Source organism: Indicator indicator, chromosome 6 (assembly GCF_027791375.1).
Source record: "Indicator indicator isolate 239-I01 chromosome 6, UM_Iind_1.1, whole genome shotgun sequence".
NCBI classification, from domain to species: domain Eukaryota; kingdom Metazoa; phylum Chordata; class Aves; order Piciformes; family Indicatoridae; genus Indicator; species Indicator indicator.
The window spans coordinates 22816469-22879716 of NC_072015.1; the positions used below are offsets into that span (position 1 = coordinate 22816469).

General features: G+C 39.0%; 2 protein-coding genes across 3 annotated transcripts; both read right to left on the reverse strand.

Annotated features, from left to right (window-relative positions):
- Positions 1 to 2184: 2184 nt before the first annotated feature.
- Positions 2185 to 4251, reverse strand: FIGNL1 (fidgetin like 1). Of its 2 annotated transcripts, XM_054381798.1 has the most exons (2): positions 3656 to 4251; positions 2185 to 3565 (listed from the first exon to the last, which is right to left on the reverse strand). In XM_054381798.1, exons 1-2 carry the CDS (start codon positions 4249 to 4251, stop codon positions 2185 to 2187), a joined length of 1977 nt encoding a protein of 658 aa, XP_054237773.1. The 2 variants fall into 2 exon arrangements, with proteins under 2 accessions (XP_054237773.1, XP_054237772.1); XM_054381797.1 differs by having other exon boundaries at positions 2185 to 4251.
- Positions 4252 to 10568: 6317 nt separating this feature from the next.
- DDC (dopa decarboxylase) lies at positions 10569 to 59927 on the reverse strand. The gene is made up of 13 exons (XM_054381692.1): positions 59727 to 59927; positions 52770 to 52883; positions 51962 to 52081; positions 46380 to 46514; positions 42630 to 42773; positions 35325 to 35391; positions 33188 to 33282; positions 31334 to 31401; positions 27057 to 27133; positions 23617 to 23636; positions 22792 to 22890; positions 16696 to 16797; positions 10569 to 10784 (listed from the first exon to the last, which is right to left on the reverse strand). The coding sequence occupies exons 1-13, from the start codon at positions 59925 to 59927 to the stop codon at positions 10569 to 10571; spliced, it is 1458 nt and encodes a 485-aa protein (XP_054237667.1).
- Positions 59928 to 63248: the final 3321 nt, after the last annotated feature.

The window sequence follows — 63248 nt, forward strand, 5'->3', positions numbered from 1 at the left end:
ATCATGTGTGTTCACACTGGTTCCTTCAAGAGAGCCATTTCCATTAAAATATAAATATTCAGATACATAAATGAGCACAGTATGCTCACATAGCATACCAGATTAATTGCCTAACATATGTTGGGAAGTACTTAATCATACGTAAGGGTTTCATTACCCATGAGCAATCCTTAGGCCTTACTAAACAAAATTCTCTGGGCTTTTCAGTCACCACGTTTTCATTAGGATTGAAGAGAGCAAAAATCTTAACTAGTGCATGTTTATAGCTCTCCAAAACTAAACTTGTAAGAGTAGATTTAATCTCATAATTATATTTTCCCAAACGGCAGAAAAGTCAATCAGTTTGGACCACATCACACACTTATTCTGGCAAAATACTTTCACTGTTTCAAAAACTAAGACAGATTTTCATATCTGAATTTCTATATCTCTGCAAAATAATTTCTAATGCAAATCAGACTTTACTAAAAACATAAGCTAAAAATAGAACTGATTAATGTTTAAACAAATGTCAATTCTTCCAAATTATTCTGAATTCAATGTTCACTATAGTCTTACAGCCCCTGTAGATCCCAAATGGATTTATAAAACTAGCTAAACAGCATTTAGCTATTTTTAGAAAAATCTAAGACTAGCTTTTAAGCTCTGCATTTTCACCAGTAGAAGTGCTTTAGAGAAACCAAAAATAAGCTGACATGAATCTGCAGATGAGTATTCAATACCATGCTGCCATTATGCCAGCTTTAAAATGAAAGTGCTGGCTGGAGCAAAGTATCAGGAGGCTTGAAGCTCAGATCGTAACATGAGATTTCCTGTCTCCAGCTGCTGCTTCTGGTTTCCAGTTTTGGGGCACTGGTCTTTTCTGCACTGTTTAATCGCTGGCTCCTGCTGTTACTTCTGCATTTTGCTGTGTTTTTGTGTGAAACAGGTTATCATGCACTGTATCACCTCATTAAACTACTTCCCATCCCAGGTTGTTGGGGGGGGGGTTTGGTTGTTTTTGGTTGGTTGGGTTTTTTGTGTTACTTTCCTGGGGCGGGGGGCAGGTCTTGCAGGAGCAGGCTGTGTTAATCCAGGAAAAGCAAGGACACCACAGCAGCCAAATCTGCTGAATCCAAAGAAAAACTTTTATTTTCCATTCAGAGCCAGCTCTATCCAGCCAGTGGGAAAGGACAGGTTATGTGAACAAAAGGCTGTGCGCTTCTTTCAGCCTTTAAGTAAGAACACCCCATACAAACTAGCCAGGCATTTTTGCCATTGGTTTTAAGGAGCAATAGAACTCAGTCATCATGGGGACATAGGATTTCTTCTTCCCAGCCACTAAAGACCAACCAGACACACTCTCAGGCTAAGACTTCTCCCGTCTTAGTTTAGTAGATGCAACTGCTGCTGGTTTTGCTCTGGGTCCAGCCAGGAGAGAGGCCAAGCTCCCTAGTCCAAAGAAGTGGATACCTGCACACACACAGACAAGGACACACAGGAAGTAGTGCCTTTACCAGCACACCTGTATGCAGCAAATGTGCTCACAGAAGTCTCACAACACAGCCCCATCTTCTCCCTTATCTCCAGCTGAACAGAACTGATGCTCACCAGAAAAAGCCTCATAAGAAACTGGGAGGGACTGCAGTGGCTCAGACAAGAGCACTGCTTACATCCCCTCACATTTTTCCATGCATGTTCTTACCACACCCACCTTGACAGTTTCCTTCCTCTGGTACTATCTCCTCCCAAATAATGTGACTTTAACTACTTTTCCCCATCAGTTCCAGTTTTGCTACATTCCTAAGCAAAACTGGTATATCTGGTAACATTAACTGGGTGTTCTCAGCTTTGCATGGTATTACTGACACAGCATGGTGGGCCTTGCCAGACTCACCCCCCAGTACTCCAACTGTATGTGAGATTTAACCATCTTCCCCTTAAATATCAGTGACATTCATCCATCGTTCACAGCAGCTACCTGTAATTTTTGTCAGCTTCTGTTACTTGTGTTTAGCAGTTTCTTGTATCATGACCAGCAGTTTCTCATGGTCTTCTCAACTGGTGAAACCTCAGGCCAAGGCCTAGACATTTGCCTGCATACTGCAAGATTTATTTCAAAGACAGACACAAAAAGAAGAGCAGACACAAGCTTCATATGGGATAGTGCTAAAGAAGTGTTTCTGCAAAACAGGTAGGATGCAATTATCTACCACAGCCAAATGTCTGGTTCCAGGTTTCATAGAGTTCCAGGTCCTTCGAGGAGACGCTGGGCCGCACCGTTTTGAAGGCACTTTCAAAGTCCAGAAAAGCAATAGGCCGTACTTGGTCTGGCATGATGGTCGCAATGTCCATGGACTGAAGACTGCGGATAGGGCCCAGAGAAGCTTCTCGGCAGAGCTGTGTCATGTCTGCCCCAGAAAATCCATTTGATTTCTTAACTATGAGTTCAATTTCCTCTTCATTTAGACAGCAGTGCTCCTTTGACATTAGGCGAGTAACAATCTGCTTCCTAGCTGAGGATTCTGGAAGAGGAATGTACAGTCTCTTCACCAGTCTCCTTCGGGCAGCTTCATCAATTTCTTGGGGTCGATTTGTTGCTCCAACCACTAGAATACGATCTTCAGAGGAGGTTGTTGCCCCATCTAACTGGACCAGAAATTCAGTTTTTATTCTTCTTGATGACTCATGCTCCCCATCTCCACGCTGAGACAAGAGAGAATCAATTTCGTCGATGAAAATCACTGCTGGTTGTTGACATCGCGCCACAGCAAACAGCGCACGAACCATCTTTTCCCCCTCACCTACCCATTTGGAAGTCAGAGAAGAGGCACTGATGCTAAAAAAGGTCGCTCCAGACTGGCATGCGATGCACTTGCCTATAAGAGTCTTGCCAGTTCCAGGGGGGCCAAAGAGAAGAATTCCTTTAGGAGGACCACGTAACCCAGTAAAGATGTCTGGTCTCAGCATAGGCCAGACTACTATTTCTTTTATAGTAGCTTTAGCATATTCAACTCCAGCAATGTCATCCCAATTGACAGGAGGCCCATGGTCCATGATCTCATGCATAATGAGTTCAATCATTTTTGGTTCTATGTTTTTCAGTCGTTCATCTACAGGTAGCAATGAATCTGTTGGTCCTCTTGAATGAGGTTTACACTGTGCTCCTCCATTTTCATTTACATCTTGTTTTGGAACTGGAGGAATAAAATTGCCAAACAGACGCCGAGATCTGCCTGCACCCAGTGATTTTTTTACACCTCCGTATGATGAGATTGGGTTACGCTGGGGCACACCTTGAGCTTTCTTTTGCTGATCCACCCACAGCTGTTCTTTTGCAGTTCTAAAACCAAGAACACTGCTCTCTTCATTTCTGTTCCTATAACCTGAAAAATTACTGGTTTCTGTACTAATGGAAGCCTGGCATGGAGCGAGGCTAGGAATCACCACACTGCCTTCATCGGCCTGAGCATAAAATGCTTTTCTTTTTCCAGAACCTGAAGACCATGAAGGTACAACTGACTGATTTGAAAGAGATAAATTTTGTCCATCACAAGAGTTACCTAACATTTTCAGAGAACTGCTACTTGTTGCTTCTTTACTTCCAAATAGCGGACTTGCCTGGAAACCTGTATGAACCTGTCTGTTTTTGGAAGCAGGAAGCATATCTGAAGGCTTAGTCACAGGAGACACACTGCTTTGAAGAGATTTTGAAGATGAGGGATGCTCAAGGAGATCTGGTCCCCAACTTGTACATTTTGCTGATCCAGCACAGAGATTAGTTTCTCTGGCATTGCTGCAGATACTGAGTTTAGGATGGCCTGGAGCAGCAGAAGTACTGACCCTTTTACCAGATAGTACAGAGGCATCTGCTGGTGCCATCTGAGAGCTTTGGAAATTTTTGACAGCCTGCATCCTCTCTTGCACACACTTTAATTCAAATACATTATCTGTTGTCAAGGCAGATTGCCACTTGTCACTGTCATTTTGCTGACACTTTGCCAAAGTCAAAATGTTTTCAGCATAGTTATTCAAGCCAGTCTCTATGTTGTCAGAGTCAATAATTGCAGAGTATTTCTCTGTGTATTTTTTAAACAGGTTGGCAGCACAGACCTGAGAGATCTCTGAGTTTGCCCATGCATACTGAATACACAGGAGTTTGGCACGGTATGCATCTGCCTTCTGTCCAGGTGTGCAGGTCCCAGAGGTAATAGCAAAGTAACTTTTCTGCCAGTCACTCAGGTGCATAGTGCTGTGGGTGGGGGCTTCCATCACTGAGACTGAAACATATAGAAAATACCTGCTGTTATAAAATGCACTTCACAGCTATTTGCTTTGGCTATTTTCCTCCTTCCCTAAAAACATATACATGAAAACGTTATTTTAATTGAGAGAAATAGCACAGTAGATCTTGTAAGGTACTTAGTCAGTCTGGAAACATTACCTCCCTCTAAAAGCAACCCGCTTTGTGGGGTAAAGCCATCTAGAATGAGATTCTCTCTTCTTCCCTATTCAAAGAAGAAACAATGAAAGAAAAGCACCACAGTTTGCTTCTAACCAGAAGTCTCCTGGGGAAATAAGTAGACTGAAAAGAATGGTAACAGATGGGGGGAGGGGGGGAAAAAGGGCCTTGTTAAATGAAATCACCAGTGCTTTCATTCTTATTTGACACAATACTGCACAGGGCAGAGGAGGACAGATTATCCATCACTGTCAGAATGATGAAGTTAATTACAGTGATGGTAATAAAAATAGAACTATGAACCTAATAAATAAAATTATGTGCAAAGTTCCTGAGGGGAGGTAAAAGTGAAACTTTTGAATTGAGAAAATATTTAGAGATTCATAGCAAATATTCAAAGCTATTCATTTAATTTAGAACATAATACATTGTCCCACTCTAAATTTTAGAGAAACAAAGCTCTTGTGTGTTTAAAGCAATGCTTGTTGCTCAGTTTTGGAAAATGGAATTTGAAACCCTTGAGCAATTTTTTACTGAAAGAAATAGGAAAGATGACATTTGGCTAAGAAGGAGCATTTTTCTAGTCTTGAAAATATTTGCTCATTTTGGTCACATTTTCAAAGACGTTTTCTCTGCAATACATCACATGCAGAGATAGTTCTGGTAGTGTTAAGAATTTATTCTTTCATAAGAGACAGGGACACAAGCAAAATTATGAGAAACCTATCACTGACTCAACAGGTCTTGCAGAAGGCTCTTCATACAAAGCCATTTCAACTTTCTCATCTGTCCACATGGGACATACATTTAATATATGACCAAAACAAATGAAATTCTAATTGACGTCATAACTGAAGGGTGTCAGCTAGTTTAAAATTTCAATTTGATTTTTCTGAAGTATTTTCTAACATCACATCCTCTCCCTAATCCTGTTAGTTTTCTGCATAGTCTTGCTGTTTTTCTCCAGGCTACCACCAAACGTGTACACAGAGACTCAGTCGCTCTCCAACAGCCGAAACTGCTCCCAGATGTTGTGGGCATCATACTTTGCTGTATGTGTCTAAAGCTGGGGGTTTACTAAAGCACTGGCAATGATTTCTGGCATGCAAATTTCAGCCTCAGCAGAGAAGTAAGCAACTACCTGACAAGCTATGTGCTGGATGTCATTACATTCATACGTGAACACGTACGGAAAGCCTGCTTGCCCCTAGGCAAGAACACTAGAAGCGAAGCACGCCAGCTCTCCAGGCAAGGCTTACTCCTCCCTGATGCAGCGGAGCACATACAGGTCGGTTCTAGCAAGAAGCCCAACTGAGGAGTCCTCACTGGCAGAGCTTCAAGCACGTCAGCCCCATCACCACACCGGGGCCGGGGAAGTGGAGACTAGAGCTCCGAGGGCTCCCTAGTGGCCTTCGTACCAGGGCGAACTGCTTCCCCTCCCCAACACAAAACTCGAAATCGGCTGTGCTGGGCGGGCCGGCCGTGCGGGCTCAGCCACGGGAACGCGGCGCGGGCCGCCCGCCCCTGCGAGCAGGCGGCGCAACGGCCTTCAATCACCTCTAACGGCGGGCCTGGCGCGCAACGCGAGGTGCCCGCGCGGGAGGGGGCCGGCGGCACCACAGCAGGCCATCCAGTGTGACCGCGGCAGCCACACCGCTACCTGCACCCCAGTTCCCGCCACCGCGCGCGAATACACCCACCAGCCACGGCCGCCTCTGCGAATCCCGCGCCCGCTTGACCCCAGGTGTCGCCCCTCTCTCGCCCAACAGAATAACAGGGTTCTGCCAGGCCTAGCCAATCAGAGATCGGAAGGGAGGGCCGAGTGGGAGAGACGGAACGTCGCTGAGCTGACGTCATCAGGAGTCGGGCTCGAGCTCGGGTTAACCGGGGTTCTTGGAGCGGTGGAGAGCGGGAGGGCTGCCGGGGAAAGTTTGGGCGCGGCCTTCCTGCTCCCTATTGGTTGGGCCTGTCGCGCACGCCCTCCAATAGGCGCCAGATCCGTGCCCTGGGAGGTGGGCTGGCTCCATCCGGGCCGCGCGTCTGGCGGGGGGCGGACAGAAACGTGCTGGGTTTTCGGAGCCGCTTGCTTGCCCAGAAGTTCCCGCCCCCTGGAAGGCTGCACACGTCTGGGAAACAGCTCGGTTCTTAGCTGAAAGTTCAGAGCAGCCGAAAAGGAGGGCGCTAGAGGATTTAATAAGCATCGGTACGTGTATCGCCCATCAGGCCGTTTTCAGTGGCAGTACAGAAAGGAAATGGAGATGAGCCGTTCGGCGAATGCGGGAGCAGAAGAGCCGCGGTTCTTGTGAAGGGCTCGATGGCTATCCGGAACGGCAGGGCAGTTGCCTGCCATCACCGTAGCCCACCTGACCACTGTTTATTCCTCTCAGAAAGCCCTTGATTCAGTTTGGAGGAGGCCAGGGCTGTCCACAGCGACCACCCTCTGTGTGGGATATGCTCCACAGGAAACAAGTTCCAGGAGAGCTGTGTCCAAGTGCAAACCCTGGCGCACCTGATGGTTCGGGTGCTAGGGATGGGCACCCACACCTGCGCATGCAGTACCTGGCTTCCATGCCTGCTTATTTCATCTCTCCTACTGGCTCCCACTGGCTGCGAGGTTGTCATAGCCACCAAGGCCAGCACCACAAGCCGATAATAAATGTAACAGCTTCTGTACAGGCCTTTTTGGGGGAACAGCTCTGCTAAAAGCCTCAGTAGCAGCTGCCAAACTCTGGCAGAAGGATGAGTAACGTGATGCCTTACAGGGGAAAAGATAGTAGCCAAGATGGATGTATCCTATGAACTGAATTTGATCGTGGAGTCCCTAGCTGGACCACACAAACCCACATCCCAATTAGCACACCAACCTAGATGTGAATTAGCACACTACACTGCAGTTACACCTCTGGTATTAACATAGCCACTTTTGTGTGGGTGAACATTTGATTTCCCATGGGAAACATTTCTTACAGTTACTGTCAGGTTTTTGTTATACATCAGGCTTGTTATACCATTAGTGCAGACAGCATATTAAACCGTCTGCTCTGCTATGCAAGCTATCATCTAAGACCAAATTGGGCTAACATCTAGTCTGTAGCACTTCTGCCACCAAATTTCCCCCAAGGCATGCTTTTCTGATTGCCCTTGATTGCACAGGGGTGGAGAGTGAAGGAGCCTGCAGCTGCAAGCTCCCAGAACTCCCTTGGGGAACACAAGCGGTAGCCAGACTGGGCTAATGAAATGGGTGGCTGCCTTTTCCTACCTACCTGACAGTGCCTGAGCTGCAAACCAAAGCTGAAACTGGGCAGCCAGCAGAGATCTAAGCTCAAGCTGGGCTGCTGGCTCCACTGGAGATCAGCTGTAGGAACATGCGGAACTTTACAGAAGGGTTGGCATTGACCCTGGTTATGGCCAGGCATTTTTTTGGCTCATGTTGCTGGAGAGGAAACTTCCCACAGGAACTCTCATTTGCAAAGTAACATGTTCAAAGAAGACAATGAGAAAAAGTCACCAGTGGCAAAAATCAGGGCTTTGTGAGCTGAGTGAGGAAGGTGGGCCCCTTGCAGCACACCTGACATGAATGAGAAAAGCTTGGTAAAGAACAAAGACAATAGTCATAGTTCTGTTTCCATTTATTAATGCTGCCAGTTATAATCTACATGTCTATTTAGTAGGCTTTAGACACAGATTTTAGAGGAGCATGACAACTTACAAATTAAAAATCACTAAACATCTGATGTTTTTCCATTCAGGTCATACAGACTACCTGTTATGTAGATATTATCAATCAGTGGTTATTTAATCTGCCCCCACCACCTTGGCCTTCAGGGTTCTCCATTTTATTACTCATTTGCTCCTGTCTTGGCACAATTCAAGTACACACATCTCAAGGTTTAGACTGCTGTTGTAAGGAGACTACAGTGTGAGCACTGCTTATCAAATAAAGTGTCCTTACAGGAGACAACAACAGAAAAACCCACCACACTCAGAGTCATCTATGTAAAGGCAAGAGAAAATTAGAAATTTAACAATTCTGATGAAGTCCAGAGTATAGTATATTGTGTATACTTTCATAAATACATATCTTTTCAATATTTCACCATCAGTAATAAAATATAATTGTCATTAAGAATGTAACTATTGTATTAGCATTCTAATTAAAAAAAAAAAAAGAAAAAAAAGTATGGTTACTGCAAAGTTCCTTTTTTCTCTCCTTTTTTTTAGTAGCTACACTGCCTCCCTTAACATGTTGGTGTTCCACTAAAGTACAATTCTAGGATTTTGTAATTATTTATTTTTAACATCAAACAGTATTAATCAGCACAGACTATATTAGCTTTGGTACACAAGGCACAATAAATCCAGATTCACATATTAACCACTCATAAATATGGTATTTCTCACAGATATGGTGCACAGAAATAGCAGCTATGTTCTTCAAAATGTTCTTTTAAATACTTTTTTTTCTTGAGTTGATTACATAGCCCAGATTTCATCTTCAGATGATCTAACATTAATAGCCTACAATGGAATTATGTGCAGAAAAGAGGGTTTGAGAGTCTGAATTCTAAGAAGGCCTTCACTAATTACATATTCAAGTCATCTCAGGATTTCAGATAAATTAGAACTGTGAACTTCAGATTTCTGGTTTGGCCTGGCCATGAGCAAATGTAATTCCATGGGTCTTGTCACTGCTATTTATTAGAAGACTATTTCTTCAAAATAAAAAATAAATGTGTACTGCATTTATAATATTTTACATTAACTCTTGTTGTGTGGGGGTTTTTTGGTTTTTTGTTTGTTTTTTTTTTCAAAATGAGTTTTGAAATCTGGAGTACAGCCTCTTCTAAAACTGATACCCACATGCTGAAAAAATGTGAAGTGAATGTCAGTATTAGCAACATTTTACCACAGATATCTACATGGACTTAAGTCTAATTGTGGGCTTTTGGGTATGTTTCACCTCTCCTGGGACTCGATGTGCATCTAGCCCGTATCCCTATTCTACAGCAGTCTGAGACTCACACAGGCATGCATCATCCACCTCTGCTCTGGTTTCCATGGAGAGGATTTCCACCAAAATCCTCTTATGTTCAGTCTAGTGTTGCCTCTATGCATTTCTTTTTCAATAGTTATTAGTTTGAATTAATTAGATTTTAATTCCAATTATAGTCACATAAACTCAAAGCATCTCCCATTTCATTTCAGTGGAATTATCTTTCTTTCTTATTACACAATGAAGTGAGCAGAATGGTAGTCATAAAAAGAAATCACAACTTTGTTTCACAGAATAGCTTACAGATTATTTTCAAGTAGTCACTGCTTATAGTAACCCAGTTAAAAATATAGAATACCAGGTGGCACATGGCTTTTAACAATACTCTTAAGAAGGAGCTTTTAAGAGGGCAAATGAAGGAACAAAGTGAAAATCTGTAGCCAGCATAACCTATTTGCTGAGATTTGACAAAATCACTGTTTTAAATGCAAACCCTTTAGGACAAAGTAAAGAAGCTGCCATAAGGACATTTAGTATTAATTTAGTGCTTGTCCCCTTGATCTGGCTATGTAATGAAAGAGTTTTTAAATCCTAACTTCATTTACAGAATTACTGCAGCTTGTCGTGACGTGACAGTTCCCCAAATCACAACAACACTTCCACATGCTTGTTTAGATAGGACCTGAACCACATTATAAACTTCCCCCAACCTGCATTTTTTCAGAAGTCATAATGTTAATTGGTTATAACAGCTCACAGTTCCATCTGTGAAGGAGTGGGTGTGCTAGAGGTGAATGGGGACAATGGAGGGAGCAGTGACCCTTCCATTTCCATTTCCATTTCCATTTCCTTCTTCAACAAATACAAACTGGTAATGATAGCTCAAACCCCAGTGGGTATGTGCAATCCTGGAAACAGGCAAGATGAAACTACCACACAGAGAGGGAATGACTAAGGTTACAATATATCTTGCTCACAAGGATTTTGCTACTGCAGCTTGGCTATGTAGTAACAGGTTTTGTTCCTGTTTTTTTTTTCCCCTTCATAATTTGACCTTCCCACCCACCCTTAAAATAAAACTTGGCAATGCAGAGAAAGCCACTTAACCTCCTCCCCACTGCTACTTCACTGCTGTTACTGTTGTTGGTGGTTTTGCTCCCACGTTTTCAGAAGATCAGTTGCCAGCTGTGAGATGTGCTGCCAGGCAAACTCGATGTGGGTGGATTCCACCGTGCGGGAACAAATAGCAAAACGTAGCACAAATTTCTCTCGCAGATAGCATGGAACCAGATGAATCTTCTTGGCCTGATTTATGCTTTTAAGAAGCGCCTCATTTAGTTCATTTGAGCCCTGAAATCATTGCAATTCAATGGATATGGTGGTGAATTTCAGAAGCAAGTATGGCATATATAAATCCCACCAAGAAGCCAAGCCCAAGTACCAGCAGTAACATGCAGCCAGTTTCTCATCTCTCAGTGCTTTGCCATCAAAGGATTACGAAAAGATGACAGTGCAAGAGAGAGTTTCTCAGCCACAAAGAGCTTTATGGATTAACTAGGGTTTAGAAGCAATGTTCAGACTGGGACATTTGTGATAACCCACTGCATTTTTATGACCTAAGGTCATGAGCTATATGGGTTGAAGTAAAAGCATTCATTATTATACCCATTTCATTACGGTTTTGCTAGATCTAATCAAACAAACACAGAAGGAAGTCTTGCAACAAACTGTTCATTTGTAAAACAATCTTTCTAGTGTTCTTTCAATCATGGCTGCTGTCAGAGAGTGTTTTGACTATGAAGATGTAAATCTTACCCTCATTAAGAATTACTATTGTAATTGCTATTGTAAAGGTAATGTAACCGTATCATAAGTGAGTTTCATATTATCAGTACAAGCTCTAAAAAAGTGTTTTCCTCAAGTTCTGAATCCTACAAAGTGGGCTTTGAGGGAGCAGAATTTTAGAAATGTGGTAAATTGACCTTCCCACAGGAAGAGTCTTCTGCACTCCGGGAAACAAAGATAAATGTTAATTATCTTGCAGAAGGTCAGAGGGACTCCACATGCATGCAGTGTTGAATTTTACCTCCTTCTAACGTACTTCATTCTCTCTGTGCTCAAATAGTGAATGTGAGGATTTCCTCAGAGCAGCTCTATGCTCTTAATATTGAATCTCAAAAGAAATAGGACTGCACCAGGAGAATTTGGTTCTTTTGCAGATTCAGCTAATGTTGACTCAATGGTTTTCATAGTTCATGTCTGTTAGCATTTGAGAGTAGAACATAAGATTTTCGAAACCACTAGTAAATCACTTTAAATGAAAACAATGGAAGAAAAAATCTTGGGATTTTTGTCTGATATAGCAACAAAAGGTGAAGTGCTAGCTGCATATCTCTGACAGCCTTTGTTACCCAAATTAAAGGAACCCACCAGTCTAACTTTTCTATCAGCAGACTAAGAGATGGATTCAGCTTTGCTGGGCAGTTTGCTGTAATAGCTTAGTATATATCATGCTGATCTTGGATGCTATAATTTTATTATTTGGGGAATATCTCAGCTATTGCACAGCTATTGTTTCTCTTACTGCTGGTAACAGATAATTGCAAGAGGTGCTGGAAATATCTGTGCTTTTACTGCAGCGTTCCCATGCTCAACACTGTGGTTAAAAGAGTTGCAGATGGACAAATCAGTCAGTGGTTTTTTTACTGTAGCATCATAGGTCTTCTTGAAAACATCCATGTCATCAAACATGTTCTCTAAAACTTGCACAATTGTGACTTGCCTGCTTAGTCTTTTCCATATTAAAACAAAACATAAAGGAGACAGTTTTCTATTGGCACTGAGGATAAACATATTATTCTCCTGGTTTTGCATCATATTAAAGTTATGGCTGAACCTAAGTCAAAGCCTTGTTCTGCCTTAGCCCAAGTTTTTAGAATCACAGAATGTTAGGGGCTGGAAGGGACCTCAAAAGATCATCTAGTCCAACCCCCTGCTAGAGCAGGATCACCTATACCAGATCACACAGGAATGCATCCAGGCAGGTCTTGAATGAGGCCCCTGGGCAGCCTGTTCAAGTGTTCCATCACCCCCACATGGAGTTTCCTGTGCCTCAAATTCCACCCATTGCCCCTTGTCCTGTCATTGGGTATCACCAAGCAGAGCCTGGCTCCATCCTTTTGGCACTCACCCTTTACATCTTCATAAACATTAATGAGGGGTCACCCCTTAGTCTCCTCTTCTCCAAGATAAAGAGCCGCAGCTCCCCCAATTTCTCCTTGTAAGGAAGATGTTCCACTCCCTTAATCATCTTTGTGGCTCTGCAATGGACTCTTTCAAGCAGTTCCCTGAGGTCCTTCTTGAATTGAGGGGCCCAGAACTGGACACAATATTTGAGATGTGGCCTCACCAGGGCAGAGTAGAAGGGGAGGAGAACCTCTCTCAACCTACTGACCACACCCTTTCTAATACTCCCCAGAATGGCATTGGCCTTCGTGGCCACAAGAACACTTTTCTGGCTCAAGGTCATCCTTCCATCCACTAGGACCACCAGGTCCTTTCCCTTTCACTGCTCTCCAACAGGTCAGTCCCTAATCTATACTGATACATGGGGTTGTTCTTTCTCAGGTGCAAGACTCTACACTTGCCCTTGATGAATTTTACTAAATTTCTCCCTGCCCAACTCTCCAGCCTGTGTAAGTCTCTCTAAATGGCAGCACAGCCTTCAGGTGTGTCAGCCACTCCTTCCAGTTTTGTGCTGTCAGCAAACTTGCTGACAGTGCACTCTGTGCCCTCATCCAGCCCCTGAGGGACTCCACTAGATACAGGCCTCCAAGGGAATTTGGATGAGATCCTGAAATGCATGGCTTAGCTTTAGTCTTCTAGAAGATATTTAGGCATCTTGAATGCTCCTAACCAATAAAAGGACCAACTTTGGTATTTCACAAGTCCTCACCCATTATGGATCAGTTGCTCCTGACAATGACATACTTTGTTATCAGAGATACCTGTCATTAACATGGTGATCCTTACCTTAAATATGAAATGCTCAGTGCTAACTTTTAGGCAATAGAAGTGGTTTTATGATCACAGAATCACAGAATGTTAGGTGTTGGAAGGGACCTCCAGAGATCATCGCAGTCCAACCCCCTTGACAAAGCAGGATAACCTAGGGCAGGCTGGACAGGAACACATCCAGGCAGGCTTTGAAAGTCTCCAGAGAAGGAGACTCCACAACTTCTCTGGGCAGCTTGCTCTAGTGCTCCATCACCCTCACCATAAAGAAGTGTCTCCTTGTGTTGAGGTGGAACCTCCTGTGTTCCAGTGTGTACCCAACTGTTCATTGTCCTATGTACTGGGCACCACTGAAAAGAGATTGGCACCTTCACCCTGACACCCACCCCTCAGCTGTTTATAGATGTTGATAAGATCCCATCTCAGCCTTCTATTCTCAAGAATAAACAGCCCCAGGGCTCTTAGTCTTTCTTCATAGGAGAGATGTTTCAGTCACACAATCATCTTCATAGCTCTCCATTGGACTCTCCAGCAGATCCCTGTCTCTATTGAATTGGGGAGCCCAAAACTAGACACAGTATTCCAAGTGTGGTCTCAGTAGGGCAGACAAGACAGGAAGGAGAACCTCCCTAGACCTGCTGGACACCCTTTTCTTGATGTACCCCAGCATTCTTGGCCACAAGGGCACATTGCCCATGGATAACTTGCTGTCCGCTAGGACTCCAAAGTCTTTCTACATGGGGATGCTTTCCAGCAGGACACCCCCTAGCATGTACTGGTGCCTGCTGTTATTCCTCCCCAGATGCAGGACTCTGCACTTGTCCTTATTGAACTTCATGATGTCCTCCTTTGCCCAGCTCTCCACCTGGTCCAGATCTTGTTGGATGGCAGCACAGCCTTCCAGTGTGTCAGCCATCCCCCTATCTCCCCCCAGTTTCATATCATCAGCAACCTTGCTTATGATAAGTTAATAAATAACTAGCTGCTATTAAGTTAATGCCTTTGGCAGGGACAAGGGAGGAAGGAAAAGGATTCATGTGTCTTTATTGTGTTCTGCTCTCACAGCAGCCTATATGGGCTGCTGTGACACTCAGGTGTCACATCAAATTGAAGTTCGTAGTGACTAATCCTCTCCCAGAGCTTTGAAAAGCCAGCTGTGATTGAGTCTGTCAGCTTCAGTAAGACAGTATTCTCATTCCCCTGGAGATATTACTAACTTGACTTGTATTCATCTGCAGACATGACAATAAGGCAAAAAAATAACCCTTTGGCATGATACATTTGATGAAATATAAGTTATAATATGAAGGGTATAGATTATTAGTCTGTCTGCTCAACAGTGTGAATGGCAAAAAAATTTGAAGTTACAGCTAAGCAAAAAAAAAGTAAAATGTTTCTCAAGAAAAGAAGAAGGAAAATTATTTCACACAGCTGTGCAGCATTACACTTCAAGTCCCCCATCTCAGTCCTACTGTAACTACATAAAAGTTACTACTTCTAAGATGCATTTTAATATGAATTCTAAAAATAAAGGAGAATTTTTGAAAGAGTGATTTAAAGAGCAAATAAAATTGTAAAAACTTCTGTAAAGTGCTCTTAATTTTAAAGCTTGTTTTGTTTTGTCTTGGCAAGGAAGGCAAGCAATAAAAATGCTGCTGTTTCTGCATTGGTTTTCAGCAGAATCATGCATTTATTTTATAACACATTGAAAAGTTTCTTAGCTAGGTGTGCAAATTTTACCTCTTATTGAAAAACTGTCTTTTCCTGTAGACCTGATTTCTTCCTCTGGATCATCAGGGACAGGAGAACAGATGTAGATGTACAACTGGTCTGATCAAAAGTGACAATCCCTGTGTTGCTATGCTCTATTTCACCAGCACATTTGTTTGCTCCTTTAAAGTAAATGTAGAGCACAGTCTAACAGCTGTCTCTGAGTCTGCAAAACTACTGTTTGCTTGTTCCATGTGAAAGAGCAGGCTACAACCAACATCTTATTATTGAGCAGTAAAAGCCATAAAATCTATTCCTCACAATCTTTTAGAAGTCCTTGTTAGGAAAGAAATTATACTCATGTTTTCATTTTCTGGAAAAAAACTCCACATTCTTTTACCTGTCTGATCCCCTAGTAGCACCTTTTTTTTTTTTTTTTGGGTAAACAACATAAATTAAAAAAAAATTCCTATTCCAGAACCATTTATTATTGCTAATGATTTGTTAGTCCCTTTAGCAAATTGCATCAAAGTCAGGTAACTGTAGCGACGGAATGACTGAGAAAGGCATTTGTGAGAAGTAGTTATACCACACTACCCAGGAGCCAAGATGCAGTTCTGAGCCTTCAGAAAAGGTAAAAGCTCTTTTAGGTATTATGTGAACTAGAAAACACCAGTGCTGTTATTATTGTTACTTAATGTTCATATTCAGTGTCACAATCCAGCCCTTTACTGAGGCTTCAGTTGTGAGGTCTTTATTAAATGAGTCCTTTACTTAAAATAAGACACTGATGTCCTCTTAACACCTAATTAAACAAGTGAGCCCTCTTATACACTGAGTGCAGAGTGAATTTTCTAATTTCTGGAGGTCAAGATCTCTATGTCAATGAACTTGGCCCTTACAGAGATTTTGGGGGAAAAAAAGGCCAAGAGGGAAAAAGGATCATGTTCAGGAAAAAAAACAGACCAGAGCCAAGGGCAATTGGGAAGCTGGCCTCCCATGCAACCTATTCTTACTCATATCATGCTCCAATTTGCCCAGTCTGACTGCTGGGTTTTATAAACTATAATGTATTCTTTAAGGAAGACAAAAAGTCTCTACTACTCTAATCTTCATTCATTATAGTCATCATATAGATATACATAATTGAATATACACACAGAAAATTGACAAGAAATATGTAACACACACACATAGTCTCACACACCATTTACAAATGTCTAGGGAAACATTTTTTAAATTATCTTCATCAAAGCCCATCAAGCATAGAATATAACATTTTGCATGACTGAGTGGACCATTTGTGTGCCTTGACTATGTATTTCCATACCATAATACATTTGAGCTATCTTCATCATTCAAATAATTTTTAACAAAATTGTCTTAAGCTTCTTCCATTGATCTGCTTTGATCTACAGGGACTCCTTTTATTTTCCTTAAAATATCAAGTATAGTAACTACAAAGACTATGTTCAGTTGTAGATTATTGTACTGCTATAAAACATGACAAAGAAACAGGAGGTCTTAGCTTCCTTACCTTCAGACGAAAACACACTAGTCCCAAGACAACCTCAGCACAGATCTCAAATCTTTCATCCTGAAGGACTAAGTTTTCAAATAGATGTGACAGCTTGACATGCTGAGAAGAGAAAAGTAGTAACTACATTGTATAAATTTGATAGTCAAGAGAAAATATGTGCTATATTGTTTCCATCCCCAATGTCTTCTCTGTTCCCTCTTCTGATATGTGATAGTACTTACATATCACCATCTGTTTTTGTCAATTTACATCCCATTTGTGGCTTCCAGAGACCATACTGAGCCATTACTACATTAATAGCTCAGTCTGTCTTAGGCAGTACTTGTTTGTTTCTTAATGAAACATTTTTTATACAAATCCATATTAACAGTAATCATTCTTTAGATTTTCTTACCACTGTCAGTTTTTGCTGGGTACGGCTAGGGAGTCCAAAAGTTACTATGGGGAAAGGGGTAGATGCACTGATTTACATAAAGAAAACAATCACAATTCCAGTGCAAAATAATCTGGAAAGATATGCTTTTTAGAATAGTTCATTTAAGGAAGTGGATAATTTGCTGACTCTTCTGAGCTGGCTGTTAAGGTTCTGTTAAAAAGAAAGGTACTGGCAGCATAATCAAGAATATGGTTAGGAAATCTCAGCCAATTTGTTTAGTAGTTACTGAGAGGGAAAAAAAAAAAAAGAAAAATGGCATTGGACACCAAGCCAGAACAATTATTTTGAAACATAGGAAACCAGTGCTCTTCCAAAATCAAATAAATAGGAAGAACACCAACAGGCATGCTAATAACCAGCTGGAAAGTCTTAACACCAGTCAGTGAAGATTACATATTCATACCACATTTCACTTTCTTCCAAACAGAAAATTAATTCAAAAGCAGTTAGTAAAAAAGAACCTGTATTGTCATCAGGTACCTGCAGTACCTTACCCAGTCCCCCTCTCCCTGGCTATCACCAGTTTAGTGCTCACTGCCCTAAATAATAATAATAATAATGACAGAAAAGATAAAACTACAACTGCAACCAGCTGTCAGAATTAAAGTTTGTCTTCACGTAATAGCCAGTCTCCACCAAAACTTACTAGTAACATCTTAAATGTTTAGAAGTTCCTTAGTTTTGATATATTTATGATTGCAAATAATTTTACAAAAATAAACAACCAGGCACATTTTTCCAGCTTTTGCACTTTGCTTTTTTGTAAGCTAAAGGACAGTTATCAAATAAAAATGAAACATGAAATGTTTCATCTCACAGGAGTTTCCCAAAAGGGCAAGAACGAGACAGAACAGGAATTACAGAAAAAAAAAACAAGAAAAACCCAACCCAATGCATTTTGCAATCTTAATCATAGCTTTCTGATGTTTGTTTATTTCCCAAAATAGAAAAACATTGTTTATATTGAATCAAAACATTTATTTGAAACCTTCATATTGGGCATACTGGTGTCTTATGCAAACAGCTAATCTTGATGTTATTACCACTTCCTCTCTGCTGTTTGTTACATCCTTCTAAAATTAGACTGAAAACTCTTTGAGTCATCAGTGAGACCAATAAAATGCCCAACCCTTTCCACAGCATTTGAATGTTCTGCTAATATAAACAGCATGAGTTTGCAGCTAAAAAAATTGACCATCAGTATATGTATACATATATATACTTGTAAGCATAACCACATGGCAAACATATGTGATGTACGCTTACGTGTTACAGTGATCTTCTACTATCTTCTCCTATCCCCGTGTTCTATAGACTTAACCATGTTTCTGTATTTTACACAGCTCTACAAAATTTCATACTGCATGTGCTAGGTCTTGGAAATCAAAACTACAAAAAAGCTGAACATGTTCAATGAGATGAAAGTTTCACAAATGTTCAGCTTAGATGAAAGTTTCACAAATGTTCAGATTTGGCTTACTGCAAGCACTTAGTACAAGAAAACTCTGGACCCATGCTGTATGTTTTATGGCAGGTATTTATGTCCATTGTTTGCACTAACAGATTTTTTAGGAATTAGAAAAAAATAATTTAGAATACAAGGAAAAATAGATACTATTCAGTAAAGCACAAATCAGAATTCCAGAAGTATTTTGTGTTCATGTCTGGATGCAAGCACACTTCCGTCCAGCTGGCTGAACATGAGCCAACAGTGTGCTCAGGTGGCCAAGGTCGACAACAGCATTCTGGCCTGTATCAGAAATAGTGTGACCAGCAGGACCAGTGAAGTGATTGTTCCCATTAACTCAGTAATGGTGAGGCCAAACCTTAAGTACTGGGCTCAGTTTTGGGGCCCTCACTACAAGAAAGACATTTTGGTGCTGGAGTGTGTCCAGGGAAGGACCATGAAGCTGGTGAAGGGTCTGGAGAACAGATCTTATATAGAGCTGCAGAGGAACTGGGGTTATTTAGTCTGGAGAAAAGGAGCCTGAGGGGAAACCTTCACACTCTCTACAATTACCCGAAGGGAGGTTGGAGCGAGGTGGGTGTTGGTCTTCTCTCCCTAGTAAGAAGTGATAGGACAAGAGGAAATGGCCTTCAGTTAACTGCACCAGAGGGAGGTTTAGATTGCATATTAGAAGAAACTTCACTGAAAGGGTTATCAAGCACTGGAACAGCCTCACCATGGAGGCAGTTGAATCTCCATCCCTGAAGGTATTGAAAGAGGTATCTATGTGATGATAAGAGACGTAGTTTAGCAGCAGACTTCGTAGAGTTTGATAGTGGCTGGACTCAATGGTCTTAAAAGTTTTTTCCAACTGAAACGATTGTGTGATCCACAACGTCTTAACAAGTAGCAATAATGTGTGACGCCACAGGGGGGCACCAAGTGCTTTGGTTTATACTGAACTGGAACCGGCAGAAAGTGAAGCTGGTTTCACCTGTAACAAATTTACTCGACACACCCAAGGCCCTGCACCTTTGAACTGTAAGCTATTATCCCGAATTGCCCTTTACAAATATTGTTGCAACCAAACTTAATTAAACCAAATAAAGTTAAATATTATTAAGCCTGGAAGTTCAGCCTCTAGAACTGAAGGGCTTTTAGGTATCACGCCTCCCTCTGTGAGTCCAAGATCTGTGCTCACACTCTGAACATGAGCATGGCAGTAAGTCAGAGGAGGACATGTACTTCAACTTTTCAAGACAAGCAGGTAAACTGTGAAAATAAAGTCCTCTTTGGAGAACTGCAGGTACTGAAACTAAGGATAGGAAAGAAGGAGATCAAAAAATGACAGGTTGTCCTGTTTTCTGCTGAATGTATACATAATGATATATGGATATTTTAACCTTCCAAAAGTCCCAAGTACAAGATCAGTACCACCTATCATCTTCAAGGACTGCCTTTGACAATGACAGGAATATAAAAGCTGTTATTTGCAAGAAATTTTCACAGCCAAGCACTTTAACAATGTTAAAGTGAAGTTAACATGTGAAGCTAAATTCTAAATTACTTTTCATTTGGAAACTTGACTATAGGTTTGAAAATATAAACTAGTACCAGTCTGGTTTACATACTTGGTTACTATACTACCAAAAGAGGAATCATCATAATATCTTTAGAACCCATGCTAATTCCTGAGAAGGGAGGAATATGTGCAGGATATGAAGCACATTTATAATTGTTATTTTGCAGCTACTGATATAACTTAACCACCTTTACTTTTTACTGGCTTAATGGTTCTAATTTGAAGGATGTATACAGTGAGCCAAATTCTGCACTTAATTATCCCTCTTGCCCTTTCAAAGTTACAAACATGAGGTCATAATTTATTTTTTCTGTATAGTGGGGAATAATTTAGTCCATAATGAAATACTAAACATACAGTTCAACAAGCCCCTGGAAAGCTAGCTGTCTGAATTACCTTTACAAATAAGGGTTTTATTTTGGGGTCAGTACCTTTAAGAAAACATTGATGCACTTAGCCTTCCTGAACTGTATTGTCACAGAAAACATATTTAAAAAAAAACCCAGGTCTTCAACTATGATTATTGGCTGGACAGTCAGGGAAGCATCTGGGAAATAAAGAGGGAACTTACTGAATGTAAATACTGACCTGTGGAAACCAGCCTGATAGAAGGCTGTGTAACTGATAGGAGGATTGTAACCCTCTGTTTTCCTAGTCAGAGATTTAGCCCTGTTAGCATAATATTGAAATAAATGCAGTATCTCCCCTTGCTAGTTTTCCTTAGACTTCATGAAGATGAAAGGTATGCTTGAATTTGACTTTACTAAAGAGGAAGTGTATATGTAATTTAGACTGGTACCAGATGTATTTTTAAGTGATAAAAATCCCTTGGATTTATATCAAGAATAAACGTAGTACTTATTCATAACAATGGTAACAAACTGTAAATTGTACACTTTCTTTTTTAAATTTTAAATAGATACATTTTAATTAAGAAACAAAGAAGCAGCAGAGTTAGAGATGCCCTGAAAGTTACTGTGTCCCTTAATCTAAACATGCCATCAATGTATGCACATTAATAAAACAAATATGTTATTAATAAACATGTTTTTCTGCAATAAAACCATGGATGTGCTATGGCTTAATTTGAGAGGGAGCTATGGTCCCACACTGTAGAAATTCCAAATTCCCAGACTTATCCTCCCTAAAGATTAACACAAATCTGATGACAGCTTTGGTGCTGCAGCAAAAGCGCAGCACTCCTATTGAACTGAGCTGTCTAAAAGCCTGTGTGGCCTTTGCTTTCTGTTACATACAGAAGTCCTAGAATCATAGAATGGTTTGGGTTGGAATGGACCTCCAAAGGTCATCTAGTCCAACCCCTCTGCAGTAAGCAGGAACATCCCCCCACTAGATGAGGTTGCCCACAGTCCTGTCGAGCCTCATCTTGAATATCTCCAAAGATGGGGACTCAACTACCTCCTTGGGCAACCTGTTCCAGTGTTCCACCACCCTCGTGATGAAGAACTTGTTGCTAACATCCAATCTAACTCTAATCTTCTCTAGTTTGAAACCACTGCCCCTCATCCTATCACTCCAGGCCTTTGTAAACAGTATCTCTCCATCCTTCTTGTAGATCCCCTTCAGGTACTGGAAGGCTGCTATTAGGTCTCCCTTCTCTTCTCCAGGGTGAGCAATCCTGGCTCTCTTAGTCTGTCTTTGTAGCAGAGGTGCTCCAGCCCCCTGATCATTTTTGTGGCCCTCCTCTGGACCCAATCCATCAGGTCCATGTCCTTCCTGTATTGAGTGCACCAGAGCTGCACACATACTCCAGGTGAGGTCTCACCAGAGCAGAGCAAAGTGGCAGAATCACCTCTCTTGATCTGCTGGCACAGTTGTTTTGATGCAGCCCAGGATGTGATTTGCCTTCTGGGCTGCAAGCTCACACTATCTGCTCATGTCCAGCTTCTTGTCCATCAGCACCCCCAAGTCCTTTTCCATAGGGCTGCTTTGTATCACCTCATCCCCTTTACTGAGCCTTTACTGATAATAAGGATTGTTCCAACCCAGCTGCAGGACTCTGCACTTGCTCTTGTTGAACCTCATGAGGTTCACATGGGCCTACCTCTCCAGCTTGTCCAGGTCCCTCTGGATGGCATCCTGTCCCTCTGGCATATTGAAAACACCCCTCAGTTTGGCGTCATCTGCAAACTTGCTGATGGTTCGTTCGATCCCACTGTCTATGTCATTGATAAAAATATTAAAGAGCACATGTCCCAGTACAGACCCCTGAGGGACACCACTTGTCACTGCTCTCCATCTGGTCTTCAAGCTGTTACTTGTGTTGTGGATGCGACCATCCAGCCAATTCCTCATCCACTGAACAGTCCACCCATCAAATCCATATCTCTTCGACTTGGCAAGTAAGATGTTGTGGGGGACTGTGTCAAAGGCTTTGCAGAGGTCCAGATAGATCACATCCCTAGGTCATCCCTTGCCCACTGATCTAGTCACTTTATCATAGAAAGCCACTAGGTTGATAAGGCAGGATTTGCCCCTAGTAAAGCCATGCTGGCTGTCTTGAATCACGTTCCTGTCCTCCATGTGTCATGGAATGTAGATAGGTGGCCAGCATATTTTCCTGTGCCATCCCACAATAGGTTGCCCAAGAAAGGAATTTCCAGTTACCTTGCGAATGTGCTCCTGCAGCCCTGTGACCCCATACATCCTCAGCACGAACCAGAGCTTCAGGGATCGGAACCTCCTGCCCAGGGGGATTTGCCAGTGCTGCAAAGCCAGGGAGAAGGGAGGTCATCCACATTAGAAGTCATTGTTGCAGTGACGCTGCAGAAAATGTACATTCTGTGATGATTTTGAAGCTTATCACAGTGCCACATCCTACAGGCTAGAGGTGCATCAAATAATAGGAGAAATATCTATTCCTAGTTAATGTCCTGGTTTGACTGTTTAATACTCAAAATTTTCAGATTAAAATTAAAAGAGGTGGTTGGTTTCAGAATAGAAGCGTTGGGTCACAAGGCAAATCAAATTTTCTTTGTGCATCCAGAATCCTCCCCAAAGGTTTTAGAAAAATACCTTAGAAGCTAATGCACATGGGCTTATTTACAGTTGTGGGGCTAGTATAAAGATGGGCACATTTTCCATTTTAATACAACACTGTTTCCACTGGTTAAATATTAAAAAGCATATGGATTAAAAAAAAAATTAAATTGTACTATTCACTATGGTAAGAAAAAATATTTTTAATACATTTCTTTCTCCTGCCTAACCCTTGGGATATTGCACATGCAAGGCAATTCCTGCCTTTAAACAATCTTTTTCTTCAAACAGTAAAGTTTCAGCTTGAGGAATGTTACAAATTCAGCAAGCTGCTTCTTTCTAAGAAAGCAGCATAAAGTTTTGAGGTTTATGAGAGCAATGAAAAATAAAAGTCCTGAAAATATCAGTATACACAGGCAATAATGTTAATTATTTCATTGATGCTATACTTACCCGATAATCTGTTACAAGGCCTGGAAGTTAAAGAACAAATATTCATGTCACTTCATTACAACAGCCAAAGACTTCAATCATTCTAATGTTATTGAAAAAGCTGTATCTTAGCTATCCGTCAGCATCATCAGCATCAACAGGACCTAGCAGGATACTTGGCAGCAAGCTAAAGGAAGATGCTTGTAGTAAGCTTCAGTCCCTAACTATTCAGAATATACCACTGACAAATTAAAGAGTTTACAGGAGAAGAAATACCATTTTCCTTTCTGTTATACTGCAGATACTATGGAGATGATGTATTAATCACTGTGTTTATTTTCTTCTTGTAAGGAAAAGAAGCAGTAGATAAAATGGCTATTTAATTTTGTTTCCAAGCTTGCAGAATCCTCAAACTCAGTCTATTTAACCTAGCAAACTGGTAACATTTTTTAAAACAATCTACTTCTAACTACCTTTTATACTCATTCATATGTTTGTGGCTAATCCTTTAGTATGTCTAATAAGTGACAGCAAAGGAAACTGTAATACAAAACTAGATTGCTTGGAGAAAGCCACTGACAGAAATTAAGCTAACATAAAATTTAAAGCACTTCTTTAGGAAAATATGGAAGCATCTGCTTAGTCTTCTGACCCTGATTTACTACCCTGTGCTGGAGTATAAGCTCATAGAAAAGTATGTACTTAAAGTTCATTGGAAAGTACTAAGTGATCCTGGAATTGTGAACCACAAGATAATATATAGAACTGTAGCTTCTGAATATGACCAGTCTATCACCTACACATAATTCTCAGTCTTTAGATTCTCTGTGAGAGAAAAAACCACAATCAAACAAACAAAAAAACCACAAAACTGTATTTCTTGTATTACAAGCTCTCTTGCCAATGTTCTCTCACCTACACAGGCAAAACATGTTAAAAGCATGGCCCTTCCTCCTTGCAACATAAAGCCATTTGGTTCTTTAACTTGTTAGTAGATTATTTTCCAGATTAAAAAAACCACACACAACAAAAAACAATCATTAACCTCTTCCTGGAGTTCAGGAAATTAACACCGTTGTCTCAGCTTGGTAACAAGATAATTTTTGAACATTCGCATTCTTCTGCATTGTAGCAGCCATTTTTTATTTGATAGCTGCAAGACTGGTAGCAAAGGAGAAAGCAGTTGGTGACAGATAAATAATTTTACACTCCTGTGAGGGGCTATGTCACAGGCTGTGAAGCAGAATGCAATCAACGATTAGTCCTTGGTTACAAACTTAATCTTACATCTGTATTTAGCCAGGAGGAATTGCATTGTGGGAACATATGTGGTGTTCACAATAGAGTATAAAGCTACATTCTTCTAACACTGTGATTAGGATTTGACCTATATCTTGGGTTGCCATGCAAGCTAGTATAATCTTCCTGGTGTGATGATGCAAATCACATAAAATTATAATTAATGACAAAGTAAAGACTTTCCCCTTGGGGGCACACATAATTGCCATATGGTTATTAAGAGTAATTGCTTACAGAGAGAGATATTTTTCTGCTCATTTAAATTCTTGAGTGAGAGAGGAGTGAATTAAAAAATGCTACTTCATTTGCCTTTTATGATGGGAATACTCAGACCTGAGACATGCTCAGAAAATAAGACCTTCCATTAAACAAGAAGTATTTCCAGGAGTGCTGACATCCCATAAATCACAGAGCGATCAATAGGGACTGTAACAGCCTAACACCTTTGCAAATTTGACTATGTTTATTGAAGGCATAAGTGTGGATTTAATTTAACAGTTATAATGAGAGGCATTTGGATTTAAAAAGTGTTGCGCGACTCTTTGAAAAATTCATAGCAAGTGGGAATAGAAAAATTTTATGTCACAAGACTGACAGTAATCAGTTGATCTCTTTGAAGTCATTATGTCCAGATCACATAACATGTTATCAGAGCTTCTGAAGGCAAGACAAAAGCTGAACAACTTATTATCCACCTGGGGAGATAAAATTTTCAGGTCAGCTAAGTGGCCTCACTGAAAGCCACTGATAGTTTTAAGAAACGTTTTATTTTTTAATGGTGTTACTTAACCTGGGAAAGATCTAAGGTTCTTGAATCACACCAATGTCAGTTGTAACAAGAACATATTTTCACTTTAATTAAGCTTGGATTTTTTTCTCCTGAAGAAAAATGTTTTTCATGTATATTAAGTAAAAACTAGCGACTTAAGTGCATTTGATATAATTTGTATTTTTCATTTTAAAAGGCCCAAAAGAAAGGGTATATTTCTTTTTTCTTCACAATCTAGCCTTTGCAGAGTTACTGCATTTTCCTGTTTATTGCACTGTTCTGTATTCGCATTGCTTGGAAATGCAAAAATTAATAATACGAAAAATTTCTGCCAGTTTAGGATTAAGACACAGGAATCCATTTTTCCTAAGGCTCTTTAGGGAATGGTAGAATTCCAGATGGTATTAATGTAAATATCATTGAGTTCATAGCCATAATAGAGAAAATGTAAAAGTACTCATAATACACTTATGAACACAGATCAACACTGGCAATTCCAAGAGAACATCCATGTGTGATTCACCCTCTTTAGAAAAAGTTATGAGGGAATTTGCATCACATGTTGACACTGCACTGCTGTGACCTTCTTCACAATTAAACAGTTAATAACCAAATGTGTAAAAACAGGCTTCAGCATGGCAAATGCCACTCTGCAGTTGCTAGGAACATCCAAGGAGCAGCACTAACCCATTAAGGAGCTTTGTACAGTGCCTAAGATTTATAAGTTCTCTGTGAGCATTTCGTGAAGAGCTTTTATGAGCATTTTGTACAAGATGAATAGCCTGCACTTACTGCCCTCACTACAATCAATGTACGAACATGAAAGTAACACAATAATGCCTAGGCAGCTACAGTCAAACTAGAGAAGAGATATCAAATGCAGCTCACCCCTTCTTTGCAGTTTCAGGTAGTATTTGCTCCTGACATGGATTTTTGAAAATTTGAATCAGAGCTTGCATGAGTAGCTAAGAAAAGGGAACCTCTATAAACAAATCAGATCTTGAAATCATTCTGCAGAAAGATCTGTTGGGGAAGGCATGTTGAGGGACTCGATACACAGCATCCAATAATATGTTTGTTTGACTGCAAAAAGATCATTAAGAATTTTTTCAACTTTCCCACAAAGAGTCAGTGGTACATTGAGGCAATCCCAATACAAAAGTATTAACATAACGCTTTATAAAATAGTTTCCCCTCAGTTGCTTTTCATATTATCTAAAATCTCACTAGATGGGTTTGAATTTCAAAAAGCTAAACTTGTTAGGGTACTACGAAAGTAGAAATAAGGTCCAAAACATCTTAGGGAGTTTTAAGTTTTCATGTTAAGTATTTTTTCCATAAAATATCAGCATGCAAAGAAGCTAATAATAGTATCATCTGATTATAAAATTACCAGACTCCTGATGGTGATGCTGCAGGTAAAGAGGTTCTAATTTAAAGGCACCTGTTAAATCTGATCTTTTTTTCACCCTGTATTAAAAAACAAAGAAATCAAATTGAGAAATTTAAGAATTAAAATTTAAGGGGTTAAAGTTCCAGAAAAAGTGAAGGAAAATTGCTTGTGTTTAAACTGGTGCATTTCCTGAGCACAGCCTGTGCCACTTCCAGTGCTTTTTCACAGCCGTCTCAGTACTCTACTTACAAGTGGTTAAGTGTAAGGCTCAGCAGGAACAGGGAGCATGACTGCACAACTACATATTTAAAAACAGACAAGAAACAGACACAGAGGATCTTTTTATGGTGTTAGACACTCACACCAGAATGTGAGACTAGCTGAAGCAATGTTAATGTTTGCAGTCAACAGAAGTTGCCTTTAAATTACTGCAGTACAAAGCTGTGTGTGAAGAGCTGTAGCTTCCCAAACGCTATGCACAGCCACAACGAGGTTTTGTGGATGCTGGCCACTGTCTTTCCACATTGTGGTGGTAGCAGCACTGTTAGAGATGAGCCACCTGGTCCAGACTCAGGCTGTACCACATCGCCCATAGCTGGATTCAATATACACCTACTGACGGATATACTACAGCACAATGCAGAACTGAGAAGCATACCTCAGTGTTGCCAGGTAGTGTGTGCTGTTACTGGATGGAGGTTCAAAAGCCAGTGTGTGCCTTTCAGACTAAGCTATGTTTTACCAGTGGATAATAACAAGATTTTCCTGTTTTATGCTTCACTCTATGTGTAAGACTGACTCACCTCCACAAATGCTGGAGTTTACTGAGAAGAAGAAACCAGAAATCAAAAAGGGAAAGACTGCTACATCATTATGTTAGGCCTATAAATACATTACAAAGTAAGCAATAATTGTGTCAACATGGGGATACTGTAAATGACCAAAGATCAAACGTTTTATATTTTCTGGGTTTTAATCTTTGAATGAAAAATTGTGAATTTCTAAGTAAAAATCTGATTTCCAGTATTTTCCTGGATATGTATAAATGCACAGGCCAGTACTTACACCCACTCTCATCCACACCTAAATTGCACATATAAAACTTATTTAAACAAACAAAAAGTCTTCTTCTCAGTAACAGTCTGGAAAGTACCAAGGTTTACAGTTAAGTACTTGCCTTAAGGTATGGAAAGTGCTTAGGAGTAAAAGATATTCAGAATGCTCCCCCCATAAAAACAATAACCTATTTGTGTGCTGGAAACATCCTTTGGACAGAAGGAAGAAACAATTTACTGACAACAGGTTTAGCTAAGGTAAATATTTTTAACCAACTATAAGTTATTCTACTCTTATTTGAGAAGTTTGGTATCTTTGATACATCATGTTTCAGTAGCTCATTCTGTATGCAACTAACCTAAGTTGTAAGCAATATTAGTTGTCTTGTGAGAGCTTCCTTTTTTCTTCTCTAATGTGTTGTGCTGAACAATGGAACAGATGACTTTTCTGATGGATCATCTAGCTGGGAAGATTCTGTCATCTTGTGCTTCCTTGGCAATGTTACTGCTTTTTAAAAGATAGTGTCTGTTCCATCTGGGAACTTCACAGGTCGTAATCTGGCAGCCATGAAAAACAATCTAAAAGGATTACTAAAATAAATCCAAAACCTGGACATCAATGAATATGAACCAGATGAGTTGCACCTTTATACACCATGTCTACATTTCACCATATGTATTTAAATGTCTTTGCAGTAAGTGCTAGTGTGGTCTGGTAATGAACAGAAGTGATGTTCTTAACTTTCTTCGCAAATATCCCTGGCTGACTGAAGGATTGTGAATATATATTTCAAAAATATCACCAATAAACTAGATGTGTTTTAAGGCTTGATGTTACGCTAATAGACCTACTAAGATCTAGTCTGAGTAGCACAGATTCACATATTAAGTACTCATAATACAAAACACACAACAATAGTCCTGGTGAGTAAAGTAGAGAAAATCTGTGAAAAGTGACTTCCTTGGATTGCACATCTGTGCCTTTTAACAGCCTCTCTCCGTTTCGTCCATTTAAAATGATAGATACAATAACCAAAAAGGTGGCTTTGTATTATAAACCAGCAAGAAAATTTCACTTACATCTACAGGTAAACATTTCCTGTATGTACCTTCTTACAAAATACTTAAACCCTGTAAATAGTAATAGAAAAATAAAAATACCAAGGCTTTGTAAGGATATATTTTTCATTTTTCTCCAAAAGAAGACACTTTTTCCTATTTCATAATATTTCAGAGTACCAATTAAACAAGCCAGGTAAAATTGAGTGGTGGTTTCAAGGCACAGCCTCTAAAGGATTCTAACATTTGAATATGAAAAATATATCCCTGTCAGAGTGCCTATATAAAATTCATCTTTATAGGAAATTGACTGTTCTTCTCTGTACATCAAGACGTCTGAGAATATTTTGTAAAATATTTATAATGACATTTCCTCTAAATCCCAAATGCCATCAGTGATGCACTGAGTAGTTAAATAATTACGTTGCAGGTCTAATGACTAGATCATCTTAATTTGCAGGGAAATGAATTGGGAGTGTTTACGCAGGAAAGTACTGAGGAGTCGGGGTGACTGAGAATCCTGTCCATCAATGGAACTCAGCTTAATTTGATTTTGAAAGGGTGTTCACTGTTTATTGCACTCTTTCCATATATCATAGCTAATATTGTAGCTAATATTTCTCATGGATCCTTTCCATGTATCCTTCACAGTTACTTTTTCTTACCATGTTCCTTCAGCCTTCATTATTACATTTCACCTTTTCAGGCAACATTACAGGGGATTGTATATACCTTGTTTTCCTGGAAAGTCGGTAAAATTTTACCAGAATTCCACAGGGAGGACAGACTGGAAGATCTTTGGAGGTCCCTTCTGGCCTGGACCATTCTGTGATTCTATGACTTTGGGGAAGGCAGAATTAATGAGAAATGAAACTGGCAGGGACTGGACTTTAACCTGTAATTGTCCTACAGACATTAAAGAGAATGATTGTGTATTTTCTCATTCCCAAGTGGCTATTTCGCTAACAATGTCTTTGAGTGATGACAAAAAGATGGAAGAAACTCCCAAAGGAGAGGAGGTTATCATCTTCCTATTTCTACACAGAGAGAGAGAGACATGTCTTTATGAGGTACATATAAACTGGAGTCTTGGGTTAAGGACTGCCACTACTGATGAATCAAGATCAAAATTTAACCCATTAACTCTAAGGAAAAGTGAAAATAGCCATAACGACTTGGAATATTTGAAGTGCCTACATCAGAAAAAACTATTAAAGTAAAAAATGTATTACCTAAACAATCTATGTATTTGTGGAAAAGTCAGCTTTGATGGCTGTTAAAGAGCTGAAGGTTAACCAGAGGCAACTGAGTGATCACTGTCTCACATTTATTCCTCTTTTAAATAAGGTGAGCTTTTTCTGGATGATGTCTTAATGTCTCCTTTTTAACATTCCATTTTCACTTCTTGTTTTTCACTTTTGCAAATTTAGTTCTACAGTAACTGAAATTAACATTTTAATTTATTTTGATAAATAGTCTGCAGTTACCAAACAGCTGTTTTGCTAGTAAATATCATTAGTCATGGTGCTGGTAGACATGAGGTTCTGGAGATTCCAATTTGGGACTCAATAGGATCGTGTATTGTGGGATATTTTTATTACTGCTATTATATTACTACTATTATTATTGCATAATTTCAAAGTATGTCTATGGGTTTCTACTTTGGTATCTTTTTATATCAAAATCTATCTGCTGCCATCTGAGGAAACTGAAAATCAGTACAAAACTGAGTTGTCTTTTTTTAAGTCAGCTGCTTTTCATCATTTTTGGAAAGGTCTTTGAAAGAATCAGGGCTCAAATAGAAAGAAATTTTATGAAAAATAATAAAAAGCTCTGCTTAGCATGCTGTTTGTTAACATCCTTAAATGATGGGTTTTTTATTTACATTTTTAAACAGTCCCAAAATGGAGCAAGTATGAATATGCAGACTTCTCAGAATTTCTCTGTCTCTCTAGAACATCATGTAGAGCTCAAGTCTATTTCTATATTTTACTTTTTTGAAACTTGTATGAAATAAAAGAGTGGACTTTGTAAATAATCTACAAGAATCCAGAACTCCTAATTTCAAAAGAGAAATATAAATAAGCATTGACTGCTAGAAAGGTAGACTAACTTTACAAGAAACAAAAATCACGTTAAGTTTCCTTTTGCTGTAATACTTACCACATAGCAGAGCAGTCAAAATTCACTAGGAGCCATTTGTGTGGGTTAAAGTTAAATGAATCTGCAAACTAAGAGTGGGTAAAGAAAAAACAGAATTATGAAAAAGGACCCATGTACTAACAATACACCCTTGCCTCACTGAGTACAATTTAACTACCAAAGAATTCCAAAACTGGGTATTTGTAGGTAATGTTCATGCTGATGCCACTTACATAATAACTACTGTAGTAGTTATTAAATCTTCATTTATTTGGGGGATGAAATTCAGGTTAGGTGTTCAGGTAGGCTACAGGTGTTATCAATATTTTGAGCATTTGCTAACAATGTTACTTTTTAGATACATATGCTATGGAAAAGTATATACCTCAGTGTAAACTAAAAAAAACCATAAATATATTCAAGAACACTCACTGTGGTTCATATTCCAATTTCCAATAACAATTCACTAAGCTTTCTGTTTCCAAGCATATTAAATATATACCAAAAAAATTATATATTTAATTCAGACTCTGTCACATTCATTCATAAAATTACAACTGACCAGGAAATTACTTTTTTTAACTGTCAAAGTATTTTTCTTTTAGCAGAAATAGTTTTTTTCTCCAAGTCAAAAGATTAGCCATCATAAAATAAGCATTCACAATACATCTTCATATAAATCATATAACAGGACTGCTTTACTTGACATATATTTAGGCATGGCATCAGAAGAGACCTAGGTGGGAAAGACAGACATTGTATGAAAAAAGCTCTGTCCATGATTTGCATTTTAAAAAAGGCAGCAGCCATCAGCCTTAAAAAAGAGAGCTGAGGGCCTGGCAGCACCAGGGGCTGACTTCTTCATCACTTTTCTGTTCTCATTTCTTTCTCATAACCTTCCATGTCACTTGTAAACAGTTAATGATTTCTCTCATATGAGAAAATTATCTGTCTTTCCATCTATCTATACATCTATCAAGCTATCTTCTTGTACTATGTAAGGTAGGAAGCCTGCATTCATAGTTGTTAAATATTTATTCTTATGACAGATGCTGGCCCAGACAAAGGATGCTGTTTCATTTCCTTCAGAAACCAATAACAATAATTCAGAAAATATGTGCCCCCACAGGAAATTACAACAAGCTGATAAAGAAAACTGACAGAAAGAAATGCTTTATTTGTGAAGGGGTTGTCCCTCCTCTTCTTCATTAGTCACTACCTATCAGTGCTGTGTTTAAACTTCTGGCTTTACCAAACAGTAATATTTTCTCCACTGAAGTGAAAGGCAAGGACTTATCTGACTGTCTGAGGGGAGCAGCAGGAAATTGAAGTATTCTTATCTGGGCAACTTGAATGCTAAGTAGTTCAGCAAGGGGGTGGGGGAAAGGAACAGGAGTGCTGTTGGGGTAATATTTCATTTAGCTATCTCGCTTATTAAACCCTGTCTGTTTGAGATACAGCTCCTGGCTGTATCTTATATGACTTTCAGGATGTAAGCAAAAAACCAGACATAATGAGCTCATTAATTTGTTGAACTTTTTTGTGCATGTGTAATGTAGACTTAGGATATCCTTTTTGGATATTCAGTAAAAAGTCCTTTTTTTCTATTTTGTAAGACACTTTATTGATTCACTACTATTTACTATTCTGAGGGACAAACTTACATGTTGTAGCAACTTGCATACTCCCAGAATAAACCAGTAAAAAATAATATGTATTAGTAATGTAATAGTATATATAGGGATTTGTAGTGCAAACTGAAGTGCAGCATACTCAGACTCTAGAAGAGCCGTTAATGTTGAATGCATAAGAAACACATATTCTGTGGAAGAGCAAGGTCTTAGCAGGCAGTTAGAGAAGAAACACTTCATTCACCTCTACTCCATTTAAAAAATGTCTGAATTCAGGGCAGATGAAAGCACTTCCAGCATAGGCTGCATCAATATGCATCCAGATATTTTCCTTATTACCTAAAAAAAAAAGGGGGGAAATAAATTAAACAGCAGCTTAAAAAGCTCTATTAATTTGCATGATACTGAGTGCCTGAGAGACTTTTCTTTGATGTTATTATTTTTCCAATTTAAAATTAAATTAAGAGATTAAATGTTTCTACCATCTGGATTCCCATTAAGACACATAGCTGTCTATATAGCATATTATTCTTTCTCCCCACGTCTACTGGAATAGAGTCCTTATATGTATATGTTTATCTTATATTAAGCAACATAAAATATTAACTTATTTTAAGAATAATTATAAAATACACCTTTAAAATCTATCTAGAGATGTAGTTATCATTTTTATGGTAAAGATATTATCTACTTTAGCAAAAGGAGCTAATGTTTAGCTGTGTACCCCACTTCTAACTCATTAATCACAAACACATCTCTAGACATTATTTTCTAAATATTGATATACATGCATGTGCATGCTTTTGAACTACATGCAGCAAAGTATTTATTTCAAGGACTAAGATGATTATGCAAGAGCATGCACTGAAAGGTTAAGAAAGTGCTAGTTTGGTTAGTCACTGAATGGTCTCTGCAGAAATATTTTAGCATATGATCTCTTGTTTTCTCTGTAATTTAGTATCCATACTCTGTGATAGATCATCTGTATTTATGGACACAGTAATAATTCTGGTCTCCAAGCTGATGGCTAAAGCCCACATAACATCTTTATACTGGTTACTGATGGGTATTTCCATATTTAGAAGTATATTCCTTCAGACCTGCAATTGGGCACCAAATTTGTGCTGGAATTTACATTATTGTGAACTACATTTTGTTTTGCATAAATGTCTGGGAAAAAAGCTAATAAGAATTTATTCAGAACATCCAAGACTTAAATTTACTTGAAAACACATCCAAAGTTCAACTGATTATTTATTTTTAAATATACTTGGTTTGAGAGACTGCCTTATTTCATGGGACTACTGCTCATGTATAGTAAGAAGAAAATTCACCTGCTAGCAGAAAAGCTAGCATGAGACTTACAATCTGGGGAGCATGCAATCCTTCTGCTCATCTCTGCTGCAGATTAGTGTGAAACACACGCAAGTTGCTACACCTTAAAGTATTGGTGTTACTACTGTGTCAGGTCAGGTCTGTAGGAATAACATCAACAGCAAAATAATCTCTAGCTGAAAAGCTAGAAACAGTTTTAGACAGGAGGACTGAGAGAAACTGAGCCTCTGACACTTGTGCTGTTTACTGAAAGGCAGGAAAACTCAGAGCAAGTCACCACCACACAAAACTTGAATATTTTGGGCCCTACCTGAATAAATTAACAGAACAACAAATCTAGCTGTGTTTCTAGGAGGCTGCTTCAAAGTCCTTATAGCTATAAATATCCTGTTCTAAGTGTACACTTGAACAGATAAGATGTGCTCTGTTGCCTTTTCATCAGCCAGCAAAAGTGTGTGCTTTTGACCAAGCTTGCTGCAGATCAAAGCTTCACACAACACACCATAACACAGAAATACTTATGAAGAATCCTTGGCTTGGTCACTGTAATAAATAGCCTGGAATTTGTCCTGTTTTATTGCCAGGGGAAGGGAGAAGAAGAATTAAGGAGAATACATGTGGATTTTTGATGTGTTTATATGCTTTTTCATAGCTGTTAGAACCAAACAGAAACAAAAACGCTTGGTGCACAAGAGAATTAGAGTTCAGTTTTTCTCTGTTCATCATTGCTCTAGTGGTGCTTGCAGGTAGAGGGCTTGAAGAAAAATGCTACAAACTGAAGTGCTTACAGTAATTTTTAACTGACAGTGTTCCAAAATACACCCTCCCCAAAAAAATCTTTGAAGCAATGTCCTCTGTACTCCTCAAAGGTTTGAGAAGCCAAGCTCGCTGCTTAACCTTGTATTAGAATAAAAACTGTAACTGAAGGTCTCGTTTATAAGTAGCCTGACTGAATTTGCACACTGACACCACACAATGCCCTGGAAATGACTCAGCATGGCTCAAACTTGTGTCTGCAATTTTAGAAAACAACAGCAAAGACTTACAAATGGGACCGAGTTCTAACAGTTTGTCAAAGGAGCAGCAAGTTGTCGTTCCAAGTGTTGCACAAAACTGCAGAGCCAAAAAAATAAAAAAAGGCATAAAATTTTAAGTGCTACAGCAAAGAAATTATTGAATGAAAAAAATGTCTGCAGAGGCAACAATCAACAAATAGATGAGATACAGCAAATAAATTCATTTTAGCTGATACTTATTTTTCAGTAGAACTTTTGAGAATAGAGCTCTGAACTCGAGCAAGGTGCTGGAATCCTGTTAACAGAATGGATCATAAAATATTTTTTGTTCGAAGACCTGTCACAGTTCTGTAACAGAGACTGATATGTGCTGAGCGCATCTGCAGCCTGAGACCTGTTCACTAGTAGCATATGTTCACTATTAGGTTTGAAATATTTTTTTTCTCAGGTAAACCTTTTTTATCCCAAATTCATCATAGAACACTAGAACCACTCTTCCTTCATTATGTTAACATCTTATTTAATGTATCCTGCTGTATGACCAGTGGGCCAAAAACATAAATGATGAAATTTCACAGTAGGAAGAGAATAGGTGAAAATGAGCTATGATACTTTACTAGAAATGTGCAAGTAGAATTATAACCCAAAAAGCCAACTACCAAGTGCATATAAATTGATATTTTTTTTTTTTCATTGCTACACTTAGATCCTAAACAATTTGTCTCATTTGAGTAAGCACTAATAAAGGCTGGGCCTGTTTTTTAACTTGTATTGGATTTTTATATAGTAAAAAGACACTTTACTGTTTAAATCAGTAAATACAGTATGCTGGTTTTTAGTTAGAATATTGAAATACAAATGAATTAGGTTGTTTATACAAGGTCTCACACAAACTATAGTACAGCCAGGAGGCAACTATAAATATGTCAAATCTAGAATTTTGGTTCTGTACTTCTAATTACTTGTTATGTCAAGTACACTGTCAATGTACTATCTTTTGCTTTCACTGTTTTTCTTTATGTATCTGCAACTAGTCATGACAAGACCTATAAGAAGACAAAGGAATACTTCAATGATACTTGTCCATCCACCAGACCTATCAAGAAACAAACATACTGTCCTAATAGAACATAGATATAAATAATGCATTAAAAGTACATACAATGCATTTTTGTCTCACTGTTTTACAATGCATACTGCTGGAAAAAAAATTTAATTTTATTATGCCAGTAGCAAATTGTTTGCCAAAAACATATAATCTGTTTTAGCCCAATATCACTTTTTCACTTACCATGTGCATGTTCTTTTCTGTTCTTTCAGTTCAGGCATTCACATGCTGCCTCTCCTGCATTTCACTTTTATCTTGTTAATTCTAGGAGTTCCTGTTACTCAAAAGTTAAATGATGCCACTTTTTTTCAGAAGGGTCTTTTTTCTTCTGTTTTTAAAAGGTGATACACATTTGCAATATTTCTGGTCTAACTCAACAGACCTGCTTGATAGTTAGCAATATTCCACCCTTTTGTTTGTTCCCTTGAATACTCACCCACATTCATGTCATCTGCTTTCAAGATAGACATCTAATTGTCCTTTTCACTTCTACCAGTATTTGGATATTGGAGACTGTTACAAATTGTCTACAGTCACATCTTAAAGCAGGTTCTGTACACCTACCAGGACTAAGATTTTATTTTCCCTCTGAGGGTTCCCTAACTAGTCCTTCCCACTAACTTTGCAGGAAGTTTTAACATGTTTATTTTTTGCTTTCCATATTTCCCATCAAACTTTTTTTTTTTTTCCTTTTCATTCTATGAAATAAAGTGGGAACAACATACTAGAAAGGCCTGGCATTTTCAAATAAATGATCTGATTATGAGACAGTTGAGTAAATGTGATGGGATTTTAATTGTGTAAGTTCCAGGGTTTTAGCAAATTCATGAAAAGGAAGAGATTGTTGTTTTACTGCCTATTAAACTAGATTTTTCCAGTTTCTAAGAAATCTTACACCAATGGAAGCATCCAGTAAAAGGTTAGGTGGGCATGTAATCAAAAAGCCAGAAATTTAAAATGATACATCCCAAGAATACTGTACTAATTCAATAATTTATTGATAGAGAGATAAAATCTCTTTTAAGTACATTTTTTAATATTTCTACATCTATATTATACCCATATACCTCAAAGATGTTTTAAATTGTTGCAGACAGCTAAATTTTTCTGTTTAATGGGAAGTATTCAGATAGTACTTGATTCATATAGATGTTTTTACACTTTTATAGGAAATCATATCCTGCCTGTGTATAGACCAGACATGATTAAATGAAGTCATATAAACTCCTGAAAACCATTTTATCCCTCCCAGTGCACAAGTTCCCTCAACTTTACAATTACAGCAATATTAGTAATTTTAATTAAGAATTTCATTGCACCAATAAAAATGTTTGCTAGTGGAGAAGTTATTATTAAAATAAGAAAAATTCAGTGTTTTTTACCTATCAAGCTACTAAGAATCTGAGTTTGGGACAAATACGGTTCTGAAAATGAGAAACACATTGAGTATATAGTTAATCAAATTCTGCTGCTAATATGTTTTTCCCTCAAAATACTCACAACCTTTATCTATACTAGGCCTTCCCATATTCCTGAGTCACATGAGAAATACAATCACAGTGTCTTGAGGTATGTTTATGACTTCTCTGGAAGCTTAATCATCCTTTGAGGGAGGCTGGTTTAAAAAGGATGCAGATTTATTTTTTTTTTTAAAGGAGTATGTTTGATCCCTTTTTTAAATAAGAGGACATGCATGTATGGATGAAAATTTGCTTATCGTATTGCTGTTTTCCCAAGATGTTCCTACAGTCAGGAGGAGCCTGCATTTCATCTTTGGCTGCACTACAGATCTGCAAATAGGGTCATAAGAAAAGGAGAATACCAGGCTGAAAAATGCTGATTTTTCTATATACATAAAGAATAGAAGTTAACCCCATAGACTGGGAAGAACACCCAGTTAAAGAGTTCACTATGTATTTTTACAATACTTTTACACATATAACATAGTGTGGACTTTATGACAAGAAATGACCTTGGCTAGTCCAGCAATCAAAATAATGATGAAGACTTTACAACAGCAAGTTTCACATTCTTTTAGTGTTACACTGCATTTCAGTATTCTTTTTCTGATCAGGATTAAGAGCATGTTGCTTCACTGAGAGATTGTATGAATTCAAACATATGCTTAGTTGTTTAAATAATGGTTGATTCTACAAAGTATAATTCAATTTCTAAAATAATTTTGTTGTCCTCTCTGCAGGTGTCTAAGCCTCAAAGCTACTTGCTTTAATTTTCAGAAACCTGTTAAAGTGGCAGCATCTGTTCTTGTCAGGACTCTCATTACCCCGCCTCAGTACTGCACAATGGATGTAACTCAATTGCTAACCTGGATAACACCAGTAAAATTACATTTGTGCAAAGAGCAGGGGACAGACTGCATCACTGAAATGGGATTGATGGTTCAGTATAGCCTGCAGGCCTTATCCTTTTCAGGTTGTGCACTTCAAATTTGACTCATCCCTGGTTGCAAATACAAAGCAGCCAAAATCCTTCCTTTGCTGAAATCAAGAGCTATGTCAGGAAACATGCATGAATCTTTACAATGACTGAGAGCAACGACTCTCAAGCTTTTCAACTGGAAGACTTTCTACAGCTTTTGAAAGAAATGTAGGACATTTCAAATAATTTCAACATGAAGCTTTTCCTTTGCAATTAACTAAAATGGGGCAGAAATTTCAATGTTCTGTTATTGTTTTTATTGTCTCCTACTCAGTCATTTGCCAGCTTGCATTCATAAGAATGTCTATGGCTTGAAGAATACTGCAACAATGTACTAAATCACAATTCAGTATTTTATGAAACAGCAATAATTGACAAATTGTGGGTTAAGAAGCATTGACCTTGACATCTGAGCATGTTTGAGAATGCTTCTTCCAAATTAAAATTTGTGGTGAGGATCTAAGTGTTATCTTCTACTGAAAACATGGCTCCTCTGTCAGTCTAATTCTGAAGTAAGACGATACAAAGAGCCTGCTTCTTAATATCATGCAGATCAGCATTCAGAAGGGTCATTTCAGCTGGAGCCGGAGAGATTCATGCAGGGCCTTTGTTCAGCAGCAACATGATCATGTTATAGCAGCTTTATACTGGATGAGGTTGTTGAATTATATAGTACTATATATACTGAACTATATAGTACTATAGATGCTAGCTAAAACATATCAGTGGTGATTTATGAAAGACAGCATAAAACTCACAGCCAAGTGAACTAAGCTGGAATGCAGTGGACCCTAAATCTGAATTTAGCAGTGCTTAACTTTGTGGCCTCCACATTTGGGCATCACAGTAAACACTCATCCAGTGTAGAGACCTGTCTGAAGCTGGGAGGATAGGGCCCTGCTGAGAAAGCCATTTATGCTTGTGCTGAACCACTAGTTAGTGCTTATAATTAATGAGATGGACATGACTTGAGAAAGTGCTTTAAAGATCCTCCTTCGCTGGTGGCTAGATGACACATCAGCCACACTTGGAAATTTCTCCTCAGTAAACCAGGGCAACTTCAGTGCTCAACACCTGACACAGTTAAATACTTTGTTTACACAGTCTTCTTGCTTTACTATATGAAAACACCTCTGTTCCAATTGCTGCAAAAGTACTTTGAAAGAGAAATCTGAACTTAGAAATAAAAAAGAAAGCAGAAGTAGAGATAAAGGTACACTAACTGGCAATAGCCTTCACTGAACAAAATGATGCACTACTATTGCAAAAAGTTATTGATGGTGGATAGGAAATCAAATACTCATTTTAAGAGACAATGCCTCTCCCAAAAAAAAGCTGACTGCCAAATCCTGTGTGTGTGAAAAGCAAGCCTATAATTTCCAGATTGCTGTACTGGGAGGATCTGTTTCACATCAAGGAAATGCACTTGATTCTCCACTCACCTTTACAAGCAAAGTGCTTCTGTCAAGTTCGGTATAATAATTCCTCATTTATTAATTAAATATGAGAAGAATCATGCCTATAAGGCATTGTAATTTTCTGTAATTTTCTTTTAATCCCCTACAAAACTTTCTATTTTTTTTTTTTTCTGATAAAGGAGACTACATTGGCTTGGATGCAGCCAAGATGTTTTCACAAGGACTATTTCTGCTGCCACAAGTCTCTTCAAGCAGAATTTCTTCTGTTAAACTTTTTGCTTTGATGTTGAACCATTCCTCTTAGTGAAGCATCGGTGAATACAGGGAGAAAAGGAATAAAGTGGCATAAGGAGTTTTCTTGGAAATGTGTGTGCCTTGTTTACCAGAACAAAAATAAAGCAGCACCAAATTATCAAGGAGAGAAGAAGTGGAAAGGCTTTTGAAATCTGCAGGACCGAAAGGAGTGCAGTAATACAGTGTGAGGACTGCTGCTCAGCATGACAGGGAATTAATGCACCTTTTGAGCTAAGAGGCCAACTGTAAGGATAATGAGATCTAGTTTAATCTAAGCTGGCATGTTTTATGTATACAAATAAATGAAGACCTTGTACAGGCCGTATTAGCTCAGACTGAGCCTCTGCTGTCTTTGAAAGCCTGTTTTGCACAGCTAAGCAAACAGAGGAAACAAAACAACGTTAAATCACTCTTTGTAAATGTGTCACTGAACACACAGACTAAAATTTTTTATATCCTTTGCTACACATATGAAAAATAATAGGGAATGACTACTTACATCCTATATAAGATATTATGACCTAATACAATATAACAAATAAATAAAATATGCCTTTTGGTATATGTCTGATTCAATAGGCGCAGCACACAGAAGTTCATTTTGAAAGCCCTAGATATGTTTTATTTCTCATTTATAGTCTTATTATATTGGTAGGCAATCAATAGGATCTGCTTGGTCATCCCAAGGATTCGCTACTTCTAGGCAGGCTAGAAACACCACCATTATGCAAAGACAAAACCACTTTTCACTCCAGTCATCCTCATACTAGATAAAAAGAGACACTACAATTTAATAACAAGGAGAGTAAAAAGATTACATTTTCAAAAGAGCCTCATGAAATTCAAGCTTCTTTGTCCCATTTGGCACTTATACATAACTATAAGCAAGTTTAACCTTCTAATTCTTCTGAAAACAGTTCATAGACATTTAAGTTACATTAGTCCTTTTCAAAATGTTAGCACATGAAAGAAACAACCATCAAGTCAGACCTGACTTTTCTGAAAAAAATCATGACATATTTCCTAAAGTTCTTGGTTTCTAAAATAGCTGGGGGGAGGTTTGTCTCCAATTTTCTCTTCAGTGGAGGCCAGAAAAACTATATTCTTAATACAGTCCATGGTCTGTATCAAGTTTTGTGGAAGTATAATGCTTGGAGACAAGCAAAACACTTCAGAGAGGTTATTTCATGAAAAAAAACCAAATGGTAAAATCTTAGTTTAACTTGAACTTATAAGATGGTATCCTGAACTGACAGGAGGAGTGTATCTGATGAATAAGCAAATATTCCATTCAATACTTATCATAGTAGAACCAAACCTTAGAATTTGATCTAATTTAACAATGTTCTGTGTCCAAAAATGGGAGATTATGAGCTTTAGCTACTGGGACATTTGCTTTTGCTAGATTGATGTGGAAGCAGGAATGTCTGGAAAAAAAAGTTGACAGATAACAAGAGGTAACACCTAAATCTTTCACAGCCAGATTCTCTGTAGCTCATCTTTTAGAAATCTAAGTCACATATTCACAAATTCTTGTGTGATAGTGTCTGATCTTGATGATATCTGGGCTTTACTAGGGAGGTTCATTTTTTTGCTAAAGTAGTGAGAAGGGTAACTGTTCTTTCTTGAAAATAGGTAACTTTGAAATACTATCACTTAATTTATTGCCTTTACACTTATTTTCTGTGTAAATAAGTTAGGACACGAAAAATAAAGGTACACCTTTGTAAAAGAGGCAGTTCAGAATTCAAGTGTTAGGAAATTGAAGCACTGTAGGATTACATGTAACCACAAAATTTACATGTAACCACAAAATTTATCTCCATTTATTCAACTGTCTCATATAACTTTATATCATTTCAAAGTATCATTTTTGCTGAGAAGTGGAACCAGTCTCAAATCATTCACTCCTTCAGCACAGAAAGGTATGTGAAGAACACTCATGGAACTTGTCCTAGTGTTCTAGTTAGGCTGCCAATCAATCCCTCTATTAGGGATGAGACCATTTACTCATGCCAAAAATAGCTTATCAGAAGCAATGAATTAACTTTTTAATTAAAATCCCCTGATACTCACAAAGAATGGGATAAGACCTGAAGCTTTGTCTTCATCCAAAACTTTCTTTAGAGCTGAGCCACAAACACTAAATGTATCATCTGAAGAAACATTTTTAATCTTCACACCACCAATTAATGCAGCCCTTTCCACTGATGAATGAGCCTGCAAGTAAATGGGCAGGTTTTAAGACAGATACTTTTTATTTGAATGTAAGAAGTTAATTCGAATTTTAAAAGTAAAAAAATTAATTTCTTTCAACTAAAGCAATACTTGAGATCCTTGGACTCCTGCTGGCATGTAACATGTACCTCTCCCTCTTTTGTACAGACAGACACACCCAGGCAAAATACACTAATAGAAACCATTAAGTATTTTTGAGACCATTGCCATGGTGCCACGCAGACAGGAGTTTAATCAACCTTAGTCAGAACTTTAATTAACTTGTTCCAATTAGGTAGAATTGATATAACCACAGAAAAGAATAAGCCAAAACATAGGCTGAACAAGATCAGATGAAGGTAAACATGGAAAGACGTATTTTAGAAGCAGATTTACTATTAATTTGTATCTCAGTAGTGCCTCTTGTTAAAGTGCTTTAGTAAACTAATTAAGCAGAAACTTCAGACAGTTTGGAAGATTAGACTTGAAATATAACTTCTGAAGTGGAAAACAGTGTGTGTACCATAGGAATACCATACTTCTTTCAAGTGTACAGTGGAAAGAGGTATTTTATAACTGATTTATATAAGAAGTGCAAATAAACAAACTATAATAACACATTGAGGTTGTTAGCCAGTCAGAACCTCGAAACTGCTTTCTCAAGCCTCCAAAACTGTACTAAGGCATTCTGATAACTACAACCATTCACAACTTAAGGTTTAAACTGCCAAGATCCTTTTACATTTGTATTGGGTTTGGCTGAGCTGAAGTTAATTCTCCTCAAGATCATCCTTCTAGTGTTGTGTTTTGCAGCAGTAGTTGATAACACATCAGTTAGTTGATAACACACCTGTCAGTTTTGGCTACTGCTGAACAAGTATCCAGGCTGTGTTCTTCCAACATTTCCCTGCCCCAAGAGTACACTGAGGGGTGGGCATGATCTTGGGAGGGGGCACAGCTTGGCCAGCTGACCCAAACTGGCCAAAGGGGTATTCCATGCCATATGACATCAGCTCAGATATAAGAATGAAGTGAAAGAAGGAAGTGTGGGGATTCGTTCATGGTGTCTGTCCTCCAAAGAAACCACCAAGCAGAGAGCCCTGCTTCCTGAGACCGACCACCATCCTTGCTGGTGGGAAGTAGAGACTGACATCTCTCACCCTCTGCCTTTTGCTTCTGCGCAGTCTATTGCTTTTGCTTATCGATATTATCAAATTGTTTCTATTGAATAACTGGCTTTTGTCTCCCCTGTCCATCTAAGAGGGACTGATAGAGTGGCTTTGGTGGGCATTTGGCCCCTAGCCAGGGCCGAAACACCACAGCCTTATAACAAATCTTTAGCAACCATGGAATTCTTAGTCCTCAGCAAGTACCCAGGAATCTCCCACCAGTCTCCAGGAGAGGAAGAAACCAAACAGAAATCAGTGAAATGAGTGGGCAGCAGCTTAAAGAAGACAAATAAACATGTCAAAAAAAGGCTGATGAAGTAAATGGCCTGAGAAAATTTGAGAATATTGAAAAAGCTACCCTAACTTCTGTCTAATTTCCAAACAGTCAGGTGCCTACTGTCAGGAGTAGCTTAATGCTCCTCTTGGCTCTGAGGTCTCACATTTAGCATGTCTTGCAAGACAAGCCTCAGCCGAGGTAGCCCAGGCACTGAAACAGACAGGAATCTTCTGTTGTCAGCCCTGCTCTGTACTCATTAACTCAAAGCAAAATTACTTCAATGGGCTAAAGATGTCAAAACACCTAGAAGCTAAAATGATCTCCTGAGAAATGCAGTTTCTTTTGTGGATTATTGCCTATGAGTCAGACAGGTCTGTTCTTAATGCAGAAGGACCGGTGAGCTCTGCAACAATCTACTTTGAAAGGTCAGCCATATCTTAAGGCAAATCCTTCTGCAACCATGAGATCCTCTGACCTTCAGTAAGCAGGAAAGCCTGTCAGTCCTCATCTTCATGCCAGACAATTATATGGGACAAAAATTGAAATTAAATAAAAAGACTTTGTGCATCACTGGGTCAGAGTTTGAGCTCTGGCAGTAGCAGTCTGCACAATAGAGACCTTCAGGTCCCAGACAAAACAATTATCTTTCCTCATACTTTCTTGTCCTGACTCTTTGCACACAGTTGTAGTGCCTTTTTCCACTAGCAAAGAGCAGGTGTACTTTTAACTTGTTCTCCATTGCTTTTTGGCACACATTTAGTAATAAAACAAGATAAACCTGAAACCAGATCATTTTATTCTACCTAACAGTTATTACTTTATACTAAATATCAAGTAGTAAGGAAGCTTATTCTCTCTCATTGACATTTAGATAAGAAAATGTCACAGCTATTGGCAGACACAACACTGCCTGGCCCTTCAGTAGGATTAGTGTTTCAGAAAGGTAGCAGTATCACAACACTCAAGACTAAAATTTGCTTTCATTAACAGTAAAAGCCTCTCATGGTCCTGACCTGCTGAGAATTTAGCCTAACTCCAGCTGCTAAATACCACTTACAGTCAAAAATCAAGGATCATGTTTGGTGTTTTTTTAATAAGATTTTGTAGCTCGATTGACATAGGGAGATATTATTTGAAAAATATAGTAATGTTTTGGACTTCTTTCAGTACTATGACCAATTTGTTTTATATTTATGCACTGCATTTGTCTGTGTGCATGCACCTTCCCCCATGCATGCATACATGGAGAGGATGTATGTGTGTTCACACGTTTATGTTGGAGGGAAATAATATGTGCATACGTGCACACACAAGTCTAGATGTAACAAAAGAGAGTCTAGACTTAGTCAACTACAATTAACACCTTACTCAAGTATCTTTATTTAATTCAGATAGTTCTTTTTGCAAAGAAGCAATACTTAAGTAACACTGGCCTTCAGATATTTATTCAGATATTATTTTATATTTATTATTTACTGTGTCCGGTTCTGGGCCCCTCAGTTTAGGAAAGATGTTGAATTGCTGGAGCATGTCCAGAGAAGGGCAACGAGGCTGGGGAGAGGCCTTGAGCACAGCCCTATGAGGAGAGGCTGAGGGAGCTGGGACTGTTTAGCCTGGAGAAGAGGAGATTCAGGGGAGACCTCATTGCTGTCTACAACTACCTGAAGGGAGGTTGTAGCCAGGAGGGGGTTGGTCTCTTCTCCCAGGCAACCAGCACCAGAACAAGAGGACACAGTCTCAAGCTGCGCCAGGGGAGGTTTAGGCTGGAGGTGAGGAGAAAGTTCCTCACAGAGAGAATGGTTGGCCATTGGAATGGGCTGCCCAGGGAGGTGGTGGAGTCACCATCCCTGGAGGTGTTCAAGAGGGGATTGGACGTGGCACTTGGTGCCATGGTTTAGATAGTCATGAGGTGTAGGGTGACAGGTTGGACTCGATGATCTTTGAGGTCTCTTCCAGCCTTCTTGATTCTATGATTCTATGATTCTTTGTATTATGGTAGCATATAGGAGATTCCAATCCACTTGTGATGTATAAAAAGATTTAAACAAGCAAAACCAGTAAATCACCAGTCCAAAGAGTTTACACTTAATTCACCTGCTAATTGAGAAGGTTGAAATCACTAAGTATAGACCTCAAGTTTCCATGTTTTTGAGAGGTACTCACCTGATCAGAAGCATAGGCCACCAGCCTGCCCATGATTTCTGCTTCTGTTAGCTCAGGATTTTCTGACTGCACACGACTGATAGCTTTTGTTCTTGCAGCAAGCAGTGAAATCAGGGTGGCCTCACTTGCACTTCCCTGAGGGACAAATTCAAAGAAGGCTCAAAAGGAAGACATTCCAGAAAATATAAAGTAACATTTTCTTCTGTATGAATTTGCAAAGTTGTTAATAGAAACTACACATGAGAAACTGTGCAATCTCATGCTTTTTAAGAGTATGTGGGACAGCAAGGGAGGAATCTCTATTCGATCTTGGTCTTCTCCTTTCTGATCTCTGAGCTATTCAGTTTAGGCACCAGCCTTGCAATCAGTGCTAGAAAGTTGAACTCACAGACTTAAATGTATGTGAAAAAGCTCTTGAGCTGGGCACCAATCCTTTGCTAACCCATGACAATGGCATAGTAACTGCTGATTTCTGTTACTTTAGATTTCTGTATATTTAACTTCTACAGCAATCTGTCAACTCTCACTTCTATCAAGAAACATGCGTAATTATAATGTTTAATTAATCTTTAGAGTTACCCTGGGCAAGCCAATTATTGTGGCTAAAAGAGAAAAAAAAACACTGACAAAGCAAAAATGTTATGATTCAATATATCTAGCTACATTTCAAAGTAAAACACTTAAGTACATGTTCATCAAAAACACACAGATGAAAGGAATAGTCACACAACATTTTTACATTGCACTTTGATTCACAAAACAAGTTTAAATTGTGTCTTGGATATTCTGTGACAAGAAAGAGGGAAATTATTTCATATCAACTGATCTGTAAATTTAAAATACAAGTTCTACAAATTCTTTTTATGGTTTTCCTCTAGAACAGGCAGATGAAGCATGGTTTAAGCTGCTCTTTTAAACTACAACTAACAGTTCATAAACAATGTTCATAAATTTCAGTGGGTTTAGGTGTCCATATGCAAGATCAATTTTCCTTGGCCCTGCTTGTCAGAGTATTCCTGACACAGGCCAGGATGCTGTTTGCCCTCTTGGTCACCTCAGCAACACTGCTGGCTCATATTCAGCTGGCTATCGATCAACACTCCCAGGTCTTTCTCTGCTGGGCCTGTATAGTTGCATGGGGTTGTTTTGACCCAAGTGCAGGACCTAGTACTTGACTTTTTTGAATCTCATACAGTTGGCCTCAGCCAATTGAACCAGCCTGTTCAGAACTCTCTGTAAAGCCTTCCTACCCTCAAGCAGATCAACACTCCCTCCCAGCAAACTTACTGAGGGTGCACTCAATTCCCTCATCCAGATCATTAACAAAGATATTAAAGAGAACTGGCCCTGATACTGAGCCCTGGGAAACACCACTTGTGACCAGTAACAACATCTCAACAGTGAGTGAAATCAATCCAGCCAAAATTCAACAGCTTCGAGAATGGAATAAGCAGGAAAAAAGAAAGTCCTTAAACATTTACTAGATGTATTGCCATGACAAATATATCTTATCTGCTTTCCAGCGGAGTGGGATTTGAGGAATATAGACCTCAGAGTCTGTCAGAGCCCAAAGACAAATTTTGTGCATTTCGTATGCCTCCTGCTGCTGCTGCTGCTTACACCATTATGGTAACTGAGGGAAATATTACAGAGAAATAATGGTGTAGTAAGGTAGAACTTCCCTGTGGAAGCTAGGGGTGAAAGAAATTCTATTATCTAAGTAAGAGCAAAAAAAATAAATAAATACCGGTGCTTCCTGACAGTCCTGTGAGCTAGAATGTAATGACTCAGGTCCTCTATGTCCAGCAGATGTCAGGATGTTTTACAGTCAAGATCACCTATTTTCTGAGAACCCAGGTTTTTATCCTTATTCTTTAATTTTTTTTCCCATATATATAATCTTTTTTCCATGTATATAATCTTCTAAAGAAACTTGTAGAGAATCATGGAATGGTTTGGATTGGAAGAGACCTTAAAGATCAATCCCCCTGCCATGGAAAGGCACACCTTCCACTAGACCAGGCTGCTCAAGGCCCCATCCAACCTGGCCTTGAACACTTCCATGAAGAGTGCATCCACAACTTCTCCAGGCAATCTGTTCCAGTGCTTAAACACCTTCACAGTAAAGAAATTCTTCCTTACATCTAATCTAATTTTACTTTCTTTCAGTTTACCCCTTATCCTATCAGTACGTGCCCTTGTAAAAAGTCCCTCTCCAGCTTTCTTGTAGATCCCCTTTCAGTAATGGAAGGTTGCTATAAGGTGTCCCCAGAGCATTTTCTTCTCCAGGCTGAATAACCCCACTCTCAGCTTGTCTTCAAAGGAGAGGTGCTCCAGCCCTCTGATTATCTTTTTGGCCCTCCTCTGGACTTGCTCTCTGTCTTTCTTATCCAGAAGGCCCCAGAGCCAGACACAGTACTGCAGGTGGGGTTCTCATGATAGTGGATATAGAGGGAGAACCACCTCCCTCACAGTGTTAGCCACACTTCTTTCGATGTAGTCCCGGATAAGGTTGGCTTTCTGGGCAGAAAACACACATTGCAAGGCCATGTTGAGCTTCCTGTCACCCAGTGGCCCCAAGTTCTTCTCTGCAGGGCTGCTCTCAATCCAGTACCTTGCACCTTGCATTAGGTTTTGTTGAAATTTATGAGGTGTGCACACCCCCACCTCTCAAGTGTGTCAAGTGTGTCCCTCTGAATGGCATCCCTTCCCTCCAGCAAGTCAACTACACTACACAGTTTGGTGGTGTTAGCAAACTTACTGAGGGTGCACTTGATCTCACTGTCCACGTTGCTAACAAAGATAATAAACAGCAACTGATCCCTGAGGAGTGCTACTCATCACTGCTCTCCACTGGGATATTGAGCTGTTGACCACAATCCTTTCTTATCCACTGCAGTCCATCCATCAAATCCACGTCTCTCCAGTTTAGAGACAAGGATGTTGTGTGGGACAGTGCCAAATGCTTTGCATAACTCCAGTTAGATGGTGTTGGTTGCTCTTCCCTTATTCACCAGCACTGTAACCAGAACACCTGCATAACTTGACATACACCATCAGACAATGTTACCTGAAATACCCTTTCCAGCAATGTGGAGATGAAAATACTTTCCATTTGTGCAAACCACTGCAACTCATCGTGGCATTCATAGTTTTTCAGGTAAGTTGCTTCTCCTCATAATGAAGTTGGGCAACATAAAGCCTGTGTGCAAGACTTAATTCAATCTCACATTGGGCAAGTCACTGAAAACAAACTTTCTAAACCTGGATTCTTCAGGTTTGCTTTAGCAACCTTGCACTTAATCAGTGGGGAATAACACGAATTATTACTTTTATTAAAATATATAATTAAAGGCTGCATTAAAATCTTTCAAATATACATGGAGGAAATGGCTTTGTTTGGTTTTGAGTTGTTTTGTTGTTGTTGTTTGCTTGCTTGTTTGTAAAACTGTTAGTGTCTTTCCAAGACATGCAAGAAATAAGCATATTAAAGAAATGTGCACAAATATATAAAAGAAAGTTTCTATAGGATGTTCCAAAGGTTAAGGCATTAATTTGAGATCAGGAAATTTAAACCCCCACTATTCTGGAGACTGCTTGGCTCATCAGGCAAATGATTCAGACTCAAGAATAGCCTCAGCCTTCTGAGGAGTACCACAAGATGTCCTGGCATCCTGGTCCTTCATCCAGGCTGGTGTGTAACAGTGGATACAACACTTCTTGTATGAGTTTCCTTATGCAGAAATGAAGATAAAAAGGAAAATGAGCCTGTTGCGCAGCTGAATCTTGCCTTCTGATATACAGCTGGGACTTGAATCCAGCAACTTGGAAATGCTTTTGGATGTCTTGTGACAGACATCTTCAAGTTGCCTCGGTTTCCATAAGTCACCTTTTTTATCCTGATGTTTGCAATGTTTGCAGAAACTGGTTTTAAGGATTTTCTGTTCACTTGGCACCAAAATATTATACCAACTACTTCTGAGGAAAAACAAAAACTCTTGGCTCTTGCACTACTTGGCTAACTGTCAAGAAAGATAAATCAGCAATGTTCCCTGCCAGGCCAGAGATCAGTTGAGTCACATTTTGTTTCACCCTTAAAATACTTCTTCTTTGCAGAATAAAAATACGCTTTAAAATTTGAAGTAGGTACACTTTTCAGCAGTTTGAGTGAAGAGCAGTATACAAATCTCATGGAGGAAGCTGCTTTCTCACTCATTTTTAAAAGCTATTTTTTTTCTCCTCTTGAATGCTGTATTCTGCATTAAGTAAAGGATGATGATACCTTTCCTTTTACTGCAAGCAAACAAAGGTTACCATGGCAAGCAGGCTCAAGAGGCGGAAGAAATATCAGCAAGGGCTGATGTTCATATTCACCAGAGCTCTGAACTGAAATTTTCTTTCAGCTTTTGCCATTTTCAAGTGTCATCCTGCACACAACAACAAAGTGCTTTATATTGACATAGACTTTCAAATGTAATTAAGAGCCAATTTTCACAGGCTCAGTTTTACCCAGTATCACAATAATTACTTGGTATTTACCAAGAGAACGATTGTCACTTTCGTACGCTCATGTTGTCTTTGCCTCATGCTCTCTTATTTGTATCATTATAGTTTCAAGAGCAAGACCAGAAGATCTGAAGCACAAATTACTTCATCATAAGCAGGAACACAGAACCCACTTTTGATTCTTGAAACTGACTGGTTTCTGATGAAAATTATGGGCAATCCAGCATTGTCAGCCTGGAAGGGCAATATTTTCTCCTGATGATCACTAAGCATAGCTTATTGCTTTCACTGGTACAAAATAAATACTGCTGAGATGCATGACATAAGCTTGATTTCTTGAACATAACACCTTCCCTAGTAAGTGTAATGATAAAGATTCTGACAGAGCAATTAAAGGAGTAAAGAGTTGTACTGGAAATACACTGGTGGAGGTGTAATTCCACCGAGGAGAATCATAGCAGTTGAGTTAAATTCATACTTGCCTGGGAATATGTCATGGAATAAGCTGTATACATTTGCAGATGAGATCAAAGACAGAAGCCCCCATTTCAGACACATTTTAGAAGTCTGGTTTAGGATAAAATGAATTATGCCCCTGTCTCCCATGATCAGACTGCACAACAGAACAATTATTCAAAAATCAATCTTTTTCATAGTAGAGATCTATTTTAGTTATATTAATAGCTGTGACCAGAGCTCACATTTGCAAAAAGACTGCGTTAGTGGAGCCATGGCTGACAAACAAAATAGCTTTATTATGTATGGAAGTTTGCCCATTGATGATACATTTACTATAATGTTCAGACATTTTAGACTTTTATTAAACAGTCAAAGTCAAACTTCAGGGGTTTTGTTCTGTTTTGGATGCCATGGTGTAGTCTAAAAATGGCATTATGTATTATTTATTTCAGCCACGAAATATTGTTTCACATTAAGAATGAACTGGCTTCACTTGATCAAGGAACTGACATGGCTGTGTCTTTCTTTTATTAGTGTTTTGGTATGAAGCTTTTACAAAATCATAAATGCATAAAATGCAATCTCATTCCTTATTCTTTTTTCACTTCTTCTCTTACCTGAATGACTCCTCCACCTTGGCCATCCTTCCCAGCTAAAAACTCTTCAGGCAAACCAATCATCTTTCCTAGCCAATCCAGCATGACAGTCTCTAGTTCTGTGCAAGCTGGACTTGCAGCCTGCATTGAAAAAAACACAAAAACCAGAAACAAAACCAGAGAGAACAACCTCATTAGACCATGAAGATAAATAGGACCTATCAAAGCAAAAATACTTTTTCTCTTTCAGTGTCTTTTGACTATAGAAGAAGAGACTAGCTGACTAACTTCAACAGATAAATCAGGGACCTGAAGATAATTTTTTGCATGTTGTTTCTAATAATAAACATGCAATAGTTTATTAAACTATCAAAACAGGTCTTCCATGACTATCAAATATCAAAGCTAGGGTTTGCATCTTGCATTTCTGTTTTTTTGGCATCAAGTACCAATCTTTTCTGAGAAGGGCCCATCTCATATGAATGTGGGGAGCTTTAACACAATTTTCCAGATGATAGAAGAAGTAATAACATGGGCTAATAGGCAACAGTCATATTACTTAAAGAGTTACCACTGCTACCACTAATTCTAAATCATGGTGATTTTAAAGGGCAAAACCTCTAAGAGGAAATAGCTTTTTATTCCTGGAGTCATTCAGGGTGTCTAAGTGAAAACACTTAATTAGTCAAAGAAATTTACCTATAAAAATAGTCCTGTGCCTACACTGCTATTATCGATAACTTAATTGAAGAATGCTACTGAAATGCCTACAGTCTTGGCAACATGAATCACCATTACCACATAGTAGTACACACTACAGAAAACTTACCCAAGAGAAGCCCACACATCCTATTCCACCACACAACATATCTGCAAGAAGAGCTGGGAAGGAAGAGGCTGCAGGGAAGTAGGCAAAAAAGTATGGACTGTGCCAGTGAGTCACCTGTATTAAGGGGAAAATAATCATTTTAAACTAATACAGGAAGCAGAAATATGTTATCATATCAGAAAATGTTAGCTGTTGAGACCACTCAACACTTCTTGACTACATGTCTGTAACAGAGGATCTAATTTTTAGAAAAGCTTACCTTGATTTTTCTCAATTTTTAAATCTTTTACTCAAATTAGAAATAAACTATTTCTTGCCCACACCTCCCAACAGTCCCAAAATCAGAGCTCTCCATTTGCCTGCCTAGAAGACAAGAATTGTATGGGCAGTGGCAGCATGAGTTTGTTTCTTCTCTTGAGCCTTTGCTTTCAGAGACACACCAGTGTTTTGTTCTTTCACCTCTGACATACAACTGTGTTTTCAGTGCAGCAGTCATCCACAGAACTCTCTTTCCCACAATCTGGAGTTATTTGGTAAAAAGCAGTCATTGCATCTGGCCAAACAGCTCCTTACCACAACATTAAGTAATCCATCTCAGTATCCAATACCTTCCATAGCAAATTTAACTATCCTCTTCCTATAACAAGCTGTGATTTATATACAATTTCATTTTATATGTACTAATATGAGAAACAAAACAACAACTGCACAAATTATAGTCAACTTACAGCAGCAATATTGAGAATTGTCTTATGCATCATCTAAGCAGCTTTAAGGATCTGTAAGATACTTGCTAGAGCTCCACAAGTCCAATTTAGTAAAATTTGAGAACCACATTGCTATGTTCAGTGGAAATACTGGTATGGTATGCTTGGCTAAAACAACTTTCACATTGAAGACAAAAGGCAAATTTTAGGAAAAAAAACAGTTCTAGGGGAGTAGATGAACATAAGCAAGAATCCAGCAGAATGTATGTAAGATCTCTCATTCATTGCAAAAGTATTGGTTGCTGAGTTTTTGACGGTTGCTAAGTTACTGAAGTATTGAAATCTAGTCTTTTCTTACAGCATTTTGGTTTCTTTTCTGTTGGTGGTGGTGGTGGTTTTGTTTGGGGTTTTGTTTGTTGGTTTTTGTTTGTTTGTTTGTTTTAAATACAGAAGTTCTTCTGTTACAGCTGGAGGACAGTAAGAGCACACATCTCTTGCCTGAGCATTCCCACCTCTGAAGAATGTTACTTTTCACACTCTTCTCTCTCCCAGTCTGTGATTTCTGTGTTCTGGACCGAAATCAGGGATTACTGTACCACACTGTTATGCATGCTGCAAATATCTCTGTATTTTCTTTTCTACCCTTCTTCATGCCAATAACCTGCTCTTCTTGAATGGGCATGCTCGACGCTAAGGGGAAACTGTCTTAACTCCTGTATAGCCAATGAATCAGGTATCACTATCTCTGCTGTATCATACCATATCTATTTTGGATGACTTTCTCTCTTTCATATGAAAACAGCTCCTAACCACTACAGTTTTTCACTGCCTATACTAGCCCTGCAACTGGGATGTTCTAGATTTTACTTTTACTGGTCACCAGGTCCAAAACTGCTCAAATTAGGTATCAAAAGATAAGCCACTATGAACATTTTTTCTGTTTCTCATATCTGGTCAGGATCTCTTTCATAGAATCATAGAATGGTCTGGGCTGGAAGGGACCTCCAAAGGTCATCTAGTCTGACCTCCCCACAGTCAGCAGGGACATCCTCCACTAGACCAGGTTCCCCAGGGCCTCGTCAAGACTCACTCTGAATATTTCCAGGGAAGGGGCCTCAACCACCTGCCTGGGCAATCTGTTCCAGTGTTGCACTACCCTGATAGTAAAGACCTTGTTCGAAACATCCAGTCTAAATCTGTTCTTCTCCAGCTTAAAGCCATTGCCCCTTGTCCTGTGAATGCAGGCCTTCGTAAACAGACTCTCCCCATCCTTCTTGTAGCCCCCCCCAGCGTAGTACTGGAACGCTGCTATTAGGTCTCCCTCGAGCCTCCTCTTCTCCAGGCTGAAAAACTCCAGTTCCCTCAGCCTCCCCTTGTAGCAGAAGTGCTCCAAACCCTTGATCATTCTCCTGCTGCCACAAAGTTCTAAAGCACTTGTGGCAAACACCTTCTATCAGAAATCAGAAAAAATGTTTTGGGGCTTGGTTCTTCACAGGAAAACAATAAATAGATTAAAAAATAACCAATAAACAGCAGTCCCTGATAGGACCCACATACACAGACTGATGTCCACAATGAGCCAGAACTGCAACTGTTTGTCTACCCAGCTCTAATCCTCTGTGATCTGTAAGACTTACGACATTCATCTTGGGTTAATCAAGTTAAACTACCTGCTTGCTGCAAGCCATTTGTTTGATGAAACACAGTAGATTGCAGTTGCAGCCCTCACACAAAGCAAAAAAAGCCATAAGCCCTAGGGCAAGTGCAGCTGTGGTTCTTCCTCCCACCTCCCCTTCCCTTTAGGAGCTTTAAAATTCATTTCTTTCACCATGCTGGAACAGACACATTTAGTCAAACACTGCAAAGAGCGTGACATAATTGATGCTTGTTTTTTCAGGCCTCTGCTGATAAACAGTAACACACTGTACTTGGCTTCAGTAATTACCACTCTAATGCTGCTCAAAGACATTTTATTTCCCAGATTTCTTCTAAGGATGTCTGTCTTTCTGTAGCTTGCTCAGTCTAAGCAAGAATCTTCCTTTGCCAGACATGAAGGATAGATACTACAGCTGAAAGTTCATAGATTTATGAACATAGATTGTGGTTACTGCTAAACTTGATCATTTTAGGCTTTAAAAAAGGATGAGAGATATTTCACGAGAACAAAGCAAGTCTGACAGAGAAAGGTGACTTCTACTGATGTTTTTATATGCAGATCCTTTCCACCTTCCTGCTGTGGAGATCAGAGTTCATCAGTTGTTCTCCCACTCCCTGTGTTAATATAATGAACTTAGTGCTATTATGGTCATTAAATCTTAGTGGCTTCACCTCTGTAGGTCAAATTTCACAAGAAGTCTCCATAAAGAAGCTTTATGAATGCTTCTTCTCCTATAGGGTAAAGGCAGCAATGGATACTGCATTATTGCTTTACACAATTTATTGATCCTTGGTCCTCTGAAGGAACATAATTTTTAGATTTTCAGTCATCCTATAAGCAGTAAAAATCTGAACACAATTAACAGTGAAGATGTCAACATGAAGGAAACAAGAATTACTTATGTGCTACTGACTGCTTATGGTCAAAACAAGTGCATGCCCATAAATAAAGAAGTGCTGAGAGGACAGCATTGTGGGGAGAAGTTCCTATAACGTTTCTGGGAAATCAGCATGAGTGCCTCTCTGAAGCTATGACATGACGCATGAGGAACAAACAGGAGGAATTAGAAGATTGTGTGCAATTACAGGCCATGATCTCATTGGGATCACAAATATTTGGTGGGATACCCCACACGACTGAAGCATTGCAGTAGATGAGGACAGGCTCTTTAGGAAGGACAGACTAGGAAGGTGAGGAAGGGGAATGGTCTTTAATGCAAGAGAGAAGCAGGAATGCATGGGGATGGACAATGAGCCAGCCAAGAGGTTATGGGTCAGAACCACCAGAGATTTCAAGATGGGAAACATTTGAGTGGGTGTCTGCTATGGGCTACCTGACCAGCTACATGAATGCAACGTTCTTAACAGCTGGAAGAAACTTCATGTTCACAGGTCATAGTCCTCGCAGAAGACTCCAGTCAAGCTGGTATCTGCCAGACAGATAACAGCAGCAGGGTACAACCAGTCCAACAGGTTTCCAGAGTGCACTGATGATAATTTCCTAACACAGGAAATTGTGGAGGAACTGATGAGAAGAGATACACCATGGTACCACATACTTACAAGAACTCGTTAGGGATAGGGAAGTCAGGGGAAGCCTTGACTGTGGTGACCATGAGATGGTGGAGTTCAGGATAATGAGAGCAGGAAGAAAGGCACAAAGCAGATAATAACTCTGGGCTTCAGGAGTACAGACTTTGGCCTGTTATGGGACATGCTTGTTAGAATCCCAAGTGAGACAGAAATGGAATGAGTGGTCCAGGGCAGCTGGCTGATTTTCCAGGATCATCAGCAGGTTCCAAAATGATCGAGCCCACTTGTAGGAAGTCAACTGAGAGTGGCAGGAGGCTTTCATAGGTGAGCAATTAGCTCCTGACAATGCTCAAATGTAAAAAGAAAGCATGTAAGAATGCAAGGAGGGTCAGGTGACTCAGGAGAAAAAGGCTATAAAGATAGTGTCTGACTATGGAGGGACAGGGTTAGGAAAGCCAAAACGTCTAGAGCTTAAGCTGGTGCCCCGTGCAGGGCAACATGGACATACTGGAGTAATTCCAGTGAAGGACCATGGGGATGATTAATTGCTGCATCTGTCATACAAGGAGAGGCCAAGAGAGCTGGGATCGTTCAGCCTGCAGAAAGCTCAGGGTATATCTTGTCAATGAGTAAAAAACTTCATGGGAGAGTGAAAGAAGATGAAGCCAGATTATTCTCAGTGGTAGCCAGTGACAAGACAAGAAGAAATGTGTACAAACTGAAATAGAGATTATCCACTTAGATATAAGAGAAAGCTTTTTTACTCTGAAGGTGGTCAAACTTTGGAACAAGACAACAGAGAGACTGTGAACACTTCATCCTTGGAGATATTCAACACCCAGCTGGACATGGTCCTGAGCAATCTACTCTAACTGATTCTGCTTTGAGCAGTGGGGGTAGACTAAATGATCCCTAGAGGTGCCATCCAACCTCTACTATACTATGACTTTGTGGCTCTCTGTCTCTGCAATTCTGTGCTCATGTAAGTCTTCAGTATTTAGTATAAAGAATACAGGCAAAATCAGACTTACTATGAGAACTGTGATTTGTATACTTGTGCTTTGTGGCACAACATTTCACACCAGAGGAAAGTTTGGGACAGATATTTCTTCTTCACAATGTATCACTTTATAAAAGTAAATTTATTTGCAGGGTGTGTAAATATCAAGAAAAAAATCAATTAGTTAAGAGGGAACATGACATGTTTATGACATAATTGTAATTCATTGTCTCACTTTCTATTCTGAAATTACTCATCTCTTATTTTTATAATTTGATATTAATTTATTGAATATTATCAAGTGTTCAAAGCAAAGTGTTTTCTGTTCTACTTCACAGGCAAAAAATGTGCTTAGCATTTTCCTCTAATGAAAAGGAAAAGACAACCATATCTTTGAGCAGCAGTGAAAGTATTTGCATGTATTGGACATAATTCTCTTGTCTAATCTACCCTGATTTAATTCTCTTGGATTTAAGACCTCATCCACAAATCTCTGAGAAGAGTGGAGAGACTTCCAGTGACTTCAGTGGAGCTTTTGCGTGAAAGGACAGCAGGGTTGGCTCTAAGGGAAACATGATAAAGTCATATTGAATATCAAATATTTACACTGGTCAATGAAAAGTAATTGGTATTTTAGTAGGCTGACTAAAGAGATTTGCAGAGCAGTGGTTCTGTGTTCAGTCACATAGCAATAATACCACCAACCTACATCCAGAGAAGCAACCCAAAGTGGTTATTGCAGAGATCTAAAGGAGAGATTCATCATTAACATTGACTAATAATACAGTCCTCTTCAAGCTGCTTAGAGGCCTTAGGAGACAAGCTGTCATGGTTTAACACCACTCAGCAACTAAGCACCATGCAGCTGCTCACTCATTCCTCTCAGCCTCCTTTGGGATGGGAAGAAGAACTGAAAACAAGTGAAACCCATAGGTTGAGCTAGAACAGTTTAATAATGGAAATTAAAAAAAAAAAAGGGAAGAGAAGTAACAATTATAATAACAGTAATGAGAAAGAAGATAACAAAAATAAAACCCAAGGAAGACAAGTCACACACAATGAAATTGCCCACCACACACTGATCAATGCCCTGACTGTCTCTCAGTAGTGATTAGCCTCTCCAGCCAACTCCTTTCAGGTTAGATTTTGGGCAGGACATCATATGTATAGAATATCCCTTTGGCTAGTTTGCATCAGATGTCCTGGTTGTGTCCCCTTACAACTTCTTGAGCCCTCACTGGCAGGGCATGAAAAGTCCTCCATTTTGTATAAACCACTACTTAGCAAAAACTAAAATTGCCAGTATGTTATCAACATTATTGTCATCCTATATTCAAAACAGAGCACTACAGAAACTACTAGTAAGGAAAATAACTCTGTCCTAGCTGAAACAGGACACAAACATATTTAAAATAAAAAGGTAGACCATAAATGAAAAACCAAGAAAGATTGAGAACTGCAGAAATGTTTTGTTCTGCATTGTCTGTCTAACACTGATCAAAAAGTAATATTTAGGTAGTGGCCATTTGCCTTAGAACATAGTAAAGGAAGCTGACATTTAAGAGAGTAAGTCAACAGAACAAGTATTGGGGAGAATCCTTTCTGTCAACGTTGTAATATAAAGAAGTCTCCTAAGAGAATTTTAACATTTAAAGATCAGCTTGAAGGAACGCTGTAGGCAAGGCAGACGAATAAAAATCCTATTTATAAAGTATTTAATGTGCTTTGCAAGAAGCAAAATATCACATGAAATTTAAAGTTATGAAGCTTTGCGTTAACAAATTCAAGGGAGGAAACGGGATTATGTCTAAAAGCAAACTTTGTATGAAGCAAGAGAATGATTTGACTATTTCTAGCAAGAGTAAAAAACATTTAGTTGTGTAAAGTGTTAGATCAAACTGTAAATATAAAGCAGACTCCTGCCTTCTAAAAGCTAATCAGTGTGGGTACTTATGTTTGTATGGTTCAGTTACACAGGCTTCAATTCACGTTTTCCTTAATGTCTTTGAAAACCTAAACGCAGTATTGAACATTCGAACATTAGAGATTAATTTTTCTTACCCCTGGCATAATGATCTTCTCAATGTCTTTAAAAACATCCTCAAAGCTCTCAGGATCCTGGGGTGCACAGTCTGGAATGAGGGGCCTTAAATATCCTGGCTCCACATCTGGGAAGACCTGTCTTTTATCTATCTTTTCCAGGTAATCTGCAATATAGTCCACCATCTCCTTCCCTCTCTTGCGGAACTCTGCAGCATCCATGGGTATCAGAGGTCAAGATGTACTATCAGAAAAACCCTGAGGGGAAGAAAAAGAAAAGTCACTTTCGAAAGAAAATTTTATTAGTTTTAAACCCATTATTCAGATGATTTATAGCATGACTCATGTGGCGTTTTTGAAAAAACAATATGCTCTTTTATTTCTGTATATTAGACCAATGCCTATGTAATGTAGAATTAGCTCGATATTACATAGAAGCAAATTACACTGTTAAGTCTTTGATGCCTAGGTCTTGATGTAGATTAGCTGAATACAGATGGGCTGTGCCTTTTACACAGAAAAGCAGCAGAGGCACATGGATGAAGACTCAGAAATCACAGATTCAATCCCTACTGCTGCTGGCTGACCCAAGGATGTGGTGCTGTTATGTGGCACATGATCAATTCCCTCCTGCCCTATAAAGAAGTCTAAGAAAATAGCATTATGTGTGTTTGTGTTATAATCTGTTAATAACAAGCTGTAATAATCACAGTGATCCACTGTGCTGCCCTGTCATTTTATCTAGTTCTTGCCTCCTGTCTTGCCTCAAGATATATCCTCTTTAATCTTTCTCTAGAAATGTACATGCTGTACCATTTACAAAGCCTTATTGTTTTACTGAGGTTACAATTAGAATTAATTTAGAGTACTGTCTTTTTCAGGAGGCTATGAGGAAGCTCTGTCTGGGGCTGTCCCTATTTCCAAGATGCTGGGCTGGAGCTCTATATGTGGCTTCAGCGAGGCAGAGACTGTGTGAGCACATCAAAGGCAATATATAGCTCAGCTGAGATGAGCTGCAGTTTGCCTGCAAAGTGCTGTGCAAACATAAATTCATATTGCTGGGGCACCTGTTCCTGTCATCCTGGCCAACCTTTCTACTCTGTGTGGCTGTGCATTTTGAGTGCTCAGTGAATCCAGGATTGAGATCACAGTGACTAAAATGTTAGTCAAGAGTCTTTGCACACTCAAATTGAATGAGTGATACTGTTCCTTACTGTTCCAGTAAGAAAAATGGCAAGTTCACACACCTTTAGATCTTCACTTTGTAAGGAAATAATTTTATATGACTATTAGGCTTTATAACTATTATGACTACTAGATTTTATAACCAAAATTACCGTTATGTTTTATAACTGAGGACATAATTTTGAGAAAAAAAGAGACCTTTCTGGGCTTTTTTATGTTTGAACCATACTGTCACATTATAAAAGAGAGACATCACCGATAAACACTGTCCTAGAGTCATCTCTGCTGCTACAAACGGAGTATCTGAGATTTGTGTGGAGCAGCTGCTGCTGCTATTCATGAAGGCAGGGTGCTACAGTAGGTCGTAAACCACTTGGGAAAGCAAGGATCTGCACAATAGGGACTTCTACCCCTACAGAGAATAGCTGTTACTGCTGATGTTTAGTTGATGTAGTATTATACCCTGTTTATCCAGCATGTTAACTCTTTATTTGGCTCTCTCCCCTTTGTGAAAGGGGAATTACGACCTTTCTCACATCTTGCTACTAAGTTGCCAGAAATACATTTCCAGTAGTCATTACAGTCCTCAAAGGATTCTGGTGGGCAGCCTTTTGAAAGACTGTGTTTAAGCAAGCAGTTTTTGTTTGTACTATTTTACATTCCGGATGATTCCATTTCTTCAATAGCCCCCAAATCTTATGTGCATTTTCGTCTAACACATCTTTGGTTGAAGTTCAAAATTGTAATAAATTTTCTAAATAAATCAGTATGGACTGCAGCAATCAATATGCATCTCTGTGGCAGCAATCTAACTATACTTCAAGGCTCAGTTCTTTGGTTTAGATATTTTTGCCAAAAGGAATCTAAACATTGTACTGTTTCACTTCTTTTTAAAGTATCTCTAACTTAACCCTTAACTGATGCTGTAATTTCTTTTATGCTACTTCAGTCTTCACTTCATTGCTATAGCACGCTCTGAAGAACTTGCATGTGGTAATATTATTTTTGCCTCTGGTTTCAGAGATGAAAGCTGTGAAAAGAAGAATTTAACCCATGATTGCCAAATTACTGGGAGTTTCCTGAGACTGAAATGATTCAGATCTGGTGTCTCTATCACTACTGTTACTCACTACTGAGTAACAGGACTTTCACACATGGATCAGTTCAGGTTAACATTTCATTCAGTATCTGTGAGTCCAATGAACTGTCAGTACAATATCACACGGGTAAGAGTGTCACTATGCTATTCTTTGCCCTTAGTATTATATCAAATACAGGACATCATCTGTAATCAGGGGGAAATAGAGGCTATTTGTCACAGAGATATATCTTTTATTTAAAACACTTAATTTGTGTGAAATTATCAGTTGCACTTCCCTTGGTGGTGCTGCTCTAAATGCCAGCTGCTGGTTCATCCTGCACCTCTTACTGTTGGCTTAACTCATTCTCTGCTATCATCAGTTCCATGTGGGATGAGATGTGAAGTTTTACCAAAACTCTCTGGCTAATACTGGTATTTTGACTCAGTAGGTGACTGTTTTAGTCTGTGGCTATCCTTATACTATTAATAATGCATTTCAAGAATGACAAACCTTCAGACAGTGGTGTCCAAAGGTGGATTTTTCAGGGAGGTTGTATGTAGGGCCATGAGAATCATCAGAGGGCTGCCAGACATGCCATATGAGGAGAAGCTGAGAGAACCTGTTTTGTTCAGCCTTGAGAAGGGGACCTCATCACCATGTACCAGTATATAAAAGGTTGCTACCAGGAGGATGGAAAGTCTCTTTTTACAAGGAGTCTTATGGAAAAGAAAAGGGATAACAGGTACAAGTTAGTCCTGGGGAGATTCCCAGTGGAGTCCAGAAGAAAACATTTCACCAGGAGAACAGTCAGACACTAGAATCGTCTCCTGAGGGAAGCAGTGGATTCCCCTATATTGGTCAGTTTAAGACTCAGCTTGACAGGGTGATGGACCGTCTCATTTCTACTAGACTATCACCTAGAAATGATGATCCTTGTGGCCCCTTCCAACCTGGCATTCTGTGATTCTTAACATAGAAGCTTCTCTGGGTTACTTAGTCTTTTCCCAAAATATAACTCAAATGGCATAAAATAAATAGCTTTGTGTGTAAGCTCAAAAAAATAGCATGTGAGAAAAATAAATTTACTTTGTCATTGTACCACAGCAGATACTTTGTTAAATAGCTTGTGAACATATTTATACTGCTGCAAACTTCTTCAGATCAAGTCCTACTGTACTGGAAAAGATTGAGTTTTGCTCTTGACTTCAAGTAAAACCAAGAATAATCATGTAAAAACTTAAACCATATCAATGTATCTCTTTTTCAAATTTATATA

Coding starts and splice junctions, on each gene's coding strand:
- FIGNL1 (XM_054381797.1), bottom strand. CDS start 4,251: ATGGAAGCCCCCACCCACAGCACTATGCACCTGAGTGACTGGCAGAAA.
- DDC (XM_054381692.1), bottom strand. CDS start 59,927: ATGGATGCTGCAGAGTTCCGCAAGAGAGGGAAGGAGATGGTGGACTAT. Junction 22,891..23,616: donor GCCTTGTAACAGATTATCGG/GTAAGTATAGCA, acceptor CTGGCTTTGCAG/CACTGGCAAATCCCCCTGGG. Junction 10,785..16,695: donor TAGTGTGTTTTCGTCTGAAG/GTAAGGAAGCTA, acceptor CAATGATTTCAG/GGCTCAAATGAACTAAATGA.